The sequence below is a fragment of the Aotus nancymaae genome, unplaced genomic scaffold, assembly GCF_030222135.1.
Source record: "Aotus nancymaae isolate 86718 unplaced genomic scaffold, 86718_ANA_hifiasm-v0.15.2.pri h1tg000029l, whole genome shotgun sequence".
NCBI lineage: Eukaryota > Metazoa > Chordata > Mammalia > Primates > Aotidae > Aotus > Aotus nancymaae.
Window position 1 is genome coordinate 38,946,857 of NW_026988442.1, and position 72,089 is coordinate 39,018,945.

At 43.4% G+C, this 72,089-nt stretch overlaps 1 protein-coding gene across 1 annotated transcript; it reads left to right on the forward strand.

The window, feature by feature from the left end:
* Positions 1 to 3,901: 3,901 nt before the first annotated feature.
* Positions 3,902 to 57,976, forward strand: CDH26 (cadherin 26). The gene is given in 20 exon segments (XM_012473794.2): positions 3,902 to 3,940; positions 10,529 to 10,585; positions 11,634 to 11,738; positions 13,206 to 13,364; positions 23,703 to 23,850; positions 25,455 to 25,621; positions 25,817 to 25,945; positions 28,257 to 28,440; positions 29,711 to 29,972; positions 38,045 to 38,187; positions 40,131 to 40,211; positions 40,214 to 40,351; positions 41,645 to 41,866; positions 42,442 to 42,463; positions 42,465 to 42,570; positions 45,391 to 45,468; positions 47,132 to 47,200; positions 48,598 to 48,651; positions 51,988 to 52,062; positions 57,773 to 57,976. Coding segments are annotated over 20 exon segments (2,442 nt in total).
* Positions 57,977 to 72,089: the final 14,113 nt, after the last annotated feature.

The following is a 72,089-nucleotide window of genomic DNA, read 5'->3' on the forward strand; positions in this document are numbered from 1 at the left end:
ATATCCTGCTATAGAAAGAGATGATTGGGCCTTCTGTTTGTAAATTAGAACGAACAGGAAAACAAATAATTCTACTTTCTGACAGGTGCTGGTTTACTTCCTCTGGCTGAGCTGTTGTTGTTGAGGTCAGCCCCCAGCCAGTCTTTTGTGTACGGGCAGGACCTTGGCGGCTTTAGTTCCCGCCCCGCCCTTCCTAGGAACTCTACCTGTGGCAAACGGACGTTCAAGCTTACAGAGCAGCCCGCCCCACTCTGATAGATGCAAGAAAAGCGAAGAAGGAAGGAGCAAGTTGAGATGAAACTATCTGGGCCAAAGTGACCTGAAAACCATCGGAGAAGAAGCCGCTGGCTGGGAAGGAGGGTGTGTGGCTCCGGTGAGACCACCAGCTTGGAGGACTGGCTAGCAGCTGCACGTTCTGAGTCTGTTTTGCGTGTTCTCGTGTGGCCATGAGATCCAGGAGGCACCCGTCGCTGCTGCCGTGGCTGCTGCAGGTGAGCTGAGCCTGGAGCCTAGAGCTCAGGTGCAGGGAACTGAAAGCGAAGGGCAAGCTGGCCCTGCTTCTTCCAGGCTAAGGGACCGGAGAGTGACTCAGTGACAGGGGCTGGCTGTCTTTAGAATGGCTTAGGCAGCAGTGGGGGCTCCGGATTTACATAAAGAAAGGTTAAGGGTCCCAGACTGTTTAGGGCAACAGTGGGAGCAGGCTAAAGGACTTGTTTAAAACCAATTTACATAGCTCACACTGTTTTTATTTAGATTACATCAACACACGCGTTTTCTTTGTTTCTTTCTCCGTTTTTTGAGACAGTGTCTGGCTTCATTACCCAGGCTGCAGTGCAGTGGCATGATCAAGGCTCACTGCAGCCTCAACTTCCCAGGCTCAAGTGATCCTCCCACCTCAGCCTCACAAGTAGCTGGGACTAATTCACTCATCACCACACCTGGCTAATTTTTGTATTTTTTGTAAAGATGGATTCTCACCATGTTGCCTAGGCTAGTCTCAAACTCCTAAGCTCAAGTGATTCACCCGCCTTGGTCTTCCAAAGTGCTGGGATTATGGGCATGAGCCACCTCACCTAGCCAACACACATAATTTTTTTTTTTTTTTTTGAGACAGGGTCTCATTGTCATCCGGGCTAGAGTGCAGTGGCGACATCTCAGAGCACTGCAACCTCCTCCTTCTGGGTTCAAGCAATCCTCTTGCCTCAGCCTCCTGAGTAGCTGGGACTACAGGCACATGCCACCACACCAGGCTAGTTTTTGTATTTTTATTAGAGACAGGTTTTCACCATGTTAGCCAGGCTGGTCTCAAACCCCTGACTGCAAGTGATCTGCCCACCTCAGCCTCCCAAAGAGCTGGGATGACAGGCGTGAGACACTGAGCCCTGCCGAGTTTTATAATGATACTTCTGTTCAAACTTCACATAAGATTGAGGAAATCTCAGTTGTCTGCATCAAAGGCAATTTGAGCAAACCCATTGGGATGGAAGGATTAAATCCACTGCCCCCAACTGCCACTGTTTATAAAGGAATACAAACTGGTGGAGTCAGCATTTGAAACATATGGTCCTTGCTCTGTTTGTACCTACAGCGGACAGAGGTAATGTTGCATGTGCTTGTTGGTCATGATCTGCTTCACTGGCTTTCTGTAGGTAGGGAGAGGGAACCATTTCTTCCTTTCAGTATTAGCTGAGGGCAGGAAGCAGCACAGTGGTTGGTGACTGTGAGCTCTAGACTGGGCTGCTTGGCGTCCTGACCCAGGCGCCTTCACAGTCAGCTGGGGACCTAGGCCAGCTTAACCTCGGTCCTCACCTTGGCTCAAGTTGAGCTCACCTGGGGAGCGTCAAGGGATCTCAATGCCTGGATTTGCTCGCAAAGGTTCAGGTTGAGCTGATCTGGGAGTGCACCTGGGTGTCAGGAGTTTTAACATAACCTTGTTAAGCCTATTTTTCTTCACCTGAAAATGGAGCTAATAATTGACCTTACCTGACCCAGTGGTTGTGAGCGTAAATGAGAAAATGCATAAAAGCCCTTGGTACTGCGTAAGTTGTCAGAATCAAAATGGAGTTTCTTATGTTGAAAGACACACACATATACGCACAAACCCCCATAAATAGACACAAGGCTAAGAAAAGGGGATTCTCACATTTGTATGCTTGATGACTAAAAGTCACAGAAGCTCTGCAAAAGTAACAAAACTTTGCACAAAGGCCATTGAAACCTTACTCAAAAAATACTTTTTCAAAGAAATCTTCTTAGCAAATTTTGTGCAAACTCAGATCGGTGTCATCCTTGTTATTGATCTTTGTAGCCAAAGATAATTATTTCAAAACAGTCATATAATCCTCCTCATTTTTCCCTTAAAAAATCTTTATCTTCCTTTACTGCCTTGACTATGCACATCGTTTACCATGGCACACATATTCCCACTGCAATGTCCTTTCCCAAATAAACATCATCTTCTCTTAGCCGCTCTCTGCTATTAGGTTCACAGTAAGTAATGGCCCAGTCAATGTGCTCTTACGTCTGTGTCTGTTTTTCTAATCACAGTGAAAATGGCTGGCTATACTCAGAGCTCATGCTAAAACTATTTACTGGACACCTGCTTTGGGCCAGCCAGGCACTGGGAATAAACAAAATAGGGGGAAATCTCTGTCTGAAAGTGGATACATTGTTTGGTACCAGTTGCTTGGGGTTTGGAGAATTTTCTTGGTCACATTTTGGTGTGTCAAGAGCTATGAGTGTCCTTAATCAGACAGCACATTAGTGTGATCTCCAATACTTCGTAGAAGCCCTTTTTAATAGCCCATGTTTGCATGGATTTGAATATAGTTTAAATCAAATCCTGTCCCCAACCTTCCCTCGCTCCTGCTCCTACCCACAACGAGTCTCATCAGAAACAGACCTGAATTCTCTTCCTTCTGTTGTATTAGTGCAGTACCAAAGCAAATGAACTTCTGAGGGTGTGTTGAGGGGGGTGGGCAGTGGAGATGGCACTGTGGATTGTACCTCAGTGATTGATGACGGTGGCTTTATGTATTCCAGGGAATCAAGACAGATGAAGATAACATGATTTAATAGACATAAGAAGTTTACAGCAATCAGAATGCTGGACATTTAACTGACAAAGAGTTTTACAGCCAGGAGGCGCTCAATAATTGTCAGATTGACTATGAGTAACATATTCCTTTCCATTCCCTTCCATTCCCTACCCACCAAATTGGCTTAGTGCCATCTCTGACATCTCTAACAGATACCTACCTCCCCCTGTGCAGATCTCCACATTTAAAAGCTGACACCATTTCTGCTGTTGTGTCCAGAGCAGTTTTCTTCTGAAATCCCACACCCTTTCTTTGTCATTTGGACATGAAGCCAGTCAGGATTCTGTTCTGCAGGTTTATGTCTTTGTTCCAAATTCAGTGACAAGTAATGACAAGCCAACGAAGAGGAGTTTTCTCCCCTTTCATCATTTCCAGGCCTGAGAGCTCATATGTCCTTAGCTTTGGGCTGTGGTAGGCTTCAAAGACCAGAGAGGAGGGAAGTTTTTTTTGTTTTTTTGTTTTTTGTTTTTTCCCTGAGATGGAGTCTGGCTCTGTCACCCAGGCTGGAGTACAGTGCTGTGATCTCAGCTCACTGCAACCTCTACCTCCCAGGTTCAAGCAATTCTCCTGCCTCAGCCTCCCAAGTAGCTAGGATTACAGGAGCCCACCACTGCACCTGGCTAATTTTTTATTTTTAGCAGAGATGGGGTTTCACCATGTTGTCCAGGCTGGTATCGAACACCTGACCTTGTGATCCACCCACCTCAGCCTCCCAAAGTGCTGCGATTACAGGTGTGAGCCACCGTGCCCGGCAAAGAGGAAAGTTTTAAGAGAATGAAACTGTACAATGAGAAAAGCCTCTTATGATTTTCTTGTTGTTGATGGTGGTGGCGTTGTTGCCAGTCTGGGAAATTCCGAATTGAGTTATCTTTTGATAAATTGTTAGCATTTATGCTCCAACTGAATTATTCTTTCAGCCCTTCACTCAAGACCAACAGAATTGCTGGGTCGCAGAAGGTGGGGACAGCGTAGTCAGAGGTGAAGCTGAGAGGGTCAGCAGGGGACAGAGCAGGTTGGATTCTGTCCTAAGAGAAGTGAAAACTGGGGGAAAAGGGGTGTGAGATCTGTGCTTTTAAAGGTCACCCAAGCTTCTGTGCAGAGAATGTGTTAGGAACATATATTAGTGTCCTCAGACTGCTGAAACGATGAACCATAAGCTGGTACGTTGGCTTAAAATAGGAGAAATGTACTCTCTTGCAGTTCCACAGGCCAGAAGTCTGAAATCAAGGTGTCAGCAGGGCCAAATTCCATCTGAGACTGGGAGGACCCTCCCTGCCTCTCCCTGGCTTCTGGTGGGTTGCTGGCAATCCCAGCTGTTTCTTGACTTGCAGCTACTTCATGTCTCTGCCCTTGTCAGGACACGGCATCCTCCTTTTGTAGACACTCCCTGTGTGCCTGTGTTTTCCTATCGAGACACTGCTCACTAGATTAGGGCACACTCTAACCAAATATGACGTCATCTTAACTGTAATTCAGTTAAGGATTACATCTGCAAACAGCCTATTTCTAAATAAGGTCACATTCACAGGGACTGGGGATTATGTCTCAATATATGCTTTTAGGGACACAATTTAACCCACCACAGAAGGATGGAATGAATGGGAGAGACCAATCCCGTGGGCGCTCAAGGTGGTGGAAACTTTAGCTGTTTGGGGTGGAGACAGATGAGCTGGCCTCAGGAAGTCAACTTGACAGAACTTGGACGTGGGGATGAGGGAAGCAGAGGCATCAAGGATGGCCTTTGGAATGAGCAGGTAAGTGTCTTTTGTGGTTAGGGAGCCCTGCAGATGGGCAGGTTTGTGAGGATACAAGCTATGCCATCAGCCTTGGACATGTAGGATTTGAGTTGCTTGTGGGAGATGCAAGTGGAAATGTTGCCCAGAGACTTGGAAAAAGAGGAAATACTCACGTAGCCCTTGCCATCCTACGCAATTTGTGTGTGAGTGTTGTATGTTACAAAGGAATGTAATAATACCTTTGTGATTGGGCTGTTGTGAGGATCCAATATATACATACACGTCTACATTTACGTATGTGGGGGGTGTGCGTGTGTGTGCAACGATGAGGAAGTGCAGACTCTGGAGGATAAATTGCCTGTTCCACATCACATAGCACATAGCTGGTGAGAGGCAGAACAGGATTTTTTTTTTTTTTTTGCAGCAGGGTCTTACCTTGCCACCCAGGCTGGAGTGCAGTGACATGATCTCGACTCACTGCAGCCTCCACCTCCCAGACTCATGCTATCCTTCCACCTCAGCCTCCCAAGCAGCTGGAATTACAAGCATGGGCCACCATGGCTGGCTAATATTTATATATTTTGTAGACACAGGGTTTTGCCATGTTGCCCATAGAACAGGATTTAAACTCAGGTCTTCTAAATTTATAAATCCACATGTTTAACCACTAGTTTATACTGTCTGCATTGGCCTCTAGTCACGTGACAATTTAAATTAATTAAAATTAAGCAAAATTTAAAATTCAGTTCTACACTAGCACCAGCCACATTTCAGGGTCGCGATTAGCCACATGTGGCTAGGGGCTACCACACTGGCCAGCACAGCAGGGACATTTTCATCTTCACAGAGACTTCCTGGGACTGCCCTGGTCTAAAACCCAGAAGAGAGATACTGGATACGGATTAAAAGAATCTCTACAGGAATCTCTCATAGGAAATTCTGTGACTTCTAGAATCCAAATTCTCCCTGAATGAAAGCTTAAGAGGCTTTCCTCATTGTCCAGAAAATAAGAGGCTTTCCTCACTGTCTGTTTTCATTATCTTAAACCCTCTCTCCTCTCTGGTCTTTCAAGCCTGCCACAGCCCAGGCTGAGGACCCATCGGCTCTCAGGACTGGAAATGACCGAAGAGGGGAGAATGACTTCTTTCCTATGGCTTGTCATTACTTGTCACTGAATCTGGAACAAAGACATAAACCTGCAGAACAGAGTCCTGGATCCAAATTCTGCTTATTTTTAGGACCTGAATTCTGCTTGAATAAAAGCTTGCATTCAAAAATGAAATATTTTCAAACATTTTGGGAAGGACTGATTTCTATATAGACCTCTTAGCTCTTTAGTATCCTGTATAGTCATAGACTACATCTTCATTCACTCAGAAAATTTTCTCCCAAAAGGTGCCATGGCTGCCCAGCCAGGCCAGCCTGAATGATATTGGCTACAAGCCCCAGGTCCAGAGCCATCTGTCAAATGATGTGCAGGGTGGACCTTGCAATCATATGTCTGCCTGGCCCTCTCTGATAAAGTGGTTTTGTGGACATGGCGGCTGAGGGAACAAGCATCTAGAAAGAACCCCCGCCCCCGCCCCTCCCCACCATGTTATAGAAAGCATTATGCAAATCTTTTGAATGATTTCCTCTTTGGACAGACTGCCTAAAATTGGCACGGATGAGAAATATAATAAGAGTACTTACAAAATCATTACAGAAAATGTAACCATTTCTAGTCTTCCTGCATCACTCATATGAGAGATCTCAAGTTAATTTCTAAGGCATGCATAAAGAGAGGAGAAATGAAACACACACAATGATGTGAAATTTAAGGCATCTCTGGCAAAGTATAAACATCCACCATTTCTTTCTGAACACTTCAACCAGCTCTTACGTGACTGTCACTGTGCCATTTATGTGTTATCTTATTCAAATGAATTTACAGAGCTTTACTGTTGAAAGAGCCTTTAAAGACACATTGTCTCATACCCTCAATTTATAGAAGGGGAAACTGAGGCCCAGAGAGAACAGGAAACCTCAATATAGTCCTTGTTAATAACCTTGGCCACTTGGAAATACACCTGTTTTAGAAACAGAATTAATTTATTTATCTTTTGCAAGAACTACAGTCTTCTCCATTTAAAAATTATGCACCTGGGTAGGCCTTTAATTTAAAACTACCAACATTAGTCAAAAAGCATTCATTGTCTAAAAAAGTCAATTAGAGATTTCAGAATTCAAAGAGTTTGAACATTCTTCTCCTTCAGGTAAATAGATAGAAATATTATCTGGGCAGGATGCAAATATTATCATTAGCCCTGACACTAACAATATAACCCAATAATATCACCCGTCCACCATGAGAGTGGCTGACCACAAGAAATGAACATATGAAGAATGTTCTTCATTTGCATGAAACCACTTTCAGAAGCATGGTCTCTTGTATTGTGATGGGTCTCAAATAAGGAGATATTCTGACCAGGACGAGGCAACCAGGGTGGAGACTGTCCCTGACGATTTAGGTGTCAGTCTTAGAGATTTAGCTTATGTGGGTTATATTTGCTGATACCATGGTAAATATTAAAACAGGGAAATGTTAAACATATTTCTCAATTCATTGGACGTAACCATAATAAACCCATTCTATGTTAATAAAAATAGCACATATTTTGAAAACCTTCCATATTTTTCAATATTCCATTTAGCGGAAAAAGTGACACTATCTATATATTTTTGCAAACATTTTGAATGTTCAGCTTCAAAGAAGACAGCAGGATTCTCCTCTCTGCTTCTGCCTTCAGTCTGTTGTGAATTTGTTTGGTTGAAGTATATGAAGAAATTCTGGCCTCACACAGATATTTTAATAACTTGGAATAGATAACTGTGGATATTTTTCTTTGATATGATACCAAAATTCGACACGTTGTAATGTCTTGACAGTTATTTGCAATGTGGAATCTGATACTACGTCAATGAACTTTCCCTACACCATTCCATTAAAATCCACTGTCTCTCCTGAACTCTAGATGACTCTGTCACCTGCACTTGATTTTAGAACATGTTATGTTGATCATTAGGAAGCCATTGGCTCATGGAGTTATGCAGGCATTTCCAATGTGGACATGTTTCAGCCTATAAAATTGAAAAAACACTATTGCTATTATCATAAAAATCTTCACTTATGAAGTTTTCACGCTTTTATTGGCAGACTCAAGTTTTCTAAAATTCGAATTTTTGCTTGAAAGCTTACATTTATCATTGGGAACAGATACTGTGCATTGACTGATTTTCTTGAAGTGAAAGACTCACTTTGTTCATCATCGAAGGACCATGTATCAAATAACCTGATGTGAATCATCACAATTTGTTGGTTGTTCTTTCAAGTAAAATTGTGGTCTATTTAAAAAAAAAAAGAAAGTGGCCTTTTCAGCTAGAAACTCAAGCAATCACACAAGTACTTTTCTTTGGAATAAACCTTCTGCCTTGATACACAGAGCAGCTTTCTACATACTTTCCATCCGTTCACAAAGAGTATTTAAAAGATGGACACTCAAGTGTTGCAATTTAAAACAATATTTTTACTACTTCATCAGTTCTCAAGCGATTGCAGTAATTGAGTAAATTCACCAATTATTTCATTCTTAAATGAAACTAGTTTTCTTTTTCTTTCTGTTTTGTTTTTCCTGCAAGTGCGTGGTGGTGAAGAATACAATGGGGAGTTTGGTACCACTGCCTTCATTTGTGCTGAGGCATCAGCAATTTCACCCACCAATGTTATTGTTTTGCACCATCAGTGCAAATGTCAGACAGCAAAACAGGCAAACAATGCCTTAGCGTTCTTATGAAAGAGTTTGGACTTGTGGACTCTCTTATACGGCTGTGGAAACCATGCTTTGAAAATTGCTGCCAGAGAGAGACTTTCAATATATACATGGATGTTTATTACCACAGCATTTTTGGTAATGAAAAACTGGAACCAACCTAGAAGATCATCACTAGAAGAATAGATTAAATAGAGTTTTGCCAATTCATATAGTAAAATGCTCTACAGCAACGAAAACGAATGAACTAGAACTGTAGGTGTTAACACACGCATCCTCCCCCAAAATGAAAAAAAAGATAAGTAAAAAAAATAAGTTATGGGATGGTGCTTACTATGAACCGTTATTTAAAGTCCAATCCAAAACCATAAAAATGACACATTGTTATGAATATAAAGTCATATCTCTATACACAGATCCATATTGTGAAGGTTTAAAAACATGCATTGGAATGCTAAAAATAATTTAGGGTAAGAGTTAGTTCTGAGGGAAAAGTGAGATGAGGGAGAGCTACACAAGAAGTTTCAGTTTGATCTGAAACAATTTACATCTCAACACTTTGAAGCAAATAGGGTAAAAGTATTAAGGTTTGATAGAACTTGGTGATGGGCGCCATTATGTCATTGTGTGCTTAAAGCGTTTTGCTATGAAATTTTCTTTTAAATAGGAAGACTATATAACAAGAAAAGGTTTTATTAAATATGTTTCATTTTTAAAGATAGACTTTCCCTTTTTATTATAATTGGCAAGGATCTTAGTGCTAAGTTAAATACCCAATGTTAGTTCCTGAAATTGTCTTTTTTGATAACTTTTTGTTTTAATACAAAACTTATAAGATTTAAGGAAAATACAAAGAATTCCAAAATACCCTGTATGAAAATTCACCCATTATTTACACTTCGTGCCCCATCTGCTTTCTCCAAGTCACCCCGTGTGCACACCTTCTCCCGTCCCACTCCCACACTTTTGTTTGCTGCTGGTTCTAACCATACATTGAGGACTTATCTCTTTCTTTTTTTTTTTTCTTTCTTTCTTTTTTTTTTTTTTTTCAGACAGAGCCTCACTGTGTTGCCCAGGCTGGAGTGCACTGGTGCAATCTGGGCTCACTGCAACCTCCACTTCCCGGGTTCAAGCAATTCTCCTGCCTCAGCCTCCTGAGTAGCTGGGATTACAGGTGCATGCCACCACGCCTGGCTAATTTTTGTATTTTTAGTAGAGACAGGGTTTCACCATGTTGGCCAGGCTGGTCTCACACTCCTGACCTCAGGTGGTCCACCCCCCTCGGCCTCCCAAAGTGCTGGGATTACAGGTGTGAAATACTATGCCTGGCCGACTTATGTCTTTCTATTTCAACAGTCTTGTACATGTATTTTTTGGAGGAAGGGAAAGGATTGTTGAGATATAAATTATAAATAAGTAATTACCACTGTAATCCATTATGTAAATAAAGTGTATGTTTATTATTTTATTAATTAAGGTAAATAATGTCTTAGAAATAAGGGACAAAAACAAAAGAAAAAGTCACTTCAACCCCATGCCCAGTAACATTTGGTGTTATTTTACACATGTGCTAAGTTCATCTGTGCTCATCCTGAATAAAGAAGTTCTACTTCTTACTTTTGTTAATTGATAGTAGTGTTTTATGGTTTTAAATGTCTCCCTACCATTTCAAATAATAAATCAGAATTCTTTTGGTTATTTCTCCTAGAGTTAGAGAAGATAAGTGGTAATCATGAATTAAGATGTAGAGGATAAGAAATTACATTTACCAAAACTAAATGCAGAAGTTCTTTTTTGTCATTTGTGATTCTCTATTTGTGCAAGTCCGGGTAGTGTCTATGTGATTCTGATAAGTATATTCTCTGCTAATTAACATCATTTTAAGGTCAGTATTGTTAACAGCGTCCAACAAGAAAAAGATGGTCTTACTAAGCAAACAAAAGTGAGGTTTGGAAGTCAGTTTCTTAATATATAAAATCAGTCTCTACACTTGACTTAGAGACAGAATTGCAGTTTGGAGTTCTTTAGTGCCCCGCCAATGTTTGGTTTGCAGAAAGGAAAATAGTAACTACATGTGGCCTTTTAGAATCTTGAGGGACTTCCAGAACTGCAGATGATGCTTTGATGTCTAATTAGAATATGAGCAGCCTGCGAACATCAAAATTCAACTGTACAGCACCAGTTTGGAGGTTTGTCCACATCGTTTTCTTCTTAATGGAATGAAAATATATTGGACTTAATATTTTGCATTGCAGCAGTCACGCGCCCACCACTGTGGGGTTGTGCCATATCCTCATGCCACGTTGGGATTATTTACTTGGTATTGTTCTCTTGATCAATTCATTTTATCATAAAGTCAGTTTTTGAAAAAAGAACTTGCATTTTTGTTGATAATGTGGCTAAAACCAGCTTCACTTGTAATATATGGCAACTGTATAAATATATAATGCAAACAAAACAAAGCTTTAAATTTCATATATTCTTTTAGCTGACAAATATCTGAGCTTAAGATCTGAGTCTAAGTCACTCTCTTTCTCTTTGTGTACATGTCTGCACATTTGTTAAAGGGAATATTCGTGAACAGAGAGGCATTAAAGGTCTATTAGCACCGAATCATCAATAATCTCAGGAAGATTGAGAGATAAATGGAAATGGGAAAACTTTCTCAACAACTGTTTGCATGTCTACTATATGACAAGCATTGGCACATAGCAGTGATCTTTAATACTATGTCTGGAGAGCTCCTAAAATTATCTCAAGAACCACGTAAAATCATTGGGTGGCATCTGCCCCCATGGTTAGAGATGACTCTAGAGCTATTAAGAGGACAGGCACTTGCATTTTCCAAACTTAGGTGACTGTTGTGGGGATGAGGAGAGAATGCAGACCAAGTGTCAGCCCAGGGCCTTTATGTCAAGTAAGGGTGTGATCATCCTGGCTGTGAGCATCACTGCCATCCTTTTTGTCATCATTGTCACTATCATTTCCAGGGAAAGAGCTACCAGACTCTACGGCAATCCAAGAGAAGATGGGTTATCACCACCTTGGAGCTGGACGAAGAAGACCCAGGACCCTTTCCCAAACTCATTGGTGAGGTAAGGTGCCTACTTGTAAGGAATGACCCTATCATGCCCTCTGAGTAAGCACGCCCCTTTGGCCAGGAAGACTGTCTTGAAAGGCTGTGTGCTAGTGAGGCCAGGAAGTTAAGCAGAGCAGAAGGAGCACTGGCCTGGGGTTCAGGTTGCCTGGATTCCAGAACTTACTCTACCTCTACCTGGGTATGTGACTTTGAGCAAGTCACTTCTCCATGTGAGTGTCTGATGAGAATCACATACAGCAACAGGGTGGTTAATTCCAACTGACAGGTCTGCTTTATTTGGCCCATGCAGAGGCTTTTTTAAAAAAAAAATTATTTAAAAATAGGGAGATTGTATTAAAAATTTTACCCTCCTTGAGATTTTTAAAAAATTGGAAGTTCTGGCCACATACTCACATTTCCACATGACAACAATTAGGTGGGGCTTCAGTTACTCAGAATACCACAGTCTCCACCACTCCGCCTTGCCTCCCTCATGCTCAGGGCAAGCAGCCCCTTGAAGAAGTCGCATGATATTGGAATGGCAGAATCTTTACACCAGGCTCAGGTTGTTGAATTCCACTACCTTCCTGGTACCAATGGGCCTTTGAATTATGTACTGATTAAGCTCTGTTATAGTTGTGACATTCTATGATTCTTAGAAAAAATTAAGACTATCTTGTATTTTTGCAATATTTATGGAAATGGTGGATGCCTACTGTAAAAAAAAAAAACAAACATAAAGAGTACAGAAAGTTTTCAAGTCTCAGTGGTTAAAAGCGTATACTCCTAAGAGTCAGGGCGAGTGAGTGGGTTCATATACCTACTGCACCACATCCTTGCTGGGTTAGAGATTCTTAACGTGTCCTCATCTGCACAATGGGGTCAGTGATATTGTCTACATTTCAGAGGTGTTTTAAAGATTAAATAGGTTAAGGCAAGCCAGGCATATTGTTGGCCTGATCATTCTAAGCTCTTTCTAAATGTTAGCTGTGTGATCACCACTTCTCTTTCCTTCAAGGGATAATCGATATTAACAAATTGGTATGTGCGGTTCTAGATATTTCTCTATAGATTTTCTGGTGTGAATCTGCATCAAAGAAATGAGATTACACTTGGTGTGTTGTTCTGCTTGCCTTTCTTGTTTAATGATGTGTTCTGCCTGTCTTTCCGTGGCAGTAGATACATCTTTAAAGGCTACAGAGTATCCCATGCTATGTGTAGGGAGTATCATTCTATTATTTTTTTCATGTCAATGAACATTTATGCTATTTCCAAATTTTCACTATTACAGACCAAACTGCGACCCACACCATCGTTCCTCCATCTCTGCCTATCTGTTTATTTCTTTGGTATAAATTCTCAGATATGCCATTGCTGGGTATAATTTCTTAAAGATGCCATTGATTCTTAGCCTTGATACTTGATTATTGCAGTGGCTTATTCTCATCCTCCTTTTTTCTTCTTTCCATTTTCCTTCTTCCAGCTGTTCAATAATATGTCTGATAACATGTCACTAATGTATCTAATCAGTGGACCCGGTGTGGATGAATATCCAGAGATTGGTTTGTTTTCTCTAGATCATGAGAATGGAAGGATATATGTTCACCGCCCTGTGGATCGAGAAACAACACCGTCTTTCATGGTATCTGAAATCTGGTATATTCTAAGTTTGGATTTAAGAGCTCTTGCAAGACTGTTGTATTTGGTGAGCATTATTTAAGCTGACTGTGTGCCAGGTTCTGGGAGATTGAGAAATTATACATTGTGATGAGTTTTACAAGTAGTCATGAGACTTCTGTCATCTTCTTTTAGAGTGGTGGACTTTGGCTTTGTAATGATTTCTGCAATCGATGTGAGCTGCTATAGGTCTTTATTCTAATGACTAGTGTCCTAGCACGATGGGGATATCTGAAAGCATTTGGGGATAGGGTCACAGAATGTTTATAAAAGGGGCTAATTAATTTTGTTATGAGTGACATCTGAAATATGGAGACAAACCATGACAGACCCAATGGGTTGCCCAATAACTGATGAATGACCAAATGCATACCTGTTGACAATGTCTTATTGTGAGTGCAGGTGTTCTTTATGATTTCATCACTCCAATAATGTGGTTTGCTATAAAGCTGAAATTCAGGTTCTAAACTAGAAAAGGAAATTACAAAGAAAAAAGCCCTAAACCATGTGTCACGTCACCCATCTAACATAATAGCGAGTCTTTAGGTAGTCAAACTTTGTCCTGTTTTGACGTCAGTGGAATGGAGCTGCTGGGAACTGGGCTTGGTTCTCAGGCCTGCCTGGCTATACATTTGTTCATTAACTCTTTCAGTGTGGAAAGACGTTGATTAACATTCAAAAAAAGTACTATATGAACTTTTCTCTAATGACCTCAAAGTACTTATATACGCAATGAAACATATACCCTTAACTCATCAACAGGCTCTGAATCTCTCATTTTTAACCAGGTGAAAATTGTTCTAAAACTCCAATGAACATGCAAAGATGACTCTCTAGGTCTTCCTTATCTACATAAATGCATGCCCCGCTTCTGTGCAGAATTTGCTGTGTCTGTTACACAGAAGGAATATAGAGTAGTCATAAGGTGACCCTGAGATAGCCCTTCTCAATCTTTAACGAGCAAACAGATCAGTAGGGATCTTGGTAAAAATGCAGATTCTGTTTTAGTAGGTCAGGGTAGGGCCTGAGCTCTGCATTTCTAGCAAGCTCCAGGTGAGGCCCATGCGGCTGTCCCTTGGGCTTCCACACTTTGAGTAGGGAGGGCCTAGTGATGATCGTGGCATGATCTGTGCAAGGATGGAAACAAACATTCGTGGCTCACTTGTTGCTTGTTTGCTTTTAATATTTTTTCCTTACCTTTTATTACTATTACTATTATTATTTAACTTTCATTTTAAGTTCACCTACAGGTTTATTATATAGGTAAATTGTGTAATGGATATTCATTGTACAGAGTATTTCATCACCCAGGTATTAAGCCTAATACCCACTATTAGGTTTTCCTGATCCTCAGTTTTCCTGATCCTCTCCCTCTTCCCACCCTTCACCCTCTGACAGATTCCAGTGTCTGTTGTTCCCTTGTGTGCGTCCATGTGTTCTCATCACTTAGCTCCTATTTATAAGTGAGAACAAGCAGTATTGGTTTTCTGTTCCTGTGTTAGTTTGCTAAGGATAATGGCCTCCAGCTCCATTCATGTTCCTGCAAAGAACATTATCTCTTTCTTTTTTTGTGGCTGCATAGTATTCCATAGTGTATACATACCATGTTTTCTTTATCCAGTCTACCACTGATAGGCATTTAGGTTGATTCCATGTCTTTGCTACTGTGAATCCTGCTGCAATGAATATACGTGTGCATATGTCTTTATGGTAGAATGATTTCTATTCCTTTGGGTATATACCCAGTAGTGGAATTGTTAGGTTTGAATGATAATTTCTGTTTTTAGCTCTTCGAGTAATACCACACTGTCTTCCACAATGGTTGAAGTAATTTATACTCCCACCAACAGTGTATGCATGCTCCTTTTTTTTTTTCTGCAACCTCACCAGCATCTGCTGTTTTTTGACTTTTTGATAATAGCCATTCTGACTGGTGTGAAATGGTATCCCATTTTGGATTTGATTTTCATTTCTCTAATGATCAGTGATGTTTTATTCGTATGCTTGTTGGCCATAAGTATATCCTCTTTAGAAAAGTGTCTGTTCATGTTCTTTGTGCACTTTTTAATTTTTTTTGGTAAATTTAAGTTCCTTATAGATACTAGATATTAGATATTTGTCAGATGCCAAAGAAACCATCAACAGAGTAAACAGACGGGGAGAATGGAGAACAGTTTTGCAAATGATGCTTTTAACATTTTAAATGATGTATTAAGGGTTGGCATTCATAATGTTTAATATGGGACTTTGTGTCTAGAAGCTGATAATGCTAAAGCCAAATATCTAAGAGCATTTCCTGAAACTCAAAGTTGAGTTGGAAATTCTTGGCACATCACAGAGAGATCCCGGGCACCATTTAGAGCAGAGTGACAGTGTGGGGTTGCAGGGGAAGCACATGGCATCCCCATTAGTTCTGTTATGTCAGGTTTTCAGGGCCCTATGCTTGGACCTCCCTGGCTTGGCCAAGTCCATGTTCTAGTCCCCCAAACATTGACCATAGTTGTCCTGTAATATTGATTTATCTACTTATTTGATCCTTGGCCCTCACATTTAACTACAAACTTCTACAAAGAAAGATACAGGGTGGAGATTCTGAGGTATGACCCAACCTTGCCCATCACTCTCCGTCCCATTTCCCTGTTTTATTTTCTCCTCAACACCACTCATCACTTGAAATGTGGACTTTGTGTTTAAGTCTCTGTTGATAGTTGACCTCCTCCATTCGAATATTGATCTCCTCTATCAGAATGTAAGTCCTAAGAGGGGAGAGACTCTGCCTTATTCCTGATTCTGGGGAAAGTCTGCCATTGCCCCAGGGTCACGATCAGGGCTCTTCACATAATAGGTTCTCCCTTAATCATGTTAGATGAATGAGTAAATGAATGAACAAGCACAGTGAAATGTAGCCTTGGCCTTGCTGGATGTTGTGAGTTGAACTGAGTCCCCAAAAAGACATGTTCAAGTCCTAACTCATGGTACCTATGTCTGTGACCTTATTTGGATGTAGGGCCTTTGGAGGTGTAATCAAGTTAAAATGAAGTCATACTGGATTAGGGTGGGCCATAACCCTGTGACCAGGAGAGGGAATCTTTGACACAGAGACAGACACAGAGGAGAATGCCAGGTGAAGATGGAGGCAGACATTAGAGTGATGCCGAGGAACACTGAGGCTTGCTAGCAACCACCAGAAGCCAGGAGAGGCTGGGAATGGTCTCTCCCTCAGAGCCTCCAGAGGAACCGACCCTACTGACTCCTCCATTTCTGCTCTAGCCTTAAGAACTGTGAGATAATACGTTTCTGGCATAAGCCACAGGGTCCGTGGTATTTTGTTACAGCAACCACAGGAAACTGACAGCCAGGGGTTTACACACTAGTTAGGAGCATATGAAATGGTCCAATAAGAAGGATCACCAACGAGGAAGGGTGGCATAAGCCATGTCCTATAAATTAGGACATGTCCTAAACATGACACAAATTGAGCATCCTAGCTTAACCATTTACTCCTGTAAGAGAAGTTTATTATTGGCGTTGGAAGTCCATCAGATAGTCCGTTATGAAAAATCAAGGAAGCCTAATGTAGTGGCAGAAAGACATTCTATAGCACTTCTTCACCCTTGAGCATCCTGATGGGGTCTCTAAAACCTGCCAGAGCAAAACTGTGTATAGGGCATGGTTGCGGGAGGCTAACTTTTTATTAACTCAATGTATCTGTAAGAAAGCAGTAACGCTAGTTGAGAATTACTGCCTGATTTAAGACAGAGACAGCAAGACAAGAGTTGAATTTTTTCTGTGTATGAACCTTTTCTATTTATATCCAAATATGCTCATTTTTATAGAATACAAAGCTACCCAAAAATCCATCCTTTTATACTTCTCAAAATAATTATTTGTTGATTTTTATCACCACACAGTCTAACCTACGCCTTAGTGATTTCTTACTGTGCATTTGGTAGCAAAGTGTTTCATGTGCTCATTTGTGTGTAAGACCATGGATCTTGTGCCTGTAATTTCAAATAGCCATATGGTGATGCATCATGTTAATGCACCACGGTTTGTTTATCCAAAGGTATAAATCTTGAGGCTATAACAAAAGCTGAAAACCCTTTCCAAGTGCAAAAAATGTCCATGACATTTCTTTTCTCCATTGTAATTCCGAGTCCCTAGAAATTCTTAGCATCTTGCCAAAGAATAAACAGCACTCATGTTTCTCAGGCATCTTATGGAACTAAAGGTCTCCTATGTAGCTTTAGGATAATAAATGAAATATAAAGTAATAAATATAGAACAAACAAGTGGTTCCTTTTTAAAATGGAAAGAGTACAGTTGGCACAGTTTTAGAGCCAGAAATCAGGGTGATTAAGGAGCAAAGAGTTGCCAGCACAGTCATAAATTATGGAGGAGAATGTAGAAACGGTGTGAGAGAAAGCCAACTTACTAGCACAAAAATATAAAATGTATGCTAGAGTCCCTGAAGCAGACTAGTTCGGTAGTAGAAGCCCTGAAGCCTCCTTCAGTCCTACTTCGGGGGAGGAGGAGCGCTGACCTGCGCTAGACGTGGGGTCTCAGCTGCTGTTTTAGGATATCTGGTGGGACCACAGTGATGGAAGCTGAGGAGTGAGTCATGAGTCTGCAGGGAAAGGGGGCTTAAGCAGCCATGCAAAGCAAAACAGAGGGAAAGACCTTTAGGCCCCCGAGGAAGGGGATGGAGAGAGTGTTGCTTTCAAGGCCCAGAGAGCCCCCCCCGCCCCACACCCTCCCAGAAGGGCCAGCAACCCTGGCCACTGAGTAGCCACAGAGAGAAGTGGGGAAGAATTGGTGGAAGGTGCTGTCTTGACCCCTGACTGGACTTGAATCTGGGCTACTCTACGTCCAAGCTGAAGGTGAAGTAGTCACTTAGCCTCTCCCCGGTGCAGAGCTAGACAACAAGGGTGCCTTTCTCCAGGGTTTCAGCGAGGATGAAGGGAGGCCATCTATGTGTAGGGCTGGTGCTGGCGAGTCTGCCCTGGGCCTGGCTGAAGCCCGCAGCCATGCTTCTGAAATAAACCTTTTTACCCCAAGCAGGATACTTACTGTACCTGGCGACCAGATGGTCCTTGAGAATTCAGTGGTCTCACTGCAGAGCAGGCACCTGCCTGGACCACCCTCGTGCCAGCTTTCACGCTTATTCCCGCTCTCTTTGCTGCGACTCTGAGCTCCTGCCTTTCCCTACAGCCTTTTCAGCCTTCAACAAACAAAAGCACCACTTATACTAAAGTAACGAGAGATTCAGGAGCAAGGCAGATTAGACTTGCTTTTAAAAATATGTATATTTATTTAAAATACACATGTATGTATTTTATTATAGTTTATATATTTTATTATATTACATATAGTTTATATATTTTATATTTATATAAATATATATATATTCATCTTGTAAGTAGGGACAGTTTTCAAATTAATGGGCTTTATTTTTTAGAGCAGTTTTAGATTGACAGAAGCACAGAGCAGAAAGCGTAGAGTTCCCATCCTCCCCTCTACCCCACCCCCTCCCTTCACATTCCCGTTATGAACATTTCGCAGAAGTGTGCCGCATTTGCTATGATTGTTGAGCCAGTATTTTACGTTACTATTAACCAAAACCCACGGTTTACATTAGGGTTCATTCTTAGCATCTTACCTTTTATGGGTTTCGACAAATGTGCGACACCACGTGTCCAGCACTACAGTGTCATAAGGAATGCTTCCACCGCTCTACAAATTCTCTGGGCTCTGCCCGTTCCCCCTTCCCCACCCCCAGCACCCCTGGCAACCACTGGTCTTTTTACTGTCTCCCGGAGTTTGCCTTTTCCAGAAGGTTACATAGTTGGAATCATACACTATGTAGTCTTTTCAGACTGGCTTTGTTCACCTGGCAATATCCATTTAAAGTTCCCCCATGCCTTTTTTTCATTGTATAATATTCCATTGTATGGATGGACGCAGCTTATTTACCCATTCGCCCACTGAAAAACATTTTGGTAGCTTCCACATTTTGACAATCATGAATAAAGCTGCTGTAAACATGCGTGTGCAGGTTGTCGGGTGCACATACATATTCAACACATTTGGGAGTGTGATTGCTGGGTTGTGTAGCAAGAGTATGTTTAGTTTTGTAAGAAACTGCCACACTGTCTTCCAAAGTGGCTGCACCATTTTGCATTCTCACCAGCAATAAATGAGACTTCCTATTATTTATATTTACTTTTTTTTGGAGAAGGAGTCTTGCTCTGCCGCCCAGGCTAGAGTGCAATGGCATGATCTCAGCTCACTGCAAATTCCCACTCCTGGGTTCAAGCAAGTCTCCAGAGTAGCTGGGATTACAGGCACCCGCCATCATGCATGGCTAATTTTTGTAGAGAAGGGGTTTCACCATGTTGGCCAGGCTGGTCTTGAACTCCTGACCTCAGGTGATCCACCCACCTTGGCCTCCCAAAGTGCTGGGATTAGAGGTGTGAGCCGCTACACCCGGCCCTATATTTACTTTTTACATATAAAATTAATAAGGGCTTCTTATAAAAATTCAAGCAATAGATGAAGAATCCCACCCTGCCGACAACTTTTCCCTCTGATCTAATTCCACAGACAGAGAAAAAAATTACAGAGAAATTACAACATTCATTCTTTACTTATTAGATTTGATATAAAGTTTTTAATGACTTCCTTGACAGTACATTGACCTGAGAACCCTTAACTGCCTTTATTCCTTCCAAATTTGTGTGTATTTTACTTTTAAAATTTTATTTTAAAAATTCATGTACAGTAAAATTTATACCTCTTAATGTATAGTTCTAAGAGTTTTGACAAACCCTCCTTCAACCCTTAACCCCTGGAAACCACTCATTTCTTTTCCATCTCAATATGTTTACCTTGTTTAGAACATTATTGAGATGGAATCACACAATACATGGCTTTTTAAGTCTAGGTTTTTTTCACCCAGCATAAGGCCTCTGATACTCATCCATGCTGTTATGTGCATTAAGAGTTTGTTCTGTTTTATTGCTGAGTAGTTTCTTACTTCTCACTTTAGAAAACTAAAGGAGGCTTGGATTCTTTTCATTTTTGGTGACGATAAAGCTGCTATGCGCGCACACACACACACACAGACACACACACACACACATATATATATATTTGAGATGGAGTTTTGCTCTTGTGCCCCAGACTGGAGTGCAATGGTGCAATCTCAGCTCACTGCAATCTCCACCTACCAGGATCAAGCAATTCTCCTGCCTCAGTCTCCTAAGTAGCTGGGATTACAGGCACCCACCACCACACTTGGCTAATTTTTGTATTTTATTAGAGACGGGGTTTCACCATGTTGGCCAGGATGGTCTCAAACTCCTGACCTCAGGTGATCTACCCACCTCAGCCTCCCAAATTGCTGAGATTACAGGTGTGAGCCACCGCACCCGGCCCATATATGGTTTTTATGTGAACATCAGTTTTCATTTATTTTAGGTAGATACCTAGGAGTGGCTTAGTTGGATTACGTAAGTATATGTTTAACTTGATAAGCAATTCCCAAACCATTTCTCAGAATAACTCAACTTCTCTCTCTCTCTCTTTTCTTTCTTCCTTCCTTTCTCCCTCCTCTCCCCTCCCCTCCCCTCCCCTCCCCTCCCCTCCCCTCCCCTCCCCTCCCCTCCCTTCCCCTCCCCTCCCCTCCCTTCTCCTCCCTTCCCCTCCCCTCCCCTCTCTTTCTTTCTTAGATGGAGATTCTGTCTTGTCTCCCAGGCTGGAGTGCAATGGTGCAATCTCAGCTCACTGCAACCTCCACCTCCCAGGTTCAAGCAATTCTCCTGCCTCAGCCTACTGAGTAGCTGGGATTACAGGTGCCTGCCACCATGCTTGGCTAATTTTCGTAACTTTTTTAGTTGAGACGGGGTTTCATCATGTTGGCCAGACTGGTCTTGAACTCCTGATCTCAGGTGATCCACCTGCTTTGGCTCCCAAAATGCTGGGATTACAGGCGGGAGCCACCGCGCCTAGCCACGTATTATTTGTTTTCTGAGTTTTGAATACAAATGCTTTGTCAGCATATGATATGCAAATATTTTCTCTCAGGCAACTGTCTTTTCATTCTTTCTCTTTGTCTTTTCATTCTTTTAACAGCATTTCTTACAGAGCAAGAGTTACACATTTTGATAAAATCCAATTGATCAATATTTTCCCTTCTGGATCATGTTTTTGGTATTGTATCTAACACATTGTCAACAAGATTTTCTTCTTTTTTTTTACTAAAAGTTTTATAGTTTTCTGTTTTACATGTAGGTCTGTGATCCATTTTGAGTTAACTTTTGTCTAAAGTATGAGATAAAGACCCAGGTTTTTTTTTTTTTTTTTTTTTTTTTTTTTAGCATACGGACATGTAATTGTTTCAGCATCATGTGTTGAAAAGGCTAGCCTTTGTATATTCTCAAAAATCAATCAACCATACTGTGTGGGCCATTTTCTGTACTCTCTATTCTGTTTCAGTGATGTATATATTTATCTTTTCATCAACACTATACTTTCTGGATTACTGTATTTTTTATAATAAATCTTGAAATGACTTAGTGTGAGTTCTCTAACTTTGTTTTTCTTTTCAAAATGACTTTGGGTATTCAAATTCCTTTGCCTTTCCATATAATTTTCAGATCAGCTTGTTGATATCTTTTAAATATTCCACTAGTCTTTTGATTGGGATTGTGCTGACTTTATAGATCAATTTGGAAAGATCTGTCATCTTGGCAATACTGAATCTTTCAGTCTATAAACACAGTACATCTTTTCATTCAATTAGGTCTTCTTTGATTTCTTTCATCAGTGTTTTAAAGTTTTCAGTGAACAGATCCTGTACATATTTTAGATTTGTAAATGGGGCTGTTTTTAATTTTTTTTCTAATTTTTCATTGCTGGTTTATAGAAATGTAGTTGATTTTTATAGATTATATCTTGTGACATTGCTGAAATTGATTTTCGAAAGTTGAATCAGTCTAAAATTCTCAGGATAAACCTCATTTGCTCATGCTGTACTATCCTTTTAATATGTTTCTGGATACTATTTGTTAGTATTTTGTTGAGAATTTTTAACTCTAGATTCATGAGAGATATTGTTCTGTAGTTTTCCTTGTAATTCATAGAAATTTGACTTGGTATTATGGTAATGTTAGTCTCAAATATCTGTTGAGAAGTCTTTTTACCTTTTATATTTTTTGGAAGAGACTGTTGAATTCATTCTTCTTCTTTCATATTTTGCTAGAATTTAACATTGAAGTCATCTGGGCTTGGAGTTTTTTGTTTTTATTTCTCAAAAAATTTTAAACTACAAATTCCAATTTTTTAAAAAAATATATATATAGGACTATCCAGATTTTCTATTTCTTCTTGAGAAAGTTTTGATAGTTTTTCTTATCAAGAATTTGGTCCATTTTATTTAAGTTGCGGAATTCATTGGCATAAACTTGGTCGTATTAGTCCTTACTCTTCTAATACATGTAGAATCTCTAGTGAGAGCCTTTCTTTCATTCCTGTGATTGATAATTCTCCCCTCTTCCTTCTTTTCCCTTATCAGTCCTTCTTGAGGTTTATTCATTTTATTGATCATTTCGAAGAATCTCTTTTGGTTATGTGACTGTGTTGTTTGGCTGTTTTCCGTTTCATTGATATATGCTTTTTACCTTTATCATCACTTTTAGTTTGTTTGGGTTTATTATGATCTCTTTTTAAAATTTCTTAAGGCAGAAGCTTAAACTATTGATTTGAGACCTTTTGAAGTGAAAGACTTCACACATGCATACTTTCTGACTTTTCTTTCCAAGTAGAGAAGTAACTGCAGTGACCATTTAACAACCTAGCATGTCAATAGCTGCGCTAGTTACTATAAATGTTCACTTTCCCAAAAACCTTGAAGTGTTTGCTCTCTGTGATATTTCAGTAATATTCAATTAATATATTTATTTCCCATGACAATACTGATAGGTTGTAGAAACGGAGGCTCACTAGCAACCTGCATGTGTTTACCCAGTGGAGAGACTGAGATTTGAACCTAATAACAACTGATAATTTTTTTCCTTGCCAGAGCATTGGCTTGTTCTACACATTTGCTGAACACCTAGTCTGTGCCAGTACTGTGCATGGTCTCTGGGGTACGTGGTGAATGAGGGCAGTCCGATTCCTGCGCTCTGGAGCTCAGTCTAGAGAAGGAGACAGACATAAACACATAGTTAGGATAACAGTTATTTGATTAGAGCATCATCAAGTAAATGGTTCTGCAGCATTTTTACAGCTCTCTGCTTCCTAGGTTTATTTTGATGTTGCGGATCACTCAACAGGAAAAGTTGTGGATAAATCCTTAATTTTCAACATTAGGATCAGTGATCTGAATGATCATGCACCCCAGTTTCCAGAGAAGGAATTTAACATCACTGTGCAATAAAACCAATCTGCAGGTGTGTGCGGTTGGGGGGCTGCCGGGCTTCCTTCTGTCTCTGCTCTGTTTCCCTTCCTTAGTATTGATGAGGAGCTTGATCCTAGTCATCTTCAGGGAGAGTTTTTACTGTTCACATCTCAAAGGTCGCAGGCCCCGGATCTGAGCGAAATGCTTTGAGGTCTGTAAGCCTCGTTTTGTATTGGTAATAAAATGATGTTGAATTGCATCAGTGGGAAGAGCTGATATGTAAATGGCATTCTAAAAATAAAGCCACATGCAGTGAGGGAAAAAGAGCTGGGTGATGAGCTTCTGCATAGCTCTGCAAATTTTTTGTCTGAAAAATGGCAACACGATCACATCTAAAGCTTCCGAGTTACATACAGATACTGTGCATTTTTAAACCCAACTTACTCTTACTAGAAAGTGGATCTATTTTTAATAACAAAAACCATTTTTTGGTATAATCATCTCTCCAAAAAATTCCAAGAAATGAAAAGACTGAAAAAGAAAGCATCTTTAATACTACCCATGAGAGATAAGTACTATTAATGTTTTAGTTTGTATTCTTTCAGCATTTTCTTTGCATTTTCTGTGTGTATATACACACACTATATGTTAAACTTACATATATGTGTAATATAATTACAAATGCATATTTTTTGTATTTGTATTTGCATATACATACAGTTTTTGTATGTGCATACATTTTTAATATTTGTATATACATACATTTTTCATCTTTATCATAATATACATCGTCTATGTGTATATAGTAAATATTTATATATTTACACATATTCTGTGCGCTTTTTTACATGTGCATATTTATAAATTTCCTCTCTAAAGATGCAATGTTACTGCTTGTAACTTGATAGTTTTCTAAAATACCCTTTGTGTAATATTTTATGGATGTGCTTTGAAGTATTTGACCGATCTCTTGTTGTTGAACATTTATGTGTTTTTGCCACTTTCTGTTATTTTTATAAAATATATTTCAATGATAAAATTTAAGCTACATCTATTTCCCAATGAAGCACTATTTACTTAGCATGAATTCAGAGACGTAGCCTTGCTGGTTTGTCTGCACATATAGGGTAAGGGTCCTCATTTGCTCACCTGCCTGCAGTCCATGAAGGAGCCTCGTGGGTTGCTGGTCTCGGATAACATGTGCTTGAACATTTTGATATGTTTCTTGGCCATTTCCATGTTCTATCCATGGCTTTTTCCTTTCTTTTCTTCATTTTTCTGTTAGTGCGTTTGTCATTTTTCTTATTTTAACCTCAGCAGTCTATATTAAGAATATCTGCCTGCCATGTGTGTTTCAAACATATTTTTCTGCTTTATCATTTTCTTTTATATTTTGTCTATAGTTTTTTGCCAGATATTTAGAAATGTAATCTGATCCACCAATTTTGTCCTGTAAGTCTTCTGCATTGGCAGTCATGATCTTATAGCTAATTGAAATTCATCCTTATATTTTCTAGTATGTTCATAGTTTTTATATTTAAACATTTCATTCATCTTCGTATATGCCCCAATGCCATTTAGCAAATAATTCATCCTCTTACTGGTTTGATGGGCTACCTTTCTCTGATAGTAACAATTTTAAAAAATTCTTTCTAGGTCAACCTATTTTTCAGATGTTAGCAGTTGATTTGGATGAAGGAAACACTCCAAATTCTCAAGTCCTTTACTTCCTTGTTTCTCAAACACCATTACTGAAAGAAAGTGGTTTCCGGGTTGATCGTGTTAGTGGAGAAATACGACTCTCCGGATGCTTAGATTATGAGGTTATGTGGATTTTATTATTTTCTAAAATGAAATGTGTGGCCCATCCTTGTGCCCCAGGCTTAGATTCTACATTTGTATTGGGGAACCCTCTGTGACTAGATTTGCTATTGAAATTGGTAAAACAGAATATTTCTTATTAGTATTTTCCTTTCCTGTATTCGAGGGGTTTAACTTTCCTTTTCCTTCCCATATAGACTGCTCCTCAGTTTACACTGCTAATCAGAGCCAGGGACTGTGGAGAACTAACACTTTCATCCACGGCCACCATTCATGTGGACGTGCAGGAAGGCAACAACCACAGGCCGGCATTTACCCAGGAGAACGTGAGCCACCTGGGCCGCCCCGATGTCTAAGCCCCAACACAAGTAGCCCTTGGGTCCTAGGCTCAGTTTTCCTCGGATGGTGGGGGGAGGCTGTTAGACTGTTACCATATTGCTATAAAGAAATACCTGAGACTGAGTAATTTATAAAGAAAAGAAGTTTAATTGACTCACGGTTCTGCAGGCTGTACAGGAAGCATGGTGCTGGCAAGGGCTCAGCTTCTAGGGAGACCTCAGGAAGTCTATGATCATGGCGGAAGGAGAAGGGGGAGCAGGCATATCACTTGGTGACAGCAGGAGCAAGTAACACACGGGGGGTGGGAGAATGAGGAACAAGAGAGATAAGAGGTGCTGCACACTTTTAAATGGCCAGATCTCATGTGAACTCGAGACAAGAGCTCCCTTATCACCAAGGGGATGGCTGGAGCTATTCATGAGGGACCTGCCCCCATGATCCAGACACTTCCCACCAGGCCCCACCTCCAATATTGGGGATCACATTTCAACATGAGATTTGGGCAGGGACAAATATCCAAACTATATCAGGGAGTCACCCAAGATATGTGCAGTTCTCAAAAGTGACTTACACTAGAATCAAGAAGCCAAATCATATTGACATAGAAGCACTTCATAATGGTCACATGAGCTGACATGTTTGACGGTTCTATGCCAGAAACTATGCTGAGAACTTTTACATGTGTTTTTTCATTTTTGATTGTTGAAACTATGACATGATTTCTGTTTTAAAGATGGGGAACCCGAGGCCTAGGGAAGACAGAGAATTCCTGTTTACTTGAAGTCAGGGGTTCCTATGCTCAGCCCTTTTGACACTGGGCCAGATGATGATTTGGAGTGGGGGCTGCTCTGCGTGCTGCAGGATGTTCACCAGCATCCCTGGCCTCCACTCAGTAGAAGTCAGTAGCACTCCTCAGCTTGACCACCAAAAATGTCACTAGACATTGCCAAATGTCTCTCAGGGAGAAGAATCACCCGTGGGTGAGAAGTCTGCACCTGAAGTTTTCACAATGTATTCAGGATCCTAGAGGGGAAGGTGAACAGCAGGCAGGCTTTGGCCTTGCCTTCCCACCTCACCTGGTTTGTATGTCAGGGTCCACATGGGATTTTCCAGGCTGCAAGACATCTAACCTTTAAGAGAGTGTTGAAAACCACTGTGTAAGATGGTTTGGGACTGATGCTCCACTTAAGGCATGTGAGATGGCTGAGAGAGAAAACAAGAATTGCTCAAGATCTATTTCTAATCTTTTATTTTTTACTATTCCATATGTACTTTTAAAGAGTAAATATCGACCATATTTTCTTCTTTCTCCTGACTCTCTCAGTGAGGCTTTTCTTCACTACCCAGGTAAAACCCTCCCATTTCTTTTCTGGGACACACTCGAGCCCTTTTGTGCTTTTTTCTTCTTAGTAGCATTCTACTTAAGCACTTGGTTTCATTTATTGTATGAATCCCTGTACACACACGCGGACGCACACGCACGCGCGCGCACACACACGCACACACACACTCAGCTCTCAGCTCCCCAAGGATGGAATTGTTGCCTGTCTTGCTCATGGCATCTGAAATGGAATGTGGCACACAGTAGCTGTTGCTGAATAAATGATGAGAACAATGATTTTTAAAAGGTGTTGTTTAATATTAAAAAAAACCCTATAAACCAAAGTGAAATGTTTGCAAACCAAAGCACCTCGCCAGAAGTATATAATAACTACAAAATAATATTATGTTTGAACCTTGTTTCAAAATCTTTTCCTGGCTTGGTAAAAAGCCATGCTCTCAAAAATACAGCTGGGAAAAAATACACCCTGTTATTTTGAAGTGCTCGTCTAGAAACATTGTCTCCAAAAATATTGAATAACAAGTTATTTTGAAGATCTATGTGTGTTAGAAAAATGATCACCTTAATCTGAATAAATCATAGTGTCCTATTTAGGGGAAGAGCTAGGGTTTTTGGAGAGCATAAACTAGGATTGCATATTATCATTTGTAAAATTCTTAGAAAAAAATAGTGCATTGAGTTAGATGTAAGAGTACTTTAAAATTATTCAGCAAGTCACAGGTAGGAGGGGGCAGATATTCTAATGGATGCACCTTCTGCTGTAACAGGTAGAGTTTCAAATCCTTTAGGTCAAGTTCAGCAGCATGAGGAATATCCAAGGTGCTGTGTTGAGAAGCTACATTTTCTTTCTCCTTGTCTCTCTGGCTCTCTCCGCATCTCTCTCCCCGCTTCCTCTCTGCTTTCCTTTTCAACTGTGTTTCTCTCCATGATATGGACATAGTGATTGCCTCTTTCAGTATAAGATTCAGATTCCTGAAGGCAGAGTCAGCCAGGGCGTGCTGCGTCTCCTGGTTCAAGATCGAGATTCTCCATTTACATCAGCTTGGAGAGTAAAGTTAAACATCTTGCATGGCAACAAAGAGGGACATTTTGACGTTTTGGCTGACCCTGAGACCAACGAAGAGATATTAAATGTTATCAAGGTAACACCATACCAGTGACATATGAACCAGGTGGAGGCAGACTCTGAGACCCCTTCTGTAGGCTCACTCGTAATGAACTAGGAGCTAACACCCATGGATGCTGTGTGCTGAGCCCATTGCATACCACATGTCACCTGGCAAGGAAGGCAGGGTCTCAGTGCCACTTCTGTGTGTAGGCTGAGCACTCCTCTTCCCAAAATAATATCAACAATAAAACTTTTTTGATATAACTAAATACTTCATCATTTAATTTTTTGTTGTTTTAGTCAAAATATAATACATTTACATTGGCCTTAGAATGATTATTCCTTTTCAGATGTGATTTAAAAAATGAAAACATTTTCTTCAACCTTAAACATTCTTCCTTTTTGTCTGAATTGTCAATGTTTAAGACTTTTAAAGTTTAAAAGAAATGGGGATGCTTTTGTGTGGCCCCTGAGAGTATGGAGAACCTCTGGTACTGTGCCCAGTGGAGAAGCTGGCCTGGAAGGAAATATTAATGTTACCGTCTCACTCTACTGATTCAGAAACCAAAGCCCAGAGGGGTTAGGTCTTCTACACAAAGCCACACACCTCTCAAGTGGTGGAGTGGGGGACCCCCTGGGGCAGTCTGACCCCAGTGCCCCTAGTCTTCGTTGCTCACAACCAGACCTAGAGTGACCAGGGCTTCTAGTGCAGTGCAGTGCAGGTGAGTCACCTGGGGACAAGGCAGACCTGAGCCAGTGGGTCTGGGGCAGGGCCCGAGATTCTGCTACTCACTTAACCAGTGGATGCCAATGGCCTACAGACCGTGCTGTGAATAACAAGACTCGACAGATGCTCCACCAGATGCCGGGGGTTGAATTTCAAAATACTCCCAGCCTTTCAATCCTTTTAAGTCGACTGGCCACTTTGTACCCGAATGACTGTGATCATTAATATCCATATTTCCCGAAGCTCCCCTGATTTTTTTTTTTTTTTTTTTGCAGCATGATTGTCTCATTAATGTTTCATTAGGCGATAGTTTTTGTTGCATTTTTCATTACTCTCTGAAGGATGGTGGCTCTTTTCAACCAGAAGAGGAGGAGGGAAAAATAAAAGAGAAAAGAACTCCATAAATGATTTGAAAATGAGCTGAAGACTGTCTTTTTGATCATTATCAAAGACAATGTAAATAATAAATGAAGTGCAAAAGCCGCAGGCTCTGAGTTCGCCATGATGACTCGGCGCTGGGCTTCCTCTGGCTAGAGGGGCAGCAGGTGCTAATGAAATTCTTTCTCTGGGGTTCCAACCTTTGGATTATGAGACTCACCCAGTGCAAAGCCTCGTCATTGCTGTGGAGAATGAGGAGCAGCTCTTCTTCTGCGAGAGGGGAAAGCTTCAGCTGCCAAAGAAGGCTGCAGCAAGTGTCACTGTGAGTGTGCAGGTGACAGATGCCAATGACCCGCCAGCCTTTCACCCCCAGAGCTTCATTGTCAGTAAAGAGGAGGGCGCTGGGCCTGGGACCCTGTTGGGAACTTTTAATGCTATGGATCCAGACAGCCAGATAAGGTGAGAAGAGAGGGCCAGGAAGGGCGGTTGTTTGGGTGGAAATAGCCACATAGCCGAGAGGGCTCCTGTTGGAAAACCAGCTCCTTGGGCGTGTTCACAAGGCTGCCTCAGTCTCCATGATGAAAATACAAGAAGCCACAGCACATGACCACTGGCCTGGGTTAAATGTCGTCTTCCATCTGCAGCTTTTTCTGACCCCACCAGGAGAACTCACCTGTTGGTTTTCCTTTGCATTTTCCATGTTTCTTTTTGTATTCTTTCCTTTGTGTTAGAATAATTTATTATATTTTTCTATCTCCCCACTCTGTACCAGAAGTTATAAACCAGTACCTCTCTTGCTTCTGGGCAAGAAAAGTGAGTTTTTTTTTTTTTAGGAAGTTGTGGAAAATTTACCATTTTATCCATTTTGAAGGGCACAGGTCAGGGGCATTAAGTATATTAATAATGTTGTACAGCTATCACCCCCATCCATCGCCAGAACTCTTTTTATCTGGCAAAATAGGAGCTCTGTCCCCGTTCACCACTCATTCCTCATTCCCCCTTCTCCATCCCCTGGCCCCCACCATTCGACTTTTTGTCTCTCTGAATTTGACGACTCCAGATAATTCACGAAGTAGATTCATACAACATTTGTCTTTAGGTAACTGGCTTATTTCACGTTGTATAATATCCTCAATGTCCATGCACGTTTAGCGTGTATCAGAATTTCCTTCCTTCCTTTTTGATGCTGAATATGCATCTGTGGTATTGACACAGTTTTGTTTATCCACTCATCCATTGATGGGCACTTGGGTTGCATATGGCCTGAATCTCCTGATGTTATTGAAGAAATGAAAGAACTTGGCATTTTTGGGTCTATGTTCCATGAGACCATGATCATGGGAACAGAGTGGGGTCATGCGTCATGATGCCCCTTCCCTCTCTGGGCCGAGCTCAGCAGTCAGCCCCAGGCCCCATTCCGCTGGCTCCACTCATTCCTAGTGCTTGCTTGCCCCTGTCCACACTCCGGTGTGAGATTCCTCCCCTTACAGCAATACTTCTCAGTTTCTCTGTTGGGAAAGGCTAGGTTTTTAAAAAATTTTACAATTCATGATGGCGTGGTAAGTTTGCAAAATCTAATGAAATTGAATTACTAGAAAAATTGTCATGCGCTAGGGGGACACAGCAATGCTGACAACTCTAAGAGCTTCTCAACACTTGCTCTTCATTGTTGCAGTTATCTTGTGAGCAGCTAACCAAGAGTTCACAGACCCCTTCTGGTGCACAGTGGTGCGTCTTGGGTTAGCGTGGCTCTTAAGAGGTGGCTGTCAAACTATAGTGTGTATCAGTCTCTGGGGGAACTTGTTCAAATGCAGATTGCTGGGCCCCACCACTAGAATTTTATTCATTTATTTATTTGAGATGGTGTCTCTCTCTGTCACCCAGGCTGGAGTGCAGTGGCAAAGTCTCAGCTCACTGCAACCTCCACCTCCCAAGTTCATGTGATTCTCCTGCCTCAGCCTCCTGAGTAGCTGGGACTACAGGCACATGCTACCACATCTGGCTAATTTTTGTATTTTTAGTACAGACAAGGTTTTGCCATGTTGGCCAGACTGGTTTCTAACCCACCCCTAGAATTTGATTGAGAGGTCTGGGGCCAGAACTGAGATTTGCATTTCTAAGAAGCTCCCAAGGATGCCAGTGATGCTGGTATTTTTTTTTTTAAATTAATTAATTAATTTTTTTATTGCATTTTAGGTTTTGGGGTACATGTGAAGAACATGCAAGATTGTTGCATAGGTACCCACATGGCAGTGTGATTTGCTGCCTTCCTCCCCATCACCTATATCTTTCAACACCACCAATAGAGAGCCTTTTCTTATTTTATTTTATTTTATTTTTTTAATTGTACTTTAAGTTCTGGGGTACATGTGCAGATCTTGCAGGATTGTTGCATAGGTACACACATGCCATGGTGGTTTGCTGCCTCCATCCCTCCATCATCTACATCTGGCATTTCTCCCAGTGTTATCCCTCCCTAACCTCCCCACCCACCCCACTGTCCCTCCCCTAGCCCCCCATCCCCCAACAGACCCTAGTGTGTGGTGTTCTCCTCCCTGTGCCCATGTGTTCTCATTGTTCAGTACCCACCTATGAGTGAGAACATGTAGTGTTTGGTTTCCTGTTCTTGTGTCAGTTTGCTGAGAATGATGGTTTCCAAATTCATCCCTACAAAGGACATGAACTCATCCTTTTTTATGGGTGCATAGTATTTCATGGTGTATATGTGCCACATTTTCTTTATCCAGTCTATCACTGATGGGTATCTGGGTTGGTTCCAGGTCTTTGCTATGGTAAACAGTGCTGCAATGAACATATGTGTGCGTGTGTCTTTATAATAGAATGATTTATAATCTTTGGCTATATACCAGTAATCAGATTGCTGGGTCAAATGGTATTTCTATTTCTAGGTCCTTGAGGAATTGCCACACTGTCTTCCACAATGGTTGAACTAATTTACACTCCCACCAACAGTGTAAAAGTGTTCCTATTTCTCCACATCCTCTCCAGCATCTATTGTCTCCAGATTTTTTAATGATCGCCATTTTAACTGGTGTGAGATGGTATCTCAATGTAGTTTTGATTTGCATTTCTCTAATGACCAGTGGTGTTGGGCATTTTATCATATGTTTGTTGGCATCATAAATGTCTTCTTTTGAAAAGTGCCTGTTCATATCCTTCCCCCACTTTTGAATGGGCTTGTTTGTTTTTTTCTTGCAAATCTGCTTTAGTTCTTTGTAGATTCTGGATATTAGCCCTTCTTCAGATGGGTAGATTGCAAAAATTTTTTCCCATTCTGTTGGTTGTTGGTTCACTCTAATGATTGTTTCTTTTACTGTGCAGAAACTCTTAAATTTAATTAGATCCCATTTGTCTCTTTTGGCTTTTGTTGCTATTGCTTTTGGTGTTTTAGTCATGGAGTCCTTGCCTATGCCTATGTCCTGAATGGTATTGCCTAGGTTTTATTCTAGGGTTTTTATGGTGTTGGGTCTTATGTTTAAATCTTTAATCCATCTGGAGTAATTTTAGTGTAAGGTGTAAGGAAGGGGTCCAGTTTCTGCTTTCTGCACATGACTAGTCAGTTTTCCCAACACCATTTATTAAAGAGGGAACCTTTTCCCCATTGCTTGTTTTTTTCAGGTTTGTCAAAGATCAGATGGCTGTAGATGTGTGGCATTACTTCCGAGGCCTCTGTTCTGTTCCGTTGGTCTATATCTCTGTTTTGGTACCAGTACCATGCTGTTTTGATTACAGTAGCCTTGTAGTATAGTTTGAAGTCAGGTAATGTGATGCCTCCAGCTTTGTTCTTTTTGCTTAGGCTTGTCTTGGCTATGCGGGCTCTCTTTTGGTTACATATGAAGTTTAAAGTTGTTTTTTCCAGTTCTGTGAAGAAGGTCAATGGTAGCTTGATGGGGGTAGCATTGAATCTATAAATTACTTTGGATAGTGTGGCCATTTTCACGATATTGATTCTTCCTAACCATGACCATGGGATGTTTTTCCATCTGTTTGTGTCCTCTCTTATTTCCTTGAGCAGTGGTTTGCAGTTCTCCTTGAAGATGGCCTTTACATCCTTTGTTAGTTGTATTTCTAGGTATTTTATTCTCTTTGTAGCAATTGTGAATGGGAGTCTGCTCATGATTTGGCTCTCTGTTTGTCTATTATTGGTATATAGGGATGCTTGTGATTTCTGCACATTGATTTTGTATCCTGAGACTTTGCTGACTTTGCTTATCATCTTGAGATTTTGGACTGAGATGATGGGGTCTTCTAAGCATACAATTATGTCATCTGCAAATAGAGACAATTTGACTTCCTCTTTTCCTAACTGAATACCCTTTATTTCTTTTTCTTGCTTGATTGCTCTGGCTAGAACTTCCAATACTATATTGAATAGGAATGGTGAGAGGGCATACTTGTCTAGTGCCAGTTTTCAAAGGGAATGCTTCCAGTGTTGGCTGTGGGTTTGTCATAAATAGCTTTTATTATTTTGAGATATGTTCCATTGATACATAGTTTACTGAGAGTTTTTAGCATAAAATGCTGTTGAATTTTGTCAAAGGCCTTCTCTGAATCTATTGAGATGATCATGTGGTTTTTGTTTTTGGTTCTGTTTATGTGATGGATTACATTTATACATTTGCATATGTTGAACCAGCCTTGCATCCCCAGGATGAAGCCTACTTGATCTTGATGGATAAGCTTTTTGATGTGCTGTTGCATTCAGTTTGCCAGTATTTTATTGAAGATTTTTGCATCTATGTTCATCATGGATATTAGCCTGAAGTTTTCTTTTGTAGTTGTGTCTCTGCCAGGTTTTGGTATCAGGATGATATTGGTCTCATAAAATGAGTTAGGGAGGATTCCCTTTTTGTATTGTTTGGAATAGTGGCAGAAGGAATAGTACCAGTTCCTCTTTGTACATCTGGTAGAATTCAGCTGTGAACTGTCTGGGTCTGGACTTTTTTTTTGTTGGTTGGCTATTAATTGCTACCTCAACTTCAGACCTTGTTATTGGTCTATTCAGGAATTCAACTTCTTCCTGGTTTAGTCTTGGGAGGGTGTAAATGTCCAAGAGTTTATCCATTTCTTCCAGATTTACTGGTTTATGTGCATAGAGTTGTTTGTAGTAATCTCTGATGGTAGTTTGTATTTCTGTGGAATCTGTGGTGATATCTCCTTTATCATTTTTTATTGCATCTATTTGGTTCTTCTCTCTTCTTTTTTATTAGTCTGGCTAGCAGTCTGCCTATTTTGTTGATCTTTTCAAAAAACCATTTCCTGGATGTATTGATTCTTTGAAGAGTTTTTTGTGTCTCTATCTCCTTCAGTTCTGCTCGGATCTTAGTTATTTATTGTCTTCTGCTAGCTTTTGAAATTTTTTGATCTTGCTCCTCTAGCTCTTTGAATTTGAATGATAGGGTGTCAATTTTAAATCTTTCCTCGCTTCTTGTGTGGGCATTTATTGCTATAAATTTCCATCTACACACTGCGTTAGATGTGTCCCAGAGATTCTGGCTCATTGTGTCTTCGTTCTCATTGGTTTCAAGTATGTTTATTTTTGCATTCATTTCATTGTTTATCCAGTCATCATTCAGGAGCAAGTTGTTCAGTTTCCATGTAGTTGTGTGGTTTTGAGTGACTTTCTTAATCCTGAACTCTAATTTGATTGCACTGTGGTCTGAGAGACTGTCTGTTATGATTTCTGTATTTTTGCTTTGCTGATAAGTGATTTACTTCCAATTATGTGGTCAATTTTAGAGTAATTGCAATGGGTGCTGAGAAGAATGTATGTTCTGTGGATTTGGGGTGGAGATTTCTGTAGATGTCTATTAGATCCACTTGGTCCAGATCTGAGTTCAAGTCTTGGATATCCTTGTTGATTTTCTGTCTCCTTGATCTAATATTGACAGTGAAGTGTTAAAGTCTCCCACTATTATTATGTGGGAGTCCAAGCCTCTTTGTAGATTGTTAAGAACTTGCTTTATGTATCTGGGTGCTCCTGTATTGGGTGCATATATATTTAGGATAGTTAGCTCTTCTCGTTACATTGATCCTTTTACCATTATGTAATGCCCTTCTTTGTCTCTTTTGATCTTTGTTGGTCTAAAGACTGTTTTATCAGAGGCTAGGATTGCAACTCCTGCTTTTTTTTTGCTCTCCATTTGCTTGGTAAATCTTCTTCCATCCCTTTATTTTGAGTCTATTTGTGTCTTTGCACATGAGATGGGTCTCCTGAATACAGCACACTGATGCATCTTGACTTTTTAGCCAGTTTTCCAGTCTGTGTCTTTTAATTGGAGCATTTAGGCCATTTATATTTAACATTAATATTGTTATGTGTGCATTTGATTCTGCCATTTTGTTACTGGCTGGTTGTTTTGCCCATTAGTTGACACAGTTTCTTCATTGCATCTTTACCATTTGGTATGTTTTTGCAGTGGCTAGTACTGGTTGTTACTTTCCATGTTTAGTGCTTCTTTCAGGAGCTCTTGTAAGGTAGGTCTGGTAGTGATGAAATCTCTCAAAAATTGCTAGTCCATAAAAGATTTTATTTCTCCTTCATTTATGAAGGTTAGTTTGGCTGGATATGAGATTCAGGGTTGAAAGTTCTTTTCTTTAAGGATGTTGAATATTGGCCCCACGTTCTTCTGGCCTGTAGGGTTTCTGCTGAGAGATCCACTGTGAGTCTGATGGGCTTCCCTTTGTGGGTAACCCGATCTTTCTCTCTGGCTGTCCTTAGCATTTTTTCCTTCCATTCAACCCTGGTGAATCTGACGATTATGTGCCTTGGTGTTGCTCTTCTTGAGGAGTATTGTTGTGGTGTTCTCTGTATTTCCTGGATTTGAATGTTGGCCTGCCTTGCTAGACTGGAGAAGGTCTCTTGGATAGTGTCCTGAAGAGTGTTTTCCAGTTTGGATTCATTTTCCCTGTCACATTCAGGTACACTGATCCAGAGTAGATTAGGTTTTTTCACATAATACCATATTTTTTGGAGGCTTTGATCATTTTTTTTCACTTTTTTATTAGAGAAAATTAGAGAGCTTTTTCTTTTTTTTTTTTTTCCTTTTTTTTTTTGAGACGGAGTTTCGCTCGTTACCCAGGCTGGAGTGCAATGGCACAATCTCGGCTCACCGCAACCTCCGCCTCCTGGGTTCAGGCAGTTCTCCTGCCTCAGCCTCCTGAGTAGCTGGGATTACAGGCACGCGCCACCATGCCCAGCTAATTTTTTTTGTATTAGTAGAGACGGGATTTCACCGTGTTGACCAGGATGGTCTCGATCTCTTGACCTCGTGATCCACCCACCTCGGCCTCCTAAAGTGCTGGGATTACAGGCTTGAGCCACCACGCCCAGCCAGAGAGCTTTTTCTAATTCGTTGCTGTCTTCCTGTCTCTTGAGGATGGTTGGCGCATATGTAGGTCTCAGTAAATGTTTGGACTGTGCTGAAATCAAGAACTTAAACAGTCCATCATTTTAGCCTCAATATGGCATTGTCCAGGAGGCAGGGTGAGTCTTTTGTAATAGGGCGGAGGCATGATCTTGGTGTGGGGGCAGCTTTGGTCTCCTCTGGTTCTGCTTGATCTGCATTAGCTGAGGGAGTTACCTTTTGACCTGAGATAATCCACAGATGAACTCTGAGTTTCTTTCACTCATTTGTAAACATTGCAAAATCACAGTGCTTCTAAGGAACTTCTGGAACGTTCCCTAAGAGGTGAAGCAGTGCACATAAAGCTGCAATCCCTTTAAGAACTGTGACCCACCCAACATGAGAGAGGGACTGTTGTTGATCCTTTGAAAAGCATTTGCCCGGATGACGAACGAAAAACTTAAGGAGAAACTGCCCCTCTCCACACCTTTCTGGGACCTGCAGTTTTCACTGTTGTTATTGTTTGCCTGAGTCCAGGAGGTTCCTGTGTGGGGCCCTCAGCAAGTAGCTGTGGTTGGCAACCTGGCAAGGTTGCAAAAGATGCCATCCGGTGGCTGACAGCTCTCAGGAATCCTGGAGGGCTTGGCATGCCCACCCCTTAAAGTGGTGGCAGGTTCACACAGGTGAAGGGTGATGTAGAAGACCACTTTGAGGAATACGGTTACCCACCTGTGAACCGTGGGGGCTCTGTGGCAAAGCTAACACACCAGGGATAAAGTCCTGGGCTTCTGTTGCAAGAGCAGCTTGGTTTTTCACACTAAGCTAACATCATCTACAGGCAACTGAAGATGGTTCTTTTCCGGGATGAAACATTTCCCCAGGGCAGACAAAACTGTATTCAGTCCAACAAGAATGGGGGATGCTTGGTCTTCTGGTGACTATCAATTCCACAGACTTAGGAGCATCTTTAGGCTGTCCTCCCTGTGCCTCCATTCCATTCATGAATTAAACATTCTCATAGTTTAATTGCTCTTAGAATTTCTCAAATTACTTGTGATAGAAAAAATATTTCTGTGACATATTTTGGTGCTTTGTTGTAATTTTTTACATCTTTTGATGTACCCTTTTAATTTTAAAAATTGCTGTCCGTTTTCCTTCTGCAAGATATAAACTGGTTCATGACCCAGCAAACTGGGTCAGTGTAGATGAAAACTCTGGAGTGGTCATCACCGTGGAGCCAATTGACCGAGAAGCCCCTCCTGTAAACGACAGTTTTTATATGATCATTGTTCACGCTGTTGATGATGGTGAGTGTTTACCCAAAATTGGAAAAATAAAATGCTCGTTCTTGCTTCCTGCGGGAAAATAACCCTCATGAGAGTGTTTCAGCACAGCTGAGAAAAAGATAAAATAAACCTTGTTATCACTCTGCATCCATGCTGGTGATTATTTTTGGTAATAATTCTTTAAATGGTAAACGAGGGAGCAATACCATCGAAAGAGGGCGGCATTCATTCAGAAGAGACAATTAAACCAGCAAGGAAACTGCAATGAAACCCGACATCTTTTTCATCTGTTCACGAGCTAACTCTTTAGTTCTTTGTCAAAGCCAATGATGTGTGATAAATATGCAGCGCAGCTTCCCTGTGCTGGGGATGGCACACGAGCTCAGGTAAATGGGACTGTAAGGGACACGTTTGTCATGAACCAGGATGGGTGGTTTTACGAGCATGTTTCAGCACGTTACTCTCTGCTAAGGCTGAATCTTTCAGCACATCAAAACAAAGCTGAAGAAATAAAAATGTTCACATAACTTTAAAACTGCATTTAAGAAAGACTGTGAACTAAAACCCAAGCTCCAAGTGATGCATAACTATACGTTCCACTCTGTAATTAACTAGTGGAATGTTGGAGGTGGGGGCAATGGAGATATGAAATGTGTTCCTAATCCATATGAAGGAAGGAGAAAACGTGGGATCAATGTTTCAGGGCTCCATGATTCTGCGATGGATGATTTTGTGATTGGCACTCTTTTCTTTCTTTTCGTATTTGAAAAGCCTTTGGGGTACAAGTGGATTTGGTTATGTGGATGAACTGTGCAGTGGTGAAGTCTAGGATTTTACTGCACTGGCCACCTGAGTAGTGTACGTTGGATCCAATGTGAGCTTTCTTATCCTTTGGCTCCCTCCTCCTTTGCTTCTGAGGCTCCAGAGTTCCTTATATCACTCTTATGCCTTTGTATATCTATAGCTGAGCTCTCACGTACAAGTGAGAACATAGAGTATTTGGTTCCACTAGTTAATTACAGAGTGGAACGTATAGTTACGTATCACTCGGAGCTTGGGTTTTAGTTCACAGACTTTCTTGAATACAATTCTGAAGTTATTTGAACAGTTTTATTTCTTCAGCTTTGTTTTGGTGTGTTTAAAGATTCAGCCTTAGGAGAGAGTAGAGAGAAGTGCTGAAACATGCTCGTAAAACCACCCATCCTGGTTCATGACAAACGTGTCCCTTACAGTCCCATTTACCTGAGCTCGTGTGCCATCCCCAGCACAGGGAAGCTGTGCTACGTATTCACTTAGAGGAATGGCCTCCAGCTCTATCCACATTGCTGCAAGAAACGTTATTTTGTTCTTTCCTGTGGCTGAGTAGTATTCCGTAGTGTACACACGCCACATTTGCAGTTGTGAATTGATGATTGCCACTTTTTTCATTAGGAATGGTACTTTTAGATAATTGTAGATTCCCTTGCAGTTTTAAGAAATAATCTAGTGGATCCTGAGTCTCCTTTGCCAGTTTCCCCCAGGGCGACACCTTGCAGGACTACAGTTTAACCTTGTAACCGGGACGTCGATGCAGAGACGCAGCACATTTCCCTCCCCACGGGGATCCCCACGGTGCCCTTCTTTAGTCACAGCCATTTTTCCCCACCCCACCCATCCTTGACGCCTGGCACCATTGATTGACCTTTTGTTTGATTGTTTAATGATGCCACATTCTACCTTGTTCTACAAATTATTTAAGGTGGCCACTGTTTTATTAGCTTACCTTACCCAGATATTCTGAATGTTCATAAAGGCAGGAAAACAGATCACGTGCATGCCAGGAGAGCTTATGACTTTGAAAGGGAAACAGTTCCAGTATCTCAGGAATATTTTTTTTTTTTTCTGAGAGATAGAAGGTGCTCATTCTCCAGGGCTCTGTGTGCATGAAATAAACAACTCCTCCTGGAACTTCCTCCCGTTACAAGGCCTCCCACCGCAGACTGCTACGGGGACCCTAATGCTCTTCCTGTCTGACATCAATGACAATGCCCCGACTCTCCAGCCCCATTCCGCTATGTGGAGGTCTGTGAGTCTGCCGTGCATGAGCCCCTCCACATCGAGGCAGAGGATCCGGACCCATTTACATTTGAATTGGATAACACCTGGGGAAATGCAGAGGACACGTGGAAGTTGGGGAAGAATTGGGGTGAGTGTTTGCATTGGTCAGGGGCAGAGTGGAAAACGAAAGACATCCATTTCAAAGAGATTTAGGCAAAAAAAGACTGTATTAGCTTAAAAAGCCAGATAAGTCTGTGTTCTGGCAGAGCTGGCTCTAGGTGCTCAAAGGACATCCCTGGAAGCCACCTTCCCACACAAGGTCTACCTTTCTCTGGGTCCCTTCAGTTTTAGGAAGCTCACCTCATCGAGGGATAGGAGGCTGCTGGGAGTCCCTGAGACACATCCTCGCACCTGGCAAGAAGGGTGTTTCCAGGGAAGCTCCAGGATTGATGTCACTGTTTGGTCTGGGTCAGCTGCCCTGTCAATCACTGTGGGTGGGACTTGGGAGGGCAGATATGCTGATTGGCTGGCTCCCAGCCTACACCTGGACCTTGTAGGGATCTGGGCTCAGCCTCTCCTGCTTCATACTGAGAATTCAGGAAGTGTGGGCTTCCCCAGAGAAACACTGGGGCGCTGTTACCAGAAGATGAACATGCTGAGCAGGTGAAAAGCAGCTGGCATCCACTGTCAACACTCTCCTCTGTGCCTCTATCCGTGGGGTCTGTAGACTGTGGCATGGTTTTAGCTGACACTGCGTGCTCATGTTTATAGCTCCCAGATCTGAAGTATGTAGAAAAGCACTTCATCTTGCCCAAAGAGAGGTGTGGCCTTTGTCCATGCGGTCTGGGTGATCTCTAAGTCCTTGGGATATCACGTCTGATACAAGCATCTCTTTACCTGGGGTGTCTTGGGCTATGCCTGATAGGGTCAATGTGATTTAGATTGGGGACTTCTGGTCACATAGTATCAGCCAACTACCAGAGAGGCTGGAGACGGAGGCCGCTCACTTGGGAGGCCCACCAGGTTGCTGCCAGCATCCCATGTGTGTGTCCCCCATCCGTGCTGACCTGGCTTCTCAGGAGAGGGTGTTGAGAAGCTCTGCAGTTGGTGCTTTTCTGGACTCTGCCCTAGGTACCCTTTTCCTTTTCTGATTTTCATCTAGATCTTTCCCCTGTAGAAAATGGTGTCATCACTGTAACAACTTCCAGTGTGTTCTGTGAGTCTTTCTAGAGAATTGTTGAACCTGAGGGTGGTCTTGGGAATCCCTGAACTTGCAGTTGGTGTCAGAAGTAAGGGCACTATTAGGGACCCCTCCCTCCAACTCTGCAGTTGGCTTACTTTCGTACAGAGCTTGGCCTGTGCAGGGTGCTTTGTAAGCATGCATTAAGCAGATGAACAGATGAGTGAGTCAATGCATGCCACGTTCTTTTTTCCTTTGCAGGTCAGTCAGTTGAACTTTTAATCTTGAGAAGCCTGCCACGTGGTAATTACTTGGTGCCACTCTTCATTGGCGACAAACAGGGACTTTCCCAGAAGCAAACTGTCCATGTGAGGATCTGCCCCTGTGCCAGTGGGCTCATGTGTGTGGAGCATGCGGATGCAGGAGTGGGGCTTCTTGTGGGGGTTCTGTCCCCTGTCTGTGCAGCATTTGTGGCTCTGGCAGGTCAATGGTCTGTAGGGGTGTCCTGGGACCATGGCTCCTCTCCCCAGGCAATACGCCAGGGGTATGGAGTTTGCTGGGGTAGGAGACAGCCAGTGGCAGGATTGGTGGAATGGCTCTAAGGATGACTTCTGGGTTTACTCGGCCTCCTAGATGCAGATCAGAGGTTGCCATGCCGGCCGGACGAGACCTGGTCAGCAAAAGCAGCTTCTACTCGCAATGGAATCCATTGGTAAACACAGTCAAGGGGTGGCCCTTTGTTTGTAATAACCATGGGGATGGCAATGTCCAGATATCCAGGCTCCTGGACTTGGCAAAGCTAATAAGAAGGCAGTTTTCCAAGAAACAATACGATATTACTAGGCCAGATAGTATTACCGATTAATTCAACAAACAGTTCTGTAGCATCTACTTGCGCCCCCAAACTGTGCTAAACTTTGTGGCTACACAGGTGACTAAGATGCAATTTGGCCTTGCCAGTTCATGGCTGAGTTATAAGTAAACAGAACAAGACCCTCATGAAACCTCTGATATGAGTGAGCTTGTCTAACCCGTCTTCCCCCGTTGTCTTATCACAGTGGCTCTGCTTTTCCTGTTGCGATAGTTTTGTGCTTGAATCCAAGAGGCACGGATGCTCAGTCTCCAATGGTGAAGGCCACCAAACACTGGTCGTATATAACAAGGAGAGCAAAGCCACTTCAGCCCAGGTAGTAGAGAGTCACGCTTTGTGTCTTATGGCAAGGAATTCAATAATACACAGACATATAGCACATGTTTCTTCACCCACTGTACCACCTCTTAATTCTTCACTCTTATCCATATTTGAGTAGCAAGTGGGAAGAAAAGCCTGTAAAAGCTATCTAACTCAGGTAGATGGATTTATAGCTTTAGATCAGTGGTTCTCAACCATGAGTAATTTTGCCCCTTAGAGATATTTGCCAATGCCTGGAGACAGTTTTGATTGTCACAGTTAGGGGTGCTGTTGGCATCTAGTGGGCTGAGGGCAGAGATGCTGCTGAACATCCTGCAGCACACAAGACAGCCTCTACCACGGACAATTCTCTGGCCCAGTCTCCAAAGTGCTGAGTTTGAGAAAACGTGCTCAGGGGAAAAGTGATTTTTATTAGGTAGATGTTCCCTAAATGGGATGGTGTTAGGCTCACTAGTTGAATGATCTGAGCTGGCTTCTTGGCCATAGCCTTTGGGCGTGGCAGAGCAGGGCGTGGCAGAACCCGCTCTTCTCTTCTTGCCTGGCAGAGGCCAACCGGGAAAGCCTGGGCTCTGTTTCTGCCTTTGCATCTCATTAGCTTCATTGCTTAATACCGCATCCTCCTCTGTGAACTGAGATGATAAAGTCAAATTCACAGATAGGTTGTGGATCAAAGAGGATGCCTATGACAGCACCTAACACAAGGCCCGAACCATATACACTAATTGGCCAATAGCCACTGGTTTTTCAAATCTGCCGCTTCTGAAATGAGCCCTACTGTGTTTTAGTCATCCTTGCAGCAACCCTGGGCTGGGGTTAGACAGACAAAGAGATGAAAGCACTGTGAGCTCTCCTGTTTGTCTTTATCTAGAATTAAGCGGTTGACTTAGGAAATGAACACAAAAGAAATGTCAAAAAGAAACACGCACAGAGGATTCAGTCACCCCATCTTACATCTCCACCAATGGTTTTTTCCTGGAAGAGAGAGATTTGTTGAATGAAATGAGACACTTGAGGGAAAAAGATGCTCCAATGAACTTTGATATGATGCTCATGTAATTAGAGAGATTTTCTCAAAAATATTAGATTGAAGAAACTGGTGCCCACCCAAGGCTCCCAGGGTTCTTTGCATTTTGTCTTCCCTGCGGTGTGAAGGAGGGAAGGGAGCAGCTGCTTAGGCCCCTCTGCAGGTATGTGCCTGCGCACCCTCCTGTGAGCCCTTCCTGGGTGTGGGTGAGGAAGCAGGAGCAAGGTCCAAACTCTCCAGGTTGTGAAGTCCCCTGGAAGGAATCCCCCCATCCCAAATGTGAGGGCAGCAGCAAACTTGATTTGTTGTGTAATTTTAAGAAGAAAATCATCTGGACAAATGGCAGTCTTTGTGTAGCAGTAGAATTTCTTGCCTTGGACAGTTCCACTGGCTCAGAGGCTCACCATGAAGGAAAACAGAAATGGTTCCCAGGCCCAGGGGCTGTACCTCAAACTCCTTCTAGGCGGGAAGGAGTGAGGGCTGCTGAGCTTGGGGGAGACTGGCAGGAATGTCGCACTCCCTGAGCACTGTCTCAGGTTATAGCTGAGATGAAAGGGACAGAGGGGATGCCCTGGGTACCCCTCTTGCCCAGCAGCTTTGTGACTGGCTTTTCAAAAAGAGAAAGCTGCTATGGAAGCAGTGTGCATGGAAAGGAACCTTGGCCTGTGTGATGCTAAGACCAGGAGGGTTGGAAGGGATTTAATGGCATAGTGGCACTGGTCAAAGACCAGCTATGCCAGAGGGACAAGAGAGCCTCATCCAGGGCAAGGGGCTCTGTTCTCTTCTCTTGCCAGCAAATCTTCCTCTTGTTTCCTACTCACAGCCAAAGGCACATCTCCATTCCTGCTTCGGTTTCTTAGGGCTCTGAGAAGTAGGATCCAACAGACCTGGGATCCACAGATTCCAAATCTGTGATTGATCAGTTACATAATCTAACAGATTCTGGCTTTCATATATAAAGTGAGCTTGATAGTCCTCTCTCTTAGGTTTATTGGACACTTTAATCAAACAATACATGTAAAAATGTTGGCACTCACAGGCATGCAATAAAGGGTGGCCGCCAATGTTAGCATTATTAGCAGTAATTACCGATTATGTCTTTGTAACCTTGGTAAATAAAACCATCTCTAGGTGCACTTACCCTCTATCCATCTTACACAAATACACCAGCCTACACTGCACATCCACTCACCAGGGACATTCTGTGCTCTTGGGAAGACTCCATCTAAGACATCACCACTAGCTGCACACACGTTGTCACATTCTGCTGCTAAACTATAGGGATGCCATCTGATGACCTATGGGACTGCATAGATGCCTTCCCTGCGTATCAGGAAGCTAATGAGCCCTTGGCCAACAGAAATCCAGCAGCCATCAGCATGAGTCCCTCAGTGAACATATATGTTGGATGATAAACAAATGGGACAATGCACAGAACACCATGCAACAGTGGTGACTCCAAGAGCCGTCACCGCGAGCCCTAGAAAAATATGAGCTTTGAGATTCTGAGGGCTCCTGAAACAAGTCTTTTACCATCATTTTACGTGGAACACTGAACCATGAGAAGCTCAACTCCTAGCGAGCAATTACAAAAGACAAACAAAAATAACATTTTTACCCACATAAGTCGTCCAGATTTATAGGATAGGTGTATTTTTTACAGTCTGGACTTCTTCTGTGTTGGCATAGATACCATGTGTTTTGGAGAAAATGCCATTCCTTTCCTTCTGTTTTTATTTCTGCGGTCTGTGGTTTCAGCCCCTCTCATATTTCTTTCTCTGTGTTCTAGAGACATGGTCAGATGTTGAAGGCCAGAGGCCGGCTCTGCTGATCTGCATGGCTGCGGCGGGAGCCACGCAGGGAGCTAAGGTAACATGCCCCTTACCTGCTTCCAGATTTCAAACAGAGAAGTGACTTTCCTGTTTCCCTGACAAAGAACACCTGGGATGCTCCCCTCACTGCCACATCCAGGGAGGTCCTTCTGCAAGTCAGTGACCCAGCCCCCACTTGCAAAGCTGCATGGTTCCCTTAGCGTGACACATGCTTGCCTTTTGGTGGCCAAGTTCCTTCATCTTCGCTACAGCATCAGATGACCTGGTGTTTTCAAATATCACTGTGTCCAGTGTCGTATGATCATTTTTTGCCATATGCACCTGCCACTTGGACTAGTGTATTTCTTAAAACACTTTTTTCTTAAAATGGGCTTGTGTCCACATTAAGTACATTTATTTAAGTAGGAAGTTTTATATTTCAACCGTAAATAACAGTTTTACTTATATAAAGAGCAGGCAAGTGTGAAAATAGACACAAAAGAATTAGGGCACAATGACTGGGTAGATGATGTCACTGCCAAAGGCCCGGGGCCAGTCTAAAGGAAGGCAGAGCATGGAAGCCAGGCCAGCGCCAGAGTGACACTTCCTCCTGGATGTCATTGGGATGTGGAAACAGAATTAGCAAGGGAATAATTTTCTCACCATGCAAATCAGCGTTATTTAAAATTGTTTCCCAAGTAGCTAAATCTTCCCTTCTATAAGTCATAGGTGTCCCCTACTCTGAAAACAGAGTCCCCTACTCTGAAAACAGAAAGTTGACCCAGGGCTGCCGTAAATGAGCATGTGCCTGGCCAGGGCAGTGAGCAGGGCTGGGTTTGCTGTGCGTTCTGACTGCTAATCTGTGCTTCTGGGGGTTACCTTTTCTAGTTTTTACAAACTTGCCTCCTGGGCTGGTGGGAGCCTTCTCTCTCCTTCCTCTGAGCCAGTCTGCTTCTAGAGGCCTAGGCATTGCCCCGAGGGACACTATGCACTTTGCATGCATCATGTCATTGAATTTTCACCAGAACCCGTAGCGGTGTGTGTGTGGTGGGGCAATCTCGCTTCCCTGTTTTACAGGGGAGGAAACCAAGGCCTCCACCTTCCAGGTTTTGCTGCATCTCTGGGTTCCCTTCGGTGTCCTGTGAATGTTCCAGTAAGTGCATCTGTGGTGACTGCTTAAGCAAACTTCCATTCACACACTTTCTCTAAGTTAAGCCATCACTTACGATTTATGGGGTAACCCGATGTTTTAAAATCTGCTGCATAGCATGAAATATCTTCAATGAGACCACTGTCAAGGTCCGTTGACTGCTTTATTTTCTTTGAAATTTAACTTCATTATTGAAGGGTCACTATAGAAACCCAAAGCAGAAAATGCCCACAATCCCATCCCTACATCTAAAGTTTCACCTGTGAGTGTCGCCTTCTAGACCTCGTCCTCGTGTCTGTGCAGTTTTCAGGTGTCTGTGTCGTGGAAAGGACATTAGCTCTTCACACTCCAGCCTCCTCCGGCCAGGTGGTTCCGTTGCACCTGCCCTTTAATTCCCTGCCTCTCTTCATTTTCCTTTTCCACTTCCACTTGTCCTCCCTCTCATCGTGTTAATTTGTGTTTGCCTATGAGTATATGAGCAAGGGGAAGGGGTGGGAGCTCACACAGGCCCACCTTGTTTCCAGCTGGAGAGAAACGCATTCCCTTTGAGTAATCAGCATTTCCCCGCTAGGATCTCCAGGAAGTGCCTCTGTCTGCACCGAGTAGGCCAGCCCAAGCACGCTCTGCTCTGGGGAGTTGGGTGAGTTCCAGAAGGTTGCTCCCGGCGGCGGCCATCTCACTAGTGAGATGGTTCCCTTGAGAGAGGGCCCTTCTAGAAGATTCTGTGATACTTTCAGAAAAAGACACATAGTCAATGAAAATCTGAGAAGTTGAGCTTTTTCCACGCCATTCTATTTCCATCTGTAGAACTAGGTATTATTGTTACTGGTGGTGGCTGTTGTTTACACAGTTGTTGGATGGTCCCGATCAAAGACAACACTTTTTAGAACATCCACAAATAGACACATTTTCTCGTGTCCTTCTAAGGGCACCAGAGATCATCTATAAAGTTAAGAGCACAGGACTTTGACCCTGACCAAATTCCAGCCCGGTGACTATGTGCTTCCAGCCAAAGGGAGGCCTGACTTCCCCTCTGTGTGGTGTCTTCATGTACTCTACATACATATTGCTTTGCTTTGTGAAATGATTTTTTCCCGAAATAATTTTAGACTAACTAGAAGTTGCAAAAATAGTATGGAGAGTTCTTGGGGGTCCCCCGAGGGTATGATCTTATGTAACCCTACTCCGTGATCAACCAGAAAATGGACTTTGGCACAACACTATGAGTACAGGTCTCAATCACAAACCTTATTTGGACCTCACCAGTTTAACCAGCCATTATTTAACAAAAATTTACTTTTTCAATATAGAATTAAAAGAGACATTCAAGGTCTAAAGAGCCATGGAATCATACACAATTTTTATGAGGGAAAGCTTCTAAAATAAATTCAAGATCTCTACAATTTCATACTTGTGCACAGACAGCATCTGAGCAAAGATGAAAACATGCTGTTCTTCTTTACACAAAGATGATGCCACAAATCCGTCACTGAAGGGCTCCTGCATTGATGAACATTGGGTTCCATGTCCCTGCAGCTGGCCATCTGGTTCTGGTGGGGCTAGCTGCATGGACATGGAACTCACACCATGGCACAGGGTCTCCTGCTCTAAAGGACCCCTGCTTGGTTTAATGTTCTACTGTCACCATCTTGAAATTCTTAATTTTTGAACAAAGGGCCTCACACTTTCATCTTGCTCTGAGCCCTGAGAGCTGTGTAGCTGAGCCTGGGTCCTAGGGGTGGATGAGTGTCATTTGTTTGTATTCAGGGCATGGCCATGGCACAAAGGAAATCTTACTGGGTGTTCGTGGACTCAAGATAGAGCTTGCAAATCTAATATTCTCATGTTCCTTCTTCACAAAGCAACTGTAAAACTTGTTCATGGATTTCTACTATGAATATCTACATTCATTGGAATTACTATACCTTTAATACAAAAATGAAAAGCAATATGACTGCAAGAATTTCTAGTTATATATTTGCATCCTTTGGTAATTTATTTGAAATCAGTAAATATTTCGTCTCTCTTTAATTTAAGGGTTATGGAGAGCTCTTTGAGCCAAGAGGTGTGAAAAACATATATTCTACTCCCGTAAGTACAGATGTAGGTGTTAGTGTGAAAAAAATTACCTTATTGTTCTGTCTAAAAGCTCTGGAAAGCCCTGAAAATTGGAAATGTAGAAGGGAAGAGGTGATAAAAAAAAATGTGCCCAATATCCAAACAAACTGAAGGAGAAGTGGATGTGGAAGAGGGCTTGGAAGTAGTTAAGGCACATTTATCCTGTGACTTGAGGGCATGAGAGCTTTTCAGTCCCTGGCAAATTTCTTTTGCTGTTGAGTTGCTAAGATCTCAATCATAGGCTGAGTTTTCTGCTGCACTTTGTCACAGACCCATAGACATTTTGAGCTAAGGGGGTCTTAGAGATCATCTGGACATTTTTTTTTTTCTAAATATGTTTTACAGCAGAATTCTTCTTTTCAAATGAGATAGTACAAATAACTCCATTATATATAAAACATCTAAGTACTAATTTTGTATGCAATGACATTTATAGCACACACCTATTACCAAAATAGCCAATAAAAATAATGATTCTGATGTAAACAAAAGGAAGTTGAATGTTATGGATATAGTTTGCAAATTTATGTTAACTTAGCACCTAATTCATTGCGTTATATTATTATAAACTAGTTTTTAAAGTATCAAGAAAATTATGATATACACAAACAAGCAGTTTCAAATATTAATGGTTTTTTAATAGCTCAGTTTACAATATTAGGATTCTCTTTGATTAAAGAAACATGGGACAAAAAGCTTTATTCGAGTTTCATAAAAGCAAATTAACATGGCCTCCCAAATTAACATGTTTGTGTGGGAGAGTAAAAAAGATGTAAACCACTTTCTCCTATATTATACAAATAATATTCAATATTATTATTGAATAATTTGTACATAATGAAAATAAAGTTCAAATACTCTGGCTGAGGTATCTTTGAAGAGTCGTAGGCCCTGGGGACAGAGTGAAGCCGGTGGCTAAGTCCACAGCAGCCCAGAGAGGAGAGATGGTGCTCTCCCAGCCACAGTGCAGCCATGCGTGGTGTGGGATTAGGACCTGACGTTGGCTTGAGGCAAAATCACCCCTGAGTCTACCTCGGGAGGGAGCCAGGCTGGAGACGGACATGGCGTCTTCCTCCAGCCCCAGATGAGCCCCGTGCTTGGTCAGTGAGCATCTGGTGTGAGGGCACTTTGTACAGAGCCTACATTTGAAGGGTCCTCCTCTGAGAGGCCCCTGGAGCTAAACAGACTGAGGGACAGCACCTCCAGTCAAGCGCTCCCAGCACTGGGAGCCAGGCAGGCGGGGTCCCTAGGGCTGTTTGTAGCGGTCCACACCTTGCCTCTTTGGCTAAGTATATGTGGTTCAGTTTGCCTTGGTATGATGTGGCTTCATTATGTATGTACACATGTGTATATGTACAGTCATATATTGCTTAATGATGAGGATACATTCTGAGAAATGTGTTATTAGGTGAATTAATCATCGTGTGAACCTCATAAAGTGTTTTACACAAACCTAGATGGTGTAGCCTGCTACCTACCTAGACTTCATGGAATAGCCTATTGCTCCTGGGCTACAAACCTATACAGAATGTGACTGTACTAAATACTGTAGGCAATTGCAACACGGTGGCATTTGTGTATCTAAACACCTAAACACAGAAAAGGTACAGGAAAAATACAGCTTTACAATCTTCTGGGCAAGCCTTATACATGTGGTCTGTCATTGAAATGTTATGCAGTGCATGACCGTATGTATGTGCATGTATATAGACAGATTTGTATATACAGGTGACCCTTGAACAACAGGAGTTTGGATGGTGTGGGTGCACTTATATGAGTGTTTTCTTCTGCCTCTGCCACCCCTGAGACAGCAAAGCCACCCCTCTTCTCCCTCCTCCTCTTCATTCTATTCTGAGAGAAGACTACGAGGACGAAGACCTTTATGACAATCCACTTCTACTTAATGAAGAGTGAATATACTTTCCTGAATGATGTTTTCTTTCTTCTAGCTTACTTTATTATAATATAATATATAATACATATGACATACAAAATATGCATGAATTGACTGTTTACGTTATGGGAAAAGCTTCCAGTCAACACTACACTGTTAGTTGAGTTTTGGGGGAATCAAAGGTTATAGGCGTGTTTTCAACTGCCAGAGTCAGCAACCCGAAGCCCACATTGTTCAAGGGCCAACTGTGTGTGTATATGACTATATGTCTACACACATATACATGTAAGTCATATACACATACCTGTGTGTATGTCTGTGTATATAAGCATGTGCATAGGCATGAGTATGTATATATGAACATGTATATATGCATGTCTGTATATGTACGTGTATATATATGTATGTGTATATAGCCTCATGGTCATACAAAATTGTCATGACATGACAAATCGTATCATGTCACTCTCTAATTTAAAACTTTCTGATGGCTTGTCATTGCACCTGGGATACAGTCTTCAGGCTTATGACCTTAAGGTCCTGTGCAGCCCATGCGACCTTTGCTTACCTATGGCCTCAACTTGCTGTGAGCCCCCCTACACCTCCCCAGCCCTCCCACTGCCCCACCTCTTTGGGGTCCAGCCACAGGACACTCCGAGTTCCCTCCCTGCTCAGGGCCTGTGCTGTTTCTTCTGATTGGAATTCCCTTCGGTTCCATGACCCTACACCCTCCTCCTCCTGAGAACTCCCTGGTCTCAAGTGCATGGGATCCCCTCTGAAATCTTCCCTTGGTGATCGGGCTCACATTTATCGCCACTGTCTGTCAGGTGTTGGCCTTGCCCCTGCGTGGCCCTGACAGTGAGGCCTCAGGCGCTGTCCTTGCTTCCAGGCCAGCCCGATTTACGTGATTTAGCTGTGGGATTAGTGGTCCCCCAGGTAGCCACTCCTCCCTGTAGGCGCCAAGCCTGTTTCCTGCCACTGCCCTAGATAGCACAGAGACCCAGAGCCACAGACATGGGCCAGATGAGCAGGTGACTGCTGGCAGCCCACCATGGAGAACAGTGGGCAAGGCTCAGAGGGAGAGAAGCCAAAATGAGCAAGGAGGGGCAGTGTAGCTGAGTGGGCGCAAGGCACGATTGAGGCTGGCAACAGGACAACCCTGCTGGCCAGTCTCGTTCAGGTTCCTTCCTCACTAACGGTGTGTTTCAGCCCAGGCATGGAAGGTCTAGCCATGAGAGCTTGCGGGGTCTCCCTCTCACCCCAACACAAAGAGAAGAAATCTGAGCAAACTGCCCTGAGCCTGGCTCTTTACCTCCAAGAGAACTGCACTGAGTGTGCCCCTCTGTGCTGGGGTCAGTGACACACTGGGTCTGGACAAGGGCTCCTCGTATTAGCCTCTACTCATTTGCTTGCAGGCTTACCCAGATTCCACAGTGCACAGACAACTCCTGGCACCGGTGGAAGGAAGGATGGCCAAGGCACTGAGTCAGGTATGGAGGGCTCCCCTTGTCCTGTGCACTGGCTGTTGGTCCTGCATCCCTACTGTGCTCCAGGCTTGATTTGGGAGCACTTCCACCTAATTCACTGTATTAGTCAGCTAAGGCTGCCATAATAAAGTACCATATCCTGCCTCATGGCTTAAATAACAGACATCTCGCCTCATGTTTCTGCAGGCTGGAAGTCCGAGGTCAGGGTTCCAGCATGGTTGGGTTCTAGTGACGTCTCTCTCGCTAGCTTGCAAGGCCACCTTCCCGCCGTGTCCTCACATGGGATGGAGAGAGAGACCAAGCTCCGCGGCATCTCTTCTTATTAGGGCACTAATCCCACCATGAGGACTCCACCCTCATGAGCTCACCTAAACCTAACTGTCTCCCAAAGGCTCCATCTTCAAGTGCCACACATTGGGCTTAGAGCCTCAACATAGGAGTTTGCGGAGGGAGCACAAGTAAGTCCATAGCAATCCCATTCATGGGGATCCTCCCTCCAGTGATGCACTGTAGAACCCAGCCTAAGACAGAGTTGACACAGGACAGGCAAGCCCCGGAGGCTTCTTGGAAAGAATGAAAGGTGAGGTGGTGTGTTAGACGGAAGTCTTATTGAATGGCACGCTCCTGGCAGGGCAGGGCTGGGCTGTGTACTCAGACTCAGAAACATATGGGCTGTTGGCAACTGTGTTTATACCCACGAAAATCCACTTTCAATCACATGCAAATTAAGGGGCAGGTTGACACAAACTGAGGGGCTGCTTATTTAGAACTTTCTAGCAAAGGCGTGGTAGTTTCTGGGTCCTTGCGATGGCATTTGTAAGCTGTCTTGGTGCTGCTGTGAGTGTCTTGCACCAACGAGCAATGAGGGCAACCAGGGATCACTTTGGTCTCATCTGCTGGTTTCTGCCATTTTTTTGTTCTTTCACTTCATCCCATCTGGACCAGATCCTGTTTTGGTCAGCAGGGCTATGAGCAGAAAACAAGACCTGCAGGTCTCCTACCTCAGAATGTAGGGTCTTTTTCTACAAAATTGTGAAAGATACAGTTTGACTGGCCTGGAGGGGTCTATTGGGTGACTCTGATTTTAAGTATATCAGGAAAGGTCCCTCAACACAGCCGCTGTGAACTCCTGGCGGGATTAGAAAGCAGCTTGGGAGCTGGGCAAACCCATGGGCACGTTTACCTGGATATGGCAGAGCCAGTCCACATGCTCGTGTCTTGGAGGCTCTGCGTGCCCCCTGCTTGGGGAAGGATGCACCAGGAAGCTGCCCGGGCTGTTCTGACTCTCAGCGGCTCCTCCTGTTGCCGGAGGAATAATAAGCACAAAGGAAGACACAGACGTGGACAGGCTGTCAGGCTAGATTTGCTTTCATGACAAACACGTGTGTAATACGCTTTGTCCTAGACTGTTCTGAGCACTTGAAAGATGTTAACTCTCAGTCTGCACATCTGCCTATTGGGGCAGGTGCTGCCATACACCTTTTTATAACATGAGGAGACCCAGGAACAAAGGAGTTGGGTAATGTGTTCAAGGTCACAGCCATAGGAAGCAGTAGATGTGGGACTCAAAGACAGGCAACTGGGCTCCAGGGGCTGGGCACTTGCGGGGGACACATTAAAAAGCAGCAATCCTCAGCACCAACTCTGTGGGCGCTGCTGTCGTGGATCTGGGGTGCGTAGCTGCGCCTCTGAGTTGAGGTCCTGGGACCCTGTTTTGTGAAACCTGGTGGCTAGCCTGGATGTCCCCTGCTGTGGGTGTCAGAGTGGATGACAGACAGGGCTGTGAACACTGTGGCATGAGGAAGTGAGCCCAGACTGTGTCTGGACACAGAGTCACTGCCTGGGGGCTCCCCAGAGTCAGCTTCCTCTGGTTGCTGTCGCAGTTTGCAGGTGGGAGCTCCAGCTGTGTGCCCCAGTGACAGCCCCAAAGGCACTGCAGGCGTGGCCACTCCTTGCTCCTGCTCCTTAGCCCTGCAGAATGGGTGCTGCCTGGCAGCTACTTTGAGAGAACACAGACTTCTCCAAGCCTAGAAGCTTCCCTAAAACCAGGCAAGCCAGGCTCCTGCAGAAGGGGCTATGGGTTCACAGTCAGCCCTGCAGAGCACTTTCCCAGGCCCTGACTGCGGGCGAGGAAGATGCAGATGAGCTGCGGGGAAATATCCATGTGTGTCTCCTGAGCTGACTGTAACCTCCCTGAGGGCCAGGCTGTGCCATTACTGGTGCATGACATAAGGTCACTGAAGAACCAGTGAAAGAACCATTTTCACTATAACCCAATGTGCTAGATGAATCAAAAGGTGGAGGCTCAGACAATTAGCTCCAATGGTGAAGGCATGAGGGACAGAGCCAGAAACGGGGCGCGGGCTGGCCGACTGCAGATGGGCCCACCTCAGCCCTGATCAGGGTCCGGGAAGACCCTTCTCTCTGAGCCTTAATTTCCCATCTACAAAAGAGGGTTGGGGCAGCCCTGCTACACTCTCAGGGGTGATACTCTGTGCAGACAAGATCATGTCACTACGTAAATGTAGCATTTGGTGATCATGACATAGCATCTGGCTTACCCATTTTCACATATGTGCACACACACACACATGAACACACACACATGCACGTATACCGCTCGGGCCAAATGGACCACGTGGACAGGATTGCAGGTCCTGTTCAGCTGAGCAGGAGAGGGATGTGTTCCAGCTGTGGGCCCTCTCCTCTCTCTGTGGGGCAGGCAGGCAGCTTTATTGAAGGGAAGCTCGCAGCTCTGCTTGGTGGTGTGAGAGAGGAGGAAACACCAGATTAGAGGGCCCAGTTCTTTCCTTGTGAGCCTCTGACTTGGATGGTGGTGTATGATGAATTATTGATCTGATGAGGCTTCCAAAACTGCTGAATCAGGGCATAGACACCCGCTGCTCTGCTGTCGGCCTGGGGCGTTTGAAGTCGAATCCACCCAGCGCAGCCCCCGCCACAGATTCTGTCTTGCTCTACGCACATCAGGTCCGTCGTTAATTATCTATTCAGCTTCACTGCAAGGACGTGAAAGGAATCCTAACACCTAGGCCAGAGCTTGTGAATCTGCTGGTTTTGCTGCAAGAACATTCTTTCCTCCCCTTGCCCCCAGCGACCCCACGCCATGTGGCCCACAGTCCCTGAATAAGCAGACCCAGTCAATGGGTCAGACGTACAGGTGAGAGTTCCCATGCTTCCAGTGGGCGGCACCAGGCTGACACACCAGTAGACGGGGGCTGGGAGACAGCGTTTCCCACTAAACGAGGGCCCAGGCAGGGCTCCTGTGAACCAGAGGAAGCTGGAGACAGCTTGCTGCAGTCACTGGGGTGGGGGGTGTGTCGGGGGGCATGGGAAGGGGCATAGTTAAGAGCTTGGAAGCCCAGTGGTCTCATCAGAATGGGGACACGCATGGGGTCCCCGGGACCCCACAGCTGCCCTTTCCAGGCCCTCCTCATCTTCCACCTTGGACTTGAGTCCCAGGATTCTGACTGTTTTCATGCTCTACATGAGCTCACCCTCTGAGAATCACTATCAGCAGTGACGAATCAGACAGGCTCCCACTAAGCCCATTACTGCCAAGGTCTGTGGAACTGGCTCCTGGTTCAGATAGCACCCTCTAGAGGTATTAGAAGGTAAATAGGCTACAGCCCCCCTCCCCTCCCTTCCCCTTCCTTCCCCTCCCCTCCCCTGCTCCCGCCTTCCCTCCCTCATCATTCAGGCTGGAAACGTCTTCACAGAGAGATGACCCCGGCCCTGGATGCTGAGCTGGAGTTTTCTGGGTGGAGATTGGCAGAGGAGGATTGTGTAGGGTTCTAGGCAGAGACGAAAGAGCAGATATGAAGCTTAGAAAATGTTTCTGGGGTTTGTGCACAGGGTGGTCCTGAGGTGGGAGAGGTTGGGGAGAGGAGGAGATGGTGAGAAGAGGGCTGTCGGGAAGGAGGAGGAGGTTATGGCAACCCCATGGCAGGGCGGCTTAATGCGCAGAGCAGGCACCTCTGGCTCACGTCACAGATCAGGGTGGGTGTTGAGCTGGAACCTGCCCAGGGTCCTCCCACCTGTGGCTTTGCCAACACTCGGAACTGGAGATGGGGCTGAAGGACAGAAAGAGTGAGAACAGAGGCTCCTGGGGAGGTTTTCATGGCTGGGCACGTGTCCCTGACATCCGTATTTCATCAGTCATGTAGCCACATCTAGCAGAAAGGCAGGAAATGTGATCTCGCCAGGTGCCCAGAAGAACAGGAAATGAGTTTGATGAACTCCTTGCCGCTTTCATCCCAATGACTGGAGATAAGGACCTATCCTCAGGCATTGGCCTTGGGGCCGGAGAAGAGGGGACAAAACTAGGAATATGGCTGAGCATTTGAGAAGATGAGGCGGGGAGAGCTGGGGATGACTCCAGGTTTGAAGGTTGAGCAGCCGGGCTGTTGGGGATGTCCTGACTTGAGCCAGGCTAGAGTTTCATGAACTCTGGTCATTCTGTCACACTTGTGTTTAACCCACTTACTATTATGTATTTAATGCATTTCTGTAAATCAGCTCACTTATTAATTAGCTTTTGGCTTTATGATCAGCTAAGCAATGGTATTTGTGCAATCATGGAGTTGATATGCTTGTTATTATGTTTTGAAATATACGATAAAATGGCCATTGACTCAAATAAATATGTGTCCTGATACCACTGAAATCATCTAATGCTGCAGGGGTCAGTGAACTTCCTGTCAAGGGCCAGAGTAAATCTTGTAGGATTTGAAGGCAAGTTCCCACAGCTCAGCCCTGCCGTTGTTCCGTGAAAGCAGCCACCGATGATGCACAAATAAACGGTCTTGGCTGTGCTCCAGTAGAACTTAATTTACAACAGCAGGTGGTTTGCTGGATTGTCCCCTGGGCTGTAGCCAGCCAGCCCCTGTAACAGGGAGTGCTCACAGCACTTGGTGAGCAGTGAGCAAGGGGGCGTGGAGGAGGAGATGCAGGTTGTGGGCCAAACCAAAGTGGTTTCCAGGATGCTGAGTCTGAGGTCTCTGCGGACGTCCTTGCAGAGCTGTCTGGTTGGGATTCGGCTCTGGATGTGACCATAGGAAGTGTCACCGAGAGAGACGGTGATTGAGACATCACCACTGGTTAGGGATGGACGAAGCCATGGCCTGAGCATGGACTGGGAGACTGGAGGGCAGTGGTCTGAGGAGCCATGTGGGTGAGAAAGGTGTGGCAGGATGGGGTGGCCACGTTTTCTTGGGAGGAGGCTGTGAGGTAGGAGGTGATTGAAGGATGGACCTGAGCACATCTGTGGGTCAGGAGAAAGGAGCCCACAGCAAGAGGCCAGGTAAAGATGAAGAGAGAGGGGACGGTTGTCCAAACGAGGGTCTGGGGTTAATGGAAGGGGAGGTGTCCAGGGCACAGGACAGGGAAGGGTGAGCCCTAAGGAATGAATCTCCAAGAGGGTGGGAGCAGATAGTGGGTCCTCCTGAGGGCTCCTGTCATACTGCCTGGGGCGGCCACCGCTGTGTCACAGTTCCCTGTCAGACTAGAAGGTGGGATCTCTCCCCTCAGCATGGCTGCCACTTCTGGGATGATACAAACTCCTGTGTCAGCTGAGGACATGGGGCCAGAGTGCTGTTACTACTGCATTGAGGTGTTCCTCTAATCATCCCTACAGAGATGAGCTGGTTATGGAAGCATGTGACATTTACCCTCTCTTTCCCCCGCTTTTCCCCAGAAGCTCCATGTTGTGGATGTGCTGGAAGACGACCCCAGCTACCTACCTCATGTCTATGGTGAGGAGGGGGAGTGTGGAGGGGCCCCGTCCCTCAGCTCTCTGGCCAGCTCTGAACAGGAGCTGCCGCCTGATTTGCTAGACTCTTTGGGTTCAAAAGCGACTCCGTTCGAGGAAATATATTCAGAGTCGGGCATTCCTTTCTAAAATAGTGCATATTTTGGAAAACTGAAATGATTCATGGAGGGAAATCACTATTCCAGGATTTTTCACCTTTGTTCTTCTTTTCCCTCCTTAAAAAAAATTACCTTCTAGTCTTAGGATGAGGACACACTATTAGTCTGAATTAAATGCTTGGATATTCTCAGACCAGCCACCTTGAACCAAAGCAAAACCACAAGTTATGTTTTCTTAAAATTTGATTTGTCATATTTTCTAGAGAAACTTAAATTTAATTGTGTTATTCTTGGCTTCCACTGGCAGCCTAGCTTTGAGGGTAATTGAAAATATAACCCATAGATTACTCAGCCACTTGGGAACAGTAGGTAATACTGAAGAAAAATAAAAATAGATTTTGAAAATATTATTTGCATTTCTATAATTATGATACTCCTTCCATTTAAGGGAAAACTTAGGTAAATAGAGAAATGTTTTCTAGAACATTTGTAATCAGTATTTTAAGTGATTTTAAAAAAATAAATATTTGTCTCTATCCACTTTTTGATTAGATAAATAGATAAAATATGTTATCTTGAGAGAAATGATTATGCTGAAAGCTTTATAAACAGTACACTCTTTAAAAAATGAAGAGCTGGCATAATTTAACTTGTATATATTATGTAAGTAAAAGAGTTTAGGAGCCTTTGAATGAATAAGTTCTGGTTAGATTTTATCTTTAAACCAAACCACAAAATTTAATTGTTTTTTACTTATCCACTTACTGCTAGTGTAAGTTTCAGGGGAGTAAATGGTTTCTTTTAAAAATCTTAATAGGGGGACATATGCCCTGTAAATAGTCAGTTTGCTAGTCTAAGTAATAGATAAGACACTGTCTAAGCAAAGTTTAAAATGCTGTTAGGACACTTTAATGCACATATTGGATATCTAAAAGTCTACAGCCCTATAAAAATTTTTATATAATTAATGAGCAGAATCTTTTGTGAATGCCCTCTCTTACGCCCTAAAATAAATCAGTAGAAACATGTTTGCTGTTAAATCAGTGAAGTATTATGTTACACAGTGAGTTACAGCTCAGAGTTAAAACTTTCTCCTTCTTTTTGAAGAAGCTGTGCAAATACTTCTTTTAAAGAGATCTGGACTTTTTCTACCTGGTTACCTCATTTTTCTCTGCTTTGGGAGGCTGAAAAAAGAAGAAAAATCATATTTAAAGCACTGGCATATCTGAATAGGATGCTCGAATGTGTGGAACAGCTGTATTGATCCTAGTATGACTCAGAGGACAGTCTAGGACATTTTCTGAGTAATTCAGGATAAAAGTCATTTTTTAGAAAAATATATGTTTTTGGAAAACAAAAAAACAAACACATTAGTTTATTTAATACTGGTGTTAAATACTGGTATATTTATCTTATACTTGCCTCTTCCATTCTGTTCCCTGCAGATTTTTAAAAAATTCTCTCAGGTTTTAAAACTTTATTATTTTAAATAATTGACATATAATAATTGTACATATTTATGGGATACATAAGGATGTCTCAATACATTTTTCATGTTTCAGTACATTTACAGTGATCAGATCAGGGTAATTAGCATAATCATTGGCTCAAACATTTTTTCATTTCTTTGTATTGGGAGGGAGCATTCAATATCCCCCTTCTAGCTATCTGCAACTGTGTGTTTGCATTGCGTCTGTAGATTGCTTTGTGAGGACTGTGGGAGTCTCGGGCGTAAGGACTGTAGGTGTTTGCAGTGGCAATGGGGACTGTTAGGGATCTTCTGCTTACCTTTTTCCTGCAGTGGAAAGTCCTTCCTGTCTCTGGGCTGATCTGATTCTGGCAGAGGAGATGGGTTACAGATGCAGGGTGCCTCTGTGTTGCCCTCCTGGGCTTCCAGTCATCACAGGTCCTTTTCTACTCCCCGGCTGCATGACAACATTTTCTTTTCAACACTCCAGTTAAAGCTTAGTTGTTCATTTGTTGCCATGATTCTTTCTTGGTGGGGGTCTGGGGGATCACCAGACATCTCTAGCTGGCCATCTTGCTGATGTCACTCCAAGAAACATATACTTTTGAGTCTGAATTGTTGGCAGGGGCAATGGGTGGTTATTGGCCCTTCCAGATTTGCCTTACTAACATGGTAAAGCACACTGTCTGTTCTTGTAAATAAAGTTTTATTGGCACACAACCATGATCATTTGTTCAGGTATTACCCATCGATCCTTTTGTGTTCTGCAGCAGAGCCGAGTAGTTGCAACAGAGACCCCACAGCCCACAAAGCCTACATCTTTACTTTTTGGCTCTTCATAGAAAAAGCGTGCTTGACTCCTTCTCTGGGGCATTCTATATGGAAACTCTATATCACATCAAACATTTTAGGATGTATTCATATTTTGCATTAAAAACAAACGCATGCCATATGAATTTTGAAAGCTTTTAAATACATTTGCTTTTAACTTTAGGTAACTTATTTAACTTGCTACTGGCTACAGAATGTCAGCAGCTGTGCTGATTTGTGAATCCCCCCATTATGAGCAGCTCTCCAACACATTGTTTCTAATAGTAATAAAATATTCAGCAACACTCATGAACAGCACATTTAACAATTAATGAGGATAACCAAATGTCATACTTTGTAGATATTTAGTTAGACATTTACAAATTTTTAGTTTACTTTCTTCTTTGTGTATTTTGAAGCTGATACTATATCTGTACACACACACACACACACACACACACACGTAGATTCAGATTCTGACCGTCTTCATAGACCTTAGGTCTTGGAATTAGTGTCCAGTGAAGAAAATGGCCACGTTGGCATCTGTATGAAGCACCCTTTGCACAGGATACTTCAGCCTTTCCCTTTACATGCAAGTCTACATTATATATTATCACTGTCCCCGACTGATGTCTGCAGGAAACATTTCTGGATGTCTGCTGGTTCTCCTCACAAGTTCATTCTCAAGTCTACCTACATGCTTAAAAAAAGTATCCAATAGGAACATCAGCACCAGGAGGTTTTGGTGAAAATTCTTAGCCTGTAATGGAATTCACATATTCTCATGAATTAAACCAATTCTTGCTAATGGCAATGAATAAGGCAATAAACTGAAATAGTAAATATTTTCAGAGAAAATGTGATTTTATTATGAACATTAGCCTCCAAATTACTTAGCAGTCCAAAGATAGCTGCAGTCTGAGACGTTAAATATTTATTTTGCATTTCATCAATTTTGGTTTTTATGTGCAATAACAATCTGATCGGTTTTGTGGAGCTTTTCATCTGAGATGCTCGTTTTGCTTTTATGATTTACTAAACACAGCAGATATCTCAGTGGTTAAAACTTTCCTTTTCCCAAGTGAAACACTGACTAAGGAGACCTCATTTTATGTTTCTGTGAAGTAGACACAGCCACTGTCCCCTCAAAGATGACCTGTGGCAGCCGTCAAGGATATCAAGACAGTGCCAGGTAGAGGGTGTTTCTGAGATGGCTTTCTCTCATCAGGAAGTTTCTCTGTGTGGCAGAGCCTGCAACCTTTGTCTAGCCATTGTCTTCTCTGAAATGTGTGTGTCAAAGGCCAAACAAATCTGCTATGAAGAAGGAGAGTATAAATAATTCTGGAGCCATGAAAACAGTCTTTTAACTTTTCCCAATACAAGCCTTTTACTACTGAAATTTTATGCAAGTATGAGGCTGCAGAGACTACTGGTTGCCCTAAAATGTGTTCCCTCTTCTTCTCCAGTAGAAGAACCCTGAGTTTTTTCTGTGTACATGCCAGGAAGAATGGCAGCAACATTTCCCATCCTGCATTTCAGTGAGGCATGGCTGTGTGACTACATTCTGACCAATGGGAGGCAGCTTCCAGGAAGTGTCCTTGAAGAGAGTGATGTGTCTGCCTCCTCTCCCTCTTCTTCTACTGGCTGGGCTTGGAATGTGATGGCTGGAGATGGGGCAGCCATCAGAGCTGCACATAGTGTGGTGCAGCAGAGAGAGGGAGAGGTGCCTGGGCACCAGGAAGCCCCACTCCACATGAGGAGGAACTACATGTGTCTTGTTTAAACCATTGCTCTTTTGGACTTTCTGTCAGTCATGGCCAGATCTGATCTTAACTGACACAAAACAGAGAACTAGAGAAGTGAGCTGCAAACAGCAAAACTTAAGCACTTGGCGTTGGCTGAGTGGATGTGTTCAGGTGCAAGCGCTAAACATTGTGAGCTAGGGAGCCCGTGACCCTGGTTATACAGAAACGAAGCATTCGATAAAAACCACTGCCTGTTATTTTTTGAAAACCAGCCCATGTCCTGACGAGGACTGATGCAGGAAATGGCAGGATAAACTTATAATGTAAAAAAAAAAAAAAGCATTAGCTGCTTCTCACTGCTTTTAGCAACATTCTACAAGAGAGAGCTGGACTTTGGTTCCTGCTGGCCGGTACCTGAGCAAGAATGAAGGAAAACGCAGTGCTGATGGAGACACTCTGCCTGTGGACTGCGATTTAAGTTGACTGAGAGCTTGGCGATTTGGAGCCTTGCAGGCTTGAAAAAGCAACTGCTGTGTTTCGCAAACTACATCAGTCGTAGAAATTGTTTCTGCAAAGCAGCCTGCTTAGCAGAAAATAAAACCAATGCCCCATCCCACCAATTTGGAAGCTTGTGTCAAAAGTCATTTTAAGGGTTTTGTCTTCCCAGCCAAGCCCTTGCTTCCCATGGCTCCAGGTGGGTACCATTATGCTGAGAGAGAGAGAGAAAGTATCAGCAGAGCATGGAGGCCCATTAGGAAAAAAACCAGAAGCTTCAGCATTAAAAACGTGTCTTCACAGCAGAGCTCACTGGAAACAAGCAGATCTGAAGTCTTTATGTTTTTAAAAAACGGTTTTGCCAAAGAAACCAGCAGCCTGGTCTGTGAATGCTTGTGATTGTTTAACCCCAAAGTGATCCCTAGAACCACCAACCTTCAAAACAAGAAGTCGACTGTGAGCGCTGTGCAACCTCAGGAAGGGCTTACCCTCTGCCCCTCACATTGGGTGCAGCAGTGGATATAAGAGTAGGGCAGAGCCTCCAAGAACACAAGGCCATGACTGTGGCGAGTGATGCTGCAGAAGGAGACTCCACTCTTCCCACCGACTGGGATGTGCTCAGGTGTGTGGATGATGACGGCTGTGTGTGTCAGCCTCCGACTGCCAAGTGGGAGTGTTAATCACAGCTCTCCTGTTCTCACTCATCTCCCTTATGTTGGATGTATTGAGAACAAGTAACTTCTTATTTAGTTTCTAGTTTGTCAAGCCATAAAAATCCTTGTCCATATCTCATAGAAAGGACTGTGCTTTACCCTGGGTTGCCAGCTCTAGAGCCAGACGCAGGGATTGGATGGAATTTTGCAGATGTATCTCTTGGGGACAAGAGGTGAGCATGTTCTGTGCATGGGAAGAAAGGCTCATACAGGCCTGTGTGTGGCCGAAGGAGTGGACTATAGCAGAGACTCCTATCTTCCCAACCCTCCCATGACCTCTTCTGTCCTTAGTCATAGAAACGAAACCCTGAATTTAGCCAGGACTATGGGTTTCCCAAATGTACACTGCATTTCTCAGCCTTCCTTGAACTAGTCCAGGTGACTATGTTCTGGCCAGTGGGATTCATGTAGTGGCAGCAGAGGTGGTTGTGTAAGTTCTGGAGAGTCTTGCAGAGAGCAGGTGTGCCCTCCCCTCTCTTCCTGCAGGCTGGCTGAGGAAGTGAAGGGGGACTATCTGCAGAGCTTGGGAAGCGCGCTGTCCACAGCAGAATCCTGTGTTGGAAGGAGCCTGAGTCCCTCACACTGGCAGGCCAAAAAGGCCTGGATCCCCAAACTTTTACAAAAGAGAAATAAATGTAAGTCAGTATTTGTTGGGGCACTGTGTTCTGTGATTCATAGTCAAACTTAATATTCATTAGCCCAAGTAATGTGACCTAAAAAACAAACCAATAAATAGAAACCATTGATGCATAAATGGGTGTCATGCTTTAGAGTGATTACTTCCGTGAGTTAAACGTATTCAGTGAACCGATTTTTCCCATTATGTTCAACCAAGAATTTGTACAATGAGTGAGTTTCCTCCTTATGCTGTGCTATACTATTGCTTAGCAGGTTTCTAAAATTCTTTTCCAAAATGGCTGTCACTGCCCCATGGCATATCCTTTTAATTATCCCTTTCCACTGACCACATAATGTCACAGTGCCCTTTTGAGCTTGGATCTGATTTTTGGAAACTGCTGGAAGCCCTCCAGGGCCTTGCAGGGAAGCAGGTGTGATCAGCCTCAGCGACAGCCTTCTGTGCTGGGAGCAGGTGTGATGAAGGGCAGACGGGCTCATTACCCGAGTCACAAGGCCATTCCCACATGGGCCTGTAGAGGGTTTGAGCCCTTGGGCATACCTGTTTTAAATGACTCTGTTTGTACAAACTTCCTCTCTCAGCCCAACTGAGAGGAGTATTGAGCAGAGGAGTAAATATGTTCCTAGGTTGCCAACTCTGGGCTGGGGCTGCCAGGTTCCCCAGACCCAGACTGCCAAGCGTTGACTCCAGCTGACACTGTCCTTTATCAAAACACCCTTAAACCGAGAGTCTGAAAATAGAATAAAGGTGATTAGGGGCTGCTTGCCCCGATCGAAATGAACCCAGCGTAGACAGAATGAGAGTGTCGAATGCTTTCAATCTACCAAAATGAACCTCGTGTGCTGAACGCTATTTCATTTATGTGGAATCTGTGGTTTTCACTTTCTCAGAGCCCAGAGTCAGGCACCAGGCCCTCACTGGGACACACGGCCCAAAAAAAGGCTTCATTCGGACTTAGAATCTAGTAGGAGGTGAAGTCCCACAAAGTGCCTACTGCCTTAAACCCCTCTGGGAAGTCTGCGGTTGCTCTGGGTTTACTGTTTGTTTTCCTATGTGGGACAGAATGGTAAAGACATCTTCCCAAGACTCCTGAGGCCTTTCAGTGCACACTCTAATCTGGCATTGCTGTGAAGGCCATTACAGAGGGGATTAAGGTGAAGAACCAGCTGATTGTAAAATGGGGCGTTGGTACTGCATCTTGTGGGTGGGCCAGTGCAATCCCATGAGCCCGTAGAGTGGAGACAGCTCTCTGGCTGGAGTTAGAGAGAGAGAGAGAGAGCAGGAGAAGAGGAGGCAGAGGGAGGTGGGGCAGAAGAGACTTCACAGAGATTGGAGCAGAAGAACTCACCCTGCCATTAGTGGCTTTGAAGGGAGCCACAAGCCAAGGAATGTGGGTGGCCTCCAGGATCTGAGCGTCCCCTCAGCCCACTGGTGATTGCCAGCAAGGACACAAGAACCGCAGTCCCACAAACAAGAACCTGCGTTCGGTCAACAAGCAGAAAGAGCTTGGGTGTGGAGTCTCCCCAGAGCCTGTAGGAAGGAACGCAGCCTGGATGACACCTTGACTTTGGCTTTGTGAGACTCAGAGCAGAGAACCAGCTGAGCCATGCTGTGCCCACACTCCTGACTTACACTCTTGGATAAATTTATTTTTCTGGTAATCTGTATGATAGCAATAGAAGACTAATACACTCCCCCTTAGTGTGAATGTAAGCTTCCATAGGGAAGATTTGTCAAGGCACCTCCGGTGCCTGGAACAGTGTCTGGAGCAGCACAGGTGCTCATTAAGTGCTCACTGAGTGAATGAGTGATGTGGCGACTATTGGTATGTGGCTCCTGCAAAGAGGCTGGAGGTGACATGAGGGACCTCAACAGCAAGTGAAGCCAGGACAGTGTGTTTATGTGTGTATGTTGCGGGGAATGTGGAGGGTAGGGGCAGTGGGTGGTCACTCAGGTCTCTGGAAACAGGGGTATAGTCGTGCTGATGTGATCACAAGACTCTGATTCTGTTCCCTTGGCCAGTAGAGGCCTCAAGGTCACTGCTTGTATATGGCTCAGGTGAAAACGAAGGACATAGTGGCGGGAGGGTGGGGGTCATAGGGTCACATTTTAATCTACTGCTGTTTTTTTCTCTCCATATAGAAAAGTTGAAAGAACTGTACAATGAGGTCACGTACACCTATCACCTAGATTTTATATTAATGTTTTGCTAGATTCACTTTAACACACATTAATGCATCTTTCCATCCCTCTTTTTTCTTCTTCTGCCTCTTCCTCTCTCTTTATCCTCTTTCTTCTTTCTTCTCCTATTCTTTGATGCATTTCAAAGTAAGTTGCAGACATCAGTGCACTTTACCCCTAAAGACTTTTGCCTAGATAATGTTAGTTGAGTTGGATACTTTTAAAGGTAAAATTTACAAAGGAAATTTATGGATGTTAACTTCACCATTCCCTGAGTTTTGACAAATGCATTCAACTGTGTAACCCACAGCCCAGAGAAGTCCAGACTTTTACCGGCCAACAGCAGAGTGTGCAGTGAACTTCTGCCGGCCTACAGCAGGGTGTGCAGTGAACTTCTGCCGGCCAACAGCAGGGTGTGCAGTGAACTGCTGCCGGCCTACAGTAGGGTGTGCAGTGAACTGCTGCCGGCCAACAGCAGGGTGTGCAGTGAACTGCTGCCGGCCAACAGCAGGCTGTGCAGTGAACTGCTGCCGGCCAACAGCAGGGTGTGCAGTGAACTGCTGCCGGCCTACAGCAGGGTGTGCAGTGAACTTCTGCCGGCCTAAAGCAGGGTGTGCAGTGATGACAATTATTGGTGCTGCCCAGCACAGTGGCCACTACGTGTGCTCTTGAGCACTGGAAATGTGTCTATCGAGACGGAAGAGCTGAATGTTTAATTTTATTCAATTTTAAATAATTTAAGTTTGTATTCTATGTGGGTGACCTGACACGTTTTTAAATTGAAATTGTAACTGGAATCATGATAGATTCACATGCATTTGTAACAGGTAATACAAAGAGGTCTCTTGTACCCTTCACTCGGTTTTCCCTCCAGGGTAAATAATCTGACCAGACACCTGGACAGTGTCACAACCAGGACGCTGACATAGTCACACTCCACTTACCTCACTCATGCTTCTGGGTTTCACTTGTGAAACTCTTCTGTGTGCGTACTAAGTTCTGCACTGTTTCTTCACCTGGGCAGGTCTGTGTGGTCAAGGTGCCGAGCCGGGCAGGACCCCAAAGGACCCCAGGTTGCTCCAGTGTAACCACAGCTTCTCTCCTCTCCACACTTGCTCTCCTAACCCCTAGTGACCATCAGCCTCTCCTGCATTTCTAAAATGTTTTCATTTACATAATGTGATATAAATGGGCTATACAGTATGCAGTCTTTTGAGATTGGCTTCTTTTGATCTGCCACATTTAAAAAATGTCTGTCTTCCCCACTGGGACTGCAGGCTCCTTGAGGGGAGGAACTGTTTATGGCTGAATCCCCAGGGCCTGACATTTGGTAGGCAATCTATGTTTATTGGTTTAGCGAGAGGCAATCCAATTAAAAAAGCATGTACGTGCCGGTCCCTATGATGCAGAGGGTGCAGTGGAGGGAGAGAAAAGCTTGCAGAAGGAGACAATTCAAAACACTGAGTAGGGTCACAGGCAGGAGACAGTCAGAGGGGCACGGAGTGGGCAACAGCTGGGAGGCAGGGCCAATCGGGGGGCTGCAGCCAGACCTGTGTGGGTAGCGTGTCTTAGGCTGGCATGGCAAGTGAGATTGTGAAGACATTTGAACCCTCGTACACTGCTGGCAGGAATGTAAAATGGTACCGCTGCTATGACAAATAATACGGATGTTCCCTAAATAATTAAAAATGGAACTACTGTAGGATTCAGCAATCCCATTTCTGAAGACATAACCAAAGAACAGAAATCCTGATCCCAAACAGATATCTGTACTCTCAAGTTCACTGCAGCGTTATTCACGGTCGCCACGCTATGGAGATAACCTCAGTGTCCACAGACAAATGAACAAGTAAAGAGACGTGGTGTAGACACTCAAGGGGATGCTATTCGGCCATCCAAAAGGAGGAAATCCGGCTATTCACAACAACATGGGTAGGGCTGGAAGACATTCTGTTAAGGGAAATAAGTGGGACACAGAAGGATGAGCGCTGGAAGGGCTCGCCGATGTGAGGGATCAAAAAGAGTCAGACAAAGATGCAGGAGCTAGAATGGTGCTTTCCAGTGGATGGGGGAGGGGCAGATGGGGGCCTGCTGGTCAGCGGGTATAAAGTTACAGTTACATGAGGGGAATCGGTCCTAGAGGTCTGCTGTACAATGTAGCGCCTATAGTCAACAGCGTGGTATTGTGCACTTAAACTTTTTTTTGTACTTTACTTAAGTCCTGGGGTACATGTGCAGAACATTCAGGTTTGTCACATAGGAATACATATGCTGTGGTGGTTTGCTGCACTTGTCAACCTGTCATCCAGGTGTTAAGCCCTGTGTGCATTAAGTATTTGTCCTAATGCCCTCCTTCCCCTTGCCCACAACCCCACAACAGGCCCTGCTGTGTGATGTTCCCCTCCCTGTGTCCATGTGTTCTTATTGTTCAGCTCCCACTTATGAGTGAGAACATGTGGTGTTTGGTTTTCTGATTCTGTGTTAGTTTGCTGGGGATGATGGTTTTCAGCTTCATCCATATCCCTGCAAAGGACATGAACACATTCTTTTTTATGGCTGCATAGTATTCCGTGGTGTATATATGTGCACTTAAACATTTGTTAAGAGGGTAGGTTTCATGTTAAGTGTCCTTACCACCAAAAATAAATAAATAAATAGTACATAAAAGTAAAGGGATACATGGTCGCTGAGAGGCAAGAGATTCAGTCCTCACTGAGGCAGAAAAGCAAGGAAGGGGAAGAGAAACTGAACTGGGAATCCTTTCTGCCACCTTCCCCCACAACTTCCTGGCTTTATTGAGGTATAACTGATATGTTAATATAAAAAATGACACATATTGAATATCTACAATCTGATGAGTCTGGACATCTGTATACACCCAGTATACCATCACCAGAACCAAGTTTTGTGGAGCTCTGCTAGCTTTTTGCTGGGTGACCTCCCCAGTCTGGGCCTCAATGTCTATTTGTAAAATTGAGGATTCATTCTGATTGTGGGGTTTTCCACCTGAGCCCTCCGGAGCCTCAGCATTCCAGGGACACCAGGCTCATTTGAAGTCAGTCACGGCGGGGAAACTTTGGTCTGTTGGTATTTTAAGTATCTGGGTTTTTACCAGCCTCTCTTCACCCTCTTCTAGGAAAACACCTGGGCTTCCTTCGGGCAGTTCCCCATCTCTTCATCCTCTGTCCCTGTGAGTTCCAGAGTCAGATCCTGGAAGATTTTAGCTAGTTGATGTAGCCCATTCCCTTGGCCACCATGATTAGTTCAGAGATGTGCATGTTACCCAAACTGAGCCAGTGAGAGTCAGGTCCAGGGTCTTTCCAACTGTTTGGATGGACTTGGAAGCTGAGAGGCCATAAGTGCAGGGGCAGTTGCAGCCTCCTTGAGAGCATGAGGCGAAGATGCAGAGTGGTTGGGAGCCACCAGATGTGGGCAGCAGGGAAGTGAGCTGAGAGGGAGGGGAGTGGGTTCTAATGACATTGCTGAAGTCCTGCAGCTAGTTAAGAAGCCATGACAGCCCTTGGACAATTACCTTCACCAATGAATTCACTTTCGTGCCTGATTCAAGTTTTTAGAAACCAGCGCAGAGTGAAAACATTTCCTTCAAAAGTTTTTTTTTTTCCCAAACTGAAAGCTAGTTTATTAAGAAAGGAAGGAATAAAAAGAATAGCTATTTCATAGAGCAGCCCCGAGGGCTGCTGGTTGTCCATTTTTATGGTTATTTCTTGATAATATGCTAAACAAGGGGTGGATTATTCATGCCTCCCCATTTTAGACCATATAGGGTGCCTTCCTGATGTCGCCATGGCATTTGTAAACTGTCATGGCGCTGGTGGGAATGCAGCAGTGAAGACGAACTGCAAGCCCCGCTTTCCCAGAGAACCTTCTCGTGAGTGCCTCTCACCTGCTTTGTGTGGTCTAAAATGAGAAATCACTTCAGCCTCAGCAGAGGCTGCATCAGCCCCCAGGGAAGAGCCACGGTTGGGAGAGGACTGCCGCAAGGTATTTACAAGGAGATGACGCCACGGGGACGAACTCAGCCTGCGAAACAGAAACACCCTCTTTCAACAACGGTCTTTATGACCACAAGGAAGGTCTGAGTCTCTAAATTTTTGCGTGTATTAGATTTCTCCTTTTAAAAAAGATTCAGTTACAAATTCAGGCCTCTCAAGTTAATCCTTCAGAATTAAATACATTGAATTAATTATTTGTAAAAATGTCCTCAGGTTCTTTAGATGAAAGGAGTATGATCTTCACAGAATTCTGCTTGTAATTTCCACAACAGTTGATGTTATTTTGTTGTATTTTGCTGATTGGCGGTGTCCTTTATAGAGAGCTGGGAGAGAGTGCGAGGACCAAGGTGTGAGGGCCGCGTCCTTCCCACACTGGCCCACAGTCTCTCGGGAGTTTATCACGGAGCTGGGTGGTGGCCAGTGTCTTCGCTTTCCCGCTTTCTGGTATTGTTTCTTAAAGCTTTCATCCTCCCACTTTGGAAGCCTACAGACTTCATCTGTTAGGTGATTTGTAAATCGAGACCCCAGTGGGCAGCTGTCTGCTTCTATTAGCTCTCACGACACAGGTGACACTGTGTGGAGGCACTGCTTCTTTCTTTAAGTCAGTTTTTAATATGAGATGACACCAAGTTGTTTCTCAAGAGCCAAACAGGCTAAGAATAGTAAAGAAAAATCATAATGTAACAGTTTTATTATTCAATAACTATCATTATTAACATGGTAGCATAAAGCATGAGCTTTGCAATGTGTGGGGAAAGTTGAGTGAGAAATTCACCCTGAAATTAATCTGTATATTAGTCATAGAAATTAATGCTGGTAGCTGAAACAGGTAAATCCACCAAGACTTTTAACCCAATAAAGGTTTACTTCTCATTCAGGCAAAATCCAGCAGGTGCACAGTTTGGGCCTCTAGGTTGGCTGTGGCAGGGAAAGATGAAGAAAGCACAGTGGCTACTAAACTCTACTGGCCAGAACTAATCCTGTGGCCACGACCTATTTGCGAGGGAGACGAGGAGATGAGAAGGAACGCCTAGATACTGAATGCACGTGGCCCCTCCGCCAGTGTAAGCTGGATTTCCACTGTTGTTAGTCAGAAATAAAACTCAAGAATGATTTAGATGAGGGAATTATGAAGAACTTGAATGTGGCCCTAACACAAGAATCATATTTCCAATTCTGGTGTCTCATAGAGGGTCAAACTACAGTGCATGAAAGATGCATGATATAGGCATTGAGAGCATTGGCTTGGCATGGGAGGAAGCGAGGGCTTGACACTGGCTCCATTCTTCACCTTGTGTGAGCTTGATTAGGTGTATTCAACACTTTGAGTCCTTATTGCTTTGTCTGTATAATGGGGAAAATAGTAAGCGCCCTCTTAGAGGTTTTTTAAGAAACCATTGCTGTTACTATCACCAGCACCACCAGCACCATCATCATCACCATCATCACCGCCATCATTATCATCAACAATACTATCAACAAGCAGCACTGTTGGGTCTTGAACAGGCGAGTCGTCATTTAGATATCATGTTCCTGTGGACTGTCCTCCACGTGCCATCTTCCATCCCCTAGTTTCAGAGAGAGCCCCACTATAACTATAAGCAGTGGTGCACAAGGCATGAGTGCAGTGGGGTCATGTGACCAGACCTGGGGACTTTGTGTCTGGGGAGGCACCCAGAAGCTGTCAGTGGTCATTCCGCGGCTGGGCACTGTCTCTATGGCAGAAACGGGGCTTTGGCTGAGTAGCTCCCAAACAGTCACCGAGGGCTTGTTAGAAATACAGATTCCAGACATGACTCAGGAAGCCCGGCTGGACCCCAGGAACCTGTGTTAGTCATAAGATTTTTGGTGGATCTTAAGCTGTGGGTTATTGTCCAACCTCCTTTGTGTGCCCTCCTTCACGCATACATGCATTTGGCAAATATTTAGCAAACGCTTAGTGAATGCTAAGCCTGTGTTACCATTTTGCCTACGTTATTTCATTCTCACTTTCTGTTGTCATCCCCATTTTGCAGATGAGGAAAGTAAGGCTTGGGGAAAGCAAATGAGCCGCTTGTTTAAGGTTATGCAGCTGAGAAATGA